The sequence below is a fragment of the Sinohyriopsis cumingii genome, chromosome 3 (assembly GCF_028554795.1).
Source record: "Sinohyriopsis cumingii isolate HCF-2022 chromosome 3, ASM2855479v2, whole genome shotgun sequence".
Taxonomy (NCBI): Eukaryota; Metazoa; Mollusca; class Bivalvia; order Unionida; family Unionidae; genus Sinohyriopsis; species Sinohyriopsis cumingii.
The window spans coordinates 102,323,914-102,396,002 of NC_142963.1; the positions used below are offsets into that span (position 1 = coordinate 102,323,914).

General features: G+C 34.3%; 1 protein-coding gene across 3 annotated transcripts; it reads right to left on the reverse strand.

Moving 5' to 3' along the window:
* Nucleotides 1–1,454: 1,454 nt before the first annotated feature.
* Nucleotides 1,455–52,921, reverse strand: LOC149803416 (uncharacterized). Of its 3 annotated transcripts, none has more exons than XM_089953118.1 (23): nt 52,808–52,921; nt 44,913–45,221; nt 32,445–32,756; nt 30,324–30,842; nt 21,971–22,597; nt 17,292–17,427; nt 15,444–15,565; nt 14,898–15,088; nt 13,701–13,788; nt 11,387–11,460; nt 10,906–10,942; nt 10,500–10,597; nt 9,958–10,080; nt 9,364–9,512; nt 8,440–8,575; nt 7,605–7,754; nt 6,523–6,694; nt 6,213–6,283; nt 5,493–5,630; nt 4,928–5,056; nt 4,457–4,602; nt 3,902–4,037; nt 1,455–3,550 (listed from the first exon to the last, which is right to left on the reverse strand). In XM_089953118.1, the coding sequence occupies exons 1-23, from the start codon at nt 52,881–52,883 to the stop codon at nt 3,470–3,472; spliced, it is 4,020 nt and encodes a 1,339-aa protein (XP_089809244.1). In that variant the 5' UTR covers nt 52,884–52,921; the 3' UTR covers nt 1,455–3,469. The 3 variants fall into 3 exon arrangements, with proteins under 3 accessions (XP_089809244.1, XP_089809243.1, XP_089809245.1); XM_089953117.1 differs by having other exon boundaries at nt 4,457–4,605; XM_089953119.1 differs by lacking the exons at nt 1,455–3,550; nt 3,902–4,037; nt 4,457–4,602; nt 4,928–5,056; nt 6,213–6,283 and having other exon boundaries at nt 5,495–5,630.
* Between the last annotated feature and the right edge of the window lie 19,168 nt (nt 52,922–72,089).

Below are 72,089 nucleotides of genomic sequence, written 5' to 3' on the forward strand. Positions count from 1 at the left end.
AGCCAATGTAGCAAAGACCACTCATAGGATTTCACGAACATGGTTGGCCTGACAAGGGCTGTGGCAAATTTACTTACCGGTACCAAGAAAGATTGAGGAACATCATGCCGATTTGTTGTTTTTGTTCCATATCATGTTGTCTGTGATAAACACTGTCGTTTGCGCATATACAATTCGCTTCACGGTTGTCGATGTTGCCAGCAGATACAAGGAAGCTGAACCGTTGACATCAAAATATTCTGCAAGTGTCGTAGATGCACTCGGATGCATTTACGCACATGTAACGCTCACATGGCTATGCTTGTTAGAAGTAGATCCTCGTAAATAATTTCTAGGATTTGTTGCTGAGCTGTTAACCAGACACCGTGTGCAAGTACCATCGGTCGTGTTATAATGTACATTGTGACCAAGCTATTGTAGAACGATTTAATCTCACTCTTGCAGAACGGTTCTTCGTTCATGAATACGCTCAGAAATTACTCAGGAGACTTTGGATATAGGGAACTAGCCTCAAGTGCCCCGTCTCATATAGCTAACACGTCTTCCATTTGTCATAGCAGTATTAAACAAAGATTTCATAGCCAGCACCATTACAACAAGTCATAGACAAGTTTACTCGCTATCTGTATGCACCTGGAGATTTAGAAGGTGGAGAAAGTCGTGCTACTGACCAGATTCGGTCCGATTGATACTCCAAGAAAACCAACAAATGTCCGTTTTGGACCATCATTGGGTGGGCTAAGTCCACTGAACCGAACATTTGTGCGAGAGGAATTGCAATTTGTTTCAGCGAATACGGAACTGTCAGTTGCAAGTTATTTCAGCGAATACAGAACTGTCACCAGGGTATGCGTTGATGTGCTAGTGCGTTGTACCAACCAGTATCAATCGTAAGTTGGTTCGCAACATCACGATGACCAAACGCGTAGGTGGTGAGTCGATCTGTTGGTATCCGTAGCTTGGTTTCAAGTGGGGACAAACTCACCTTGGTGCATCGGTAAACACGAATGTGATGTTTTTGATATTTTATCGTTTTTGCGTGTACGCAAAATCACGTCGGTCGCGAAGACATTCCACAGTTTGAGTTTTAGATCGTGCTACACAATCTCCTGTGGAATACCTTTGGCGCTTTTAATGTTTTTGCTCGAGCCAACCAACAACCAAGCAAATTTTGGGCCGCAGCGGAGCATACTGTTCGATCAGTTTACTTAAGCATTCGTCTTTGAACTTGTCAACACCCCTTGTGTTAGTGTGTGCTTTCGGATGCTCGCTTCTATCAAATGTTTTGACCAAACTTGGTAGTGTGTTGTTCGCAGATCAGTATAGAATGTTGATTGCAATCAATAGATATCAGCATTACAGTCTGAATAGACAATAACACGTTTATTGAGTTTGCACTCTTGGATTAGAAGAAAGACACGTTGAAACGGAGAGTTTTTGGAAAGGACACGCAGTAAAACTTTCAGTTATTTTATTAAAATACAATTATTTGCAGAAAATGCAGCATATGTTTTTGCATTTGTATATATGTTGTTACCAAAGTACACACATGAATATTATTGTCCTGGTATGTTTGAAATTGCAAGCAATGCATGATATATCTTTAAATTGTCGAGAAAGAAAGGAAATATAATTATTATATGAATGGTTGCTAATAATTTTACTTAAACTTAAAAACCAAGTATTAGCTTATTTTTATTATCTGGCATTAGATCAAATGTAAAAGAAGTATAAAAAACTATTACAAGACAAAACTTGTAGAATATAGCAGATAAATGATAAAATAAAATAACAATATTGAAATATAGTCCTAAACTAATTTTAACAGAATAATACTTACATCTACTGCTCTGAATCTCTTCATTCACTGACTATCATAAAGTATTATGGATAAATGCCTACGTGTAAAATGGGGCTATATTATGTTGTCCAAAACACACCCACACCCTGGTGTTTAAATTATTCATCATGTTTATTAATACTCATGGACCTTTCCAGCAACATATACAAATTGAAATATAAAGTACATGGTTGCAGCTTTTGAGCGAGTTGTTGTATTGTCAGTTTTTGAAGAAAATAAAATTCAACAGAAAATAATTAACCATTGTTCTTTTCTATGATGATTATACATTGCTACTTAAAATATTTGGAACCTACATCATCTTTAAATTCTCAAAAGTCATTGAACAATGTCTTTGTTATTGTTTATATATTTTATGTAATATAATATTTAAAGTTTTCCAAAGAAAGGCGATGGGGACATGAAAAGACCTACATATACTTCGGAAATACATTTCTATGCAAAGGCTAAACAGGAGAACTATTTGGTTACCAAGTCTGCCTTTGTATATAGCACAAAATTACTTTATAACATTCTCTAGAATACAAACGTTTGGGGATTAAATTCACTTGTTTATATATTTGGGATTGCAGAACATATTTGAAAAGACATTGTATAAAATATGTATATCATATAAGCACATATGCTGTTATGATGTTCAAGTATGTTAATATTCAGATATTTTCCAGTTTGAATTAAAAAATGCATTGCTTTCAATCTTTAGCAGCCCTTTCAGCTTTATTAGTGATGTATTCAAACTGTGTGGTCAATCTAATCATTTGATTTCTTTGAGACTTTTGTACATATTTCAGGACGTTAGATGGATTCATTAAAAATGTCACATGAGTTTATTCATTTGTTGTCCATCTTAGTATTTTCTAAACGAATCATTTCCCAAACGTCTTTGAAGACGAGAATGTCCAGCATGTATCATTGATTTAATTTAATGTCACACCACGTCTTATACATACAGTGGCACTTAGATTATGCCGATTTGCACCATGTTAGTTCCAATAAATGTTCTACATATTAAAATTCAACCAAACCCGAATAGCATATGCTGTACAAAACCACTTAGAAAATAGCTAAAACCAGCTCGCTATAGGCTATCATGGAACAATCCAATAAACAAGTATACGATACCATTACAAAAGAGTATCACACACACACACACACACACACACACACACACACACACACACACACACACATATATATATATATATATATATATATATATATATATATATATATATATATATATATATATATATATATATATATATATATATTAATTGATGACCTTTTTTCAGATAAAAAATTATAATATCCACTCGAATCAACATTTTATGATAATGTAAATGATTCGAATTTTGCAATGATCAAAGAATGGAAGTAAAACTAAGACCATTTGCGTTTGTAATGAGTTGATCCATTTTTGAATAATACGTTTATATCATTAGGAGAGGAATGTGGATTCAAATGTATATTCTGTCTATCAATGCAAACCATATGGTCAGTGTAAAAGTTATCATTTTATGGAAGGTAATAATATCAACACAAAATGAGCACTTAAATGGCTCGTATCTTCTTGGTATATTATGATGCCTCTAAGCTTCTCGCCTTCTGTTATATCTCTGAGAAATTTGAATACATTCCAAAGTTGCTGAGATAGTCAAGAACAACGTCATGGCAGTATTTGTATTGCTCCTGAAATAGAAAGTTCACATAAAGTACATTTATAACTTACATATTCATCACTGGTTAGGTGCGTGACTTACTGCCATTTTGTTTTCTGCATTAGCGTGTGTTCTAAATTGGACAGATTAAGATAAAGGTTGTAAATCAACAGCTGTGACAATTGCATAGATCTGCTGTAATACATAGATGTTATTCAAAACCATTTCGATTTGTACTTATGACAAGAAGGTAAGATATCTAGATTTTTTCTCGATGCGATTCGCCCCCAGTAATCCAAAAGGTAATTAAAATTATCTTTTGCAAGGTGAAGGTTATAAGTTGATCATTTTCAAATACATAATTTTAATATACTGCTCTTACAAAGTTTGGAATGATCTGTTGCCTCCTTGTCCTCATTTTCTTCACCGTCTGATAAATAGCCACGTCCCTTTCAACGTTCAGTCTCTCCAGGACAGTGGTCAGCACGCAATACAGGCCGCTCCTCTCTGCTCCATCCCTGATAGAATGTGCGTGAAAAGGGCACTTGTATTTAGTGAGTTGCTCTGTTTAATCATTTTAAATATCTATTCAACCCTATCCTTTTAAAGAATGCATCATATTATATTTAGGAGACGTTTTGGCCTTTGAAGCTTATATTCTATTCATAACGTTACTCATTAACAATCGTTTCATTTAGTTCTCTTTACAGCAGTGGGATTAGAAGTTTGTTACCAATTCTAACTAGTCATTCGGATTTACCAAGAGTTATTCCGTTATCTAAATAATGTACGTGATATTTGATTATAGTTTACTATAAGAATCGTTAGTGCATTAATATCTTTAGAATACAATGATCAACAAGCACCCATTTATTACTTATTCAAAATCTTATTATAGACGACAGCATGTAAAAATAGTCTATCTTGGGATTCTTACATGCAGTGGATGACAACAGTTTTTATATCGGACTGTCTCTGCCACTGTTCCACCCCGTCAATCAATTTCAGCATGGCGTCGGCCTGCAAGGGGACCTTGTCAGATCCGGGCCAGAACTTGCACTGGAACTGTCGCACCTCACGAGGCTGCTGAAAATGAAATTAAGATTGCTCACTTCAATGAGAACAGTTTTCAAGTATGTAAACTTCTGTGAGTTCATTTCTTTCCAATTTACTTTCCTTATGTTTCTGTGCCTTAAGACACAACACAACACAAAATCAAACCAAACATAAACCTGAAGCAAACTGTCTTTAAAACATCTAACAAAAAAGATGAGAAATGAAGTTTGTATGAAACGTCATCAATATGAAATTCTGGCAACTGCTTAGAACGCAAGCTTGGTGCTCTTTGTTAAGTGGCATATGTACAACTCGGTTGGTTCACACAGACATAAATATTTTTCGGAAGTACCTCGCCGTCTTTAGTGAGCCGAATTGTTCTCCATACATAATCTGTATTATCTGTGCTCTCATCGACATTTTCGATCTTGAAAATCATCTCCGTCATGGATTCTCCTTTGGAAGGCCAATATACTCCAATCTATTAAACAAATAAAGTTCAAGTTTAAAATGTTCAACTCGTCTAGAAGCTTAACCCGAATTCATTGTAATATGAATGATTGTTTGAAGGTTAGTTCCAAAGCATTTTGAGAGATTTTGTTTTCATATGAATATGCAAATATATAAAAATGAAAAAAATATGTCAAACTATATCTGAAATAATTGAAGAAAATTTATTGCTGAAGTATTAGTCATTAATCATTTCATTTTACAAACAAGGATGACTGCGTATGTATTATATCATTCTCATTAAGTGGAGAGAAAATATATCAACAGACTATCCAACTAACCATCAACGGATAAATACAATTGGTCAAATCAATTCTCGCGTCATATGATATTATCCGAACGTTTATATACTTCTTCGTTTTGAATATAATGTCAATGCAGTGGCATTTGACACCATGGGTACTCACGCCGTCTTTATTCCTCGGAAGAACATTCAACATTACAATAGTTCTAACTCCGAAGTCGTACACCAGTCTCCAGAAGTCTATCACTGTGTCTTCTGTCGGCATCTGCGTTATGATTAATCCATCTTTCTGTCTATGGCTCTATAAGTAGTAATGATTAGTTTGTATATCTTTGAATATAAATCTAACGTCAAAATTGTAAATGACATCTCCATCAGATTAATGGCCAAACAATCACCAGATCAGAGATCGTAAACATTTGAGCATCAGATTTGCCAAGCTATTGCCGTTGTTTCGTCATTTCAATTGCTTTGGAGACAAAACGTTTACCCAAACCCATACTCTTGTATGTTGCATGACCTCATGGTCAGATATTTCTAATTGTTTGAGTCGGGATCTAAATTTAATAATACGATCAAGAAAAAAAGCCAAATGACACAGGAAATAATGACATCATATTTTGTCCTTCCGTAATATATTTCATGGAGTTGCAAAGTTTGACTTCGTGATATGTAATTTCGACTGCTACAATAAACGTTATATTTAGATGGCACCTTGCTAGAAACTCATGACATTAGTATGGTATATTTCACTAGATTTTAATCAATGGAAGAAAGATACAGTTCACTTTCTTAGCAAGATTTCCTCATGGGAAACTAAGTGAGTTTTTGCATATTGTATCTAATTACAATGGAAAATGGTGTAACTAATATTCACACTTACTGGAATTTTCACGGCATTAATGTAATCAGTTCTTCCTTCTACCAATGACAAGCAAGGCCTGTATTCATCGGCTGAAACGGAAACTGGAAATTATTTGGAGCAATCCACATTTTATCCATTGGGCATCAATTTTCTGAGTGCAAAGCCATGTCATCAGTATGCTTTTTGTACTTCTAAAGGAAGATGATTGCAATTTTGATGAGATGAAAAACGTTTGAAGGTTGTACTGCCATGTACACATTTTACACTATATAGCCAAGTTCGAGAACTTGTTTTAAGTGGAAGGTTTTCAGTAGCATAACGTAATTACCTGGAAGAATGTTGCTGTATCGGTTTTTGTGTTTGTTCATTTCAAGCTTGGAAGTACGCTGAGGATTATTGGTGATGATCTCCTTCTTCGACTCACTCTCTTCCTCTTCGTCATCTGTGTCATAGTCCCCTGGTGGACGATATACAGCTTTGTTGCTCTCGTTTTGAAGTTTCTGCAGAATATTAACAATAATATATAATACTGAAATAAAAACGCATATGAGTAAATAGGTGCATCTAATATTACACTGTTCGATTTATATTTTTCTTTGAATTTCGTTTATACATGTATTTTATTAAACCTTCTTAGATTCAAATCGTACGCTTATTCTTTTTTCCGAGAAAAAAACAACGAATGTCAATGAGAATCCATTTGCACATATGTCTTGAAATATCGGACCTTCATATATTAAAGTTATAGCTCTATGAAGGTAACATAAACATATTTACAGAGCCCAGAAAAAAGCGACTGATAGTCTTCATTTTCCCCCAGAAGAACCACACCGAGCCTCCTATGTCTTAAAATTGATCTATTATTATTTAAATATTTATATGTATATGTTTGAAGCTATATATGTAGGTGTAGGGGATTTTGTTTTGTGGGTGTGTTTGTGGGTAATCGTTTGTATCTCTGTTTCATAGGCAACTTAGTAGATTTCACGCATGAGTGGAGAGACCTCATGTATGCCCAACGAATTCAATTTCCTGGTCCATCATATCATATGAAATGTTGAAACATAGCAATCCTTTCTTCCGACATTACCCACAACGTCTTGTATTTGCACAGTCAAAATATTACCCAACGCTCCGTATAATAATCGTATCAAGTAAGCTTGCCTTCCCTTGAGTACAGCTGATAAGCTATTGTAAATTTTCCAATCCAATTTATTAACGCTAAAGCCCATATCGCACTCAGTAAGGTGTCTTGCGTTGATAATAATTTAATAAAATAAATAATATATCTGTATCTGATCTATTTGAACTTTGGAACAGAATCCTATGTTCGTTACATTGTATTACCCTTAAGTTAGTAATGAAACTGGAACCAACTGTAACATCTCCGAACCCCCACTTCTAATCTACCTCAAATTCAAGAAGTAGTCCAGTTTTTCTTTGTTTCCTGTCGATCTCCAGTAACTCTGTGTACACAGACGGGTATTTTTCGGCTGAGACAGCAGATCCTGATACCATCAGAGCTTCCACAAGGGCTTCGTGCAGGAATCGATACTGATCCTGGAAAATGTATATTAAGAGGCGACTATTATTCGTTTGATTGGTATTAATTGAAAAGGAGAAGCACAGTCCGGATCAGGCACAAACATTATCTATAATGCATTAGATAGATAGATAGATAGATAGATAGATATATAGATAAGTAGATAGATAGATAGATTTATAGATAGAGAGATTGACACATATTCTTTATATTGGAAAATGTATAATTTACTTTGAAAAATGTGTAATATTGAATATACTTCTGTTTGGTTTCGGGCTAGGCGCTGCGCTAAAACCAAATAGATGAAGAAGCGTATAAACACAAACATGTAGGCGTGCTTGTAAATCTATATTAAGTGCAGATGAGAACCCTCATCAATTAAATAGAATTTCTTTCAAATCGCAAGACTGAAAAGAAACGTTGCTCTCTGTAGCTCTTTAATATGGTCCGAAGGTTCGACTTTTTGGTACAATATAAGATATCATCTTGTTTCTTTGTAATTATACCGTGTTCTCAAACGGATCTTTAGATTATGGGTTTTTGATGACTATATTTGAAGGAAAATCTTGATGTGCGACTACAAGATTTGTTTTCTAATAAATATAGGATTGGATTCTTTTTCCATTTATACCTGCTGAGAGAGAGAGAGAGAGAGAGAGAGAGAGAGAGAGAGAGAGAGAGAGAACCTCGTTTTTGTATTACCTCAGTCTGTACCAAGTTGACTCTTTGCCTCCTGAGTTGAGCAACACAAGGAAATATGTGCACGTACTGCTTGTCTATCCCTTGATCGACCAAATAGTCCAAGGCAATGTAGGTGCCGGTCCTGCCTATTCCGGCGCTGTGATAAAATGCGTGTTTAAAAGAATAACTTATTTTTCCTACCACAATGTATTATTATTATTATTATTATTATTATTATTAGTCGTAGTAGTGGTAGTAGTAGTAGTAGCAGTAGTAGTACTAATGGTAGTACTTTTATTATGATAGGGGCACCGTCACTGCATCGATTTATCGCAGAGACAGTGTTACACGGAAGCTACTAAAAGTTAGGGACCACTGTAAGAAATACTAGAATGAGCAACAACAGTCTTTGCGATTTTCCTAAATACAAACTAACGCATCTACTTACTGTTTACAACTACTACTCCAGTCTCAAGTTCGCACACAATTTTGCTACCTCATAAGCATATTTCAATCTTTCAAACACGTTTAAAGTCGTTGTTTCCAGAGATTTGCGTTGAAACAAAAATAAATTAAAAAAAATGCACAACTGCCTACAGGACCGCCAAGTCATTCTTTACGTCCTTTGTTTTTGTTGTTTTTCCTTCGGATTTAGAAAAGCGTCGAGACATTGCATTTTGGAAGTAGGTGAAATAATATACTTTTTAGGACGTCTTCATGCAATAAATCGCAGATATTTATTTCTGCACATCATAATGTGTGAACAAAACACATATAAAAGACGTGGAGTAATTTGGTTAGGAATTTACAGCATATTCAAAATTTATACTTTAATTTCTATGTACTGAAGTTTGATCGACAAAAATGTATGCGTAGGAAATAATGTATACACTCTTAATAATAATAATAATAATAATAATAATAATTATTATTATTATTATTCACCTGCAGTGGACAAGTGTTGGGCTCTGTTTGTGCGGCTGCGCGTTCCTAACCTTGTTCCAGAATTGAACAATGGAAGAGGCGGCTGCCGGTACTCCTTTATCAGGCCACGCAGTGAAATGAAACTGTGTGACTTGTTTAGTTGTATTTTCCTGTTACAGATAACATACATGCTGCTTCAGTTTGTTGCTATCGCATTTTGTTGATATTTGTAATTTTTCAGGTTTTATTTTCTCTATGCTTGATAAACGTTTTAAGGAGAATAATATAATTATAATAAATTTGTTAGACGGTATTGGTAAGTAATGTTGAAAAGCGGTGAACACAATAATTTTCTTAGTAACCTTTGTACGAATTGCATCAAGTACCTTTGGAATCTCACGTTCTCTTTTATCGTTCATTAGCAGAAGATAATAATTTCATGATTAAAACGAACATAATGTATTTTAAGCACCAACGACTGAATACAATATGTATGTAGTTATTTATCAAGAGCCTTCAGATGGATAAAATGTTAATGTATGCATCAGATGTCCATTACGTATAAAATATAATACTTGAACTATAAGCTAGAATATGTCTCGTAATGCGATTTACCACTGTCATGGTCAGGGTCCTTATGTCATATTCAGCAAACGTGTCAACATGCACTAGTGTAACCTTAATTCCGCCATATTGCTGCTGGGATCCTTCGTTGGGCCAGTACTGCAGACATTTCATCTAGACAGAATAATGTACAACAATGGACATTTTGAGAAAAATGTTATTTCGATTCACTCAATCGGACAAAGTAATAGAAAATAAAACAACAAACTCTTTGGTAGCCTTTACATTAACAAAATTGAAAATAAGACAAAGTGAATGGGAGACAAACTTTCATAATGAGGGTCTTTACACTTCACGTTATGTGTAGCAATTACTTGATATCGAATGAGGAAAAACTTATTTTTGTGTGGTGTCTGGTGGCCTATTCAACTTCTGTATGTTTGTTACCTGTCTAAAATACTGATTTAACTTTTATTTCGTGGAATTTGTTTATGTCATCAAAATGCAATGCAAACTAAGTACGAATTTTACAATTATTTTTTTTCTTTCTCTACTTTCTTCTACCATGACATAATATTGATTGGAATGCTTACCGTATCACCTTCAGCAAGACGGGTGAGCATGACTATTTTCTCTACGTCTTGTTGGTATATCATTCTCCAAAAATCATTAATATTGAATTTTGTTGTTCCTGGAAAGAGATGGCAATTCGATGGAATGGAAAGGTTAGAATTAGCTTGTTTTCAAGGCAATATACAAGGCATTGTTACGAATGATACCACTATATGCCATATACCTGAAGCATAACACTTTATATACAGTATCTTAATCAGATTATTGTATATTAAGTATTGAAATAAATATGTCTTTCATTATTCCTTAAATGAAATACGACATTAGAAAGCTGCCAATGTTGATTTTACAATATAAGACTAGATTTATGAATTGTGAAGAAACATTTATAATAAAAATTGTATTAAACATGAAAAACAAAATTACCTTGGGATGCTATATATGCTTTTGGTCTTGAATATCCCTGTAAATACACAAGAGTATCGAAGAAATAAATCAAATCATACCAAAGTGCTTATGATGCTATTTATAGTATCATTCATATAATACGATACGTGGAATATAAATAAAGCAAATGTGTTTATACTTATTCACGAATTTAAATTAAAATTTTGAAGACAACAGGTATATCTGAAACTTGTTATATATACACAGGTTAAAAACATCCATTTGTTTAAAAAACGGCAAATAAGCCATTTCAGTACTTCGTGGTCTCGTTGATATGTGTTAATCTGCTTGTATGACTCACTTACCATATGGAGCTCAGATCCCGAATTAAATACTATACAGCAGAAGTTTTTTTTATACTTTCACTCATTATGAAAATATTAAGTAACACTAATGTTGCAACATATTAATAAATTACAAATCATTTTAAGTAAGCGATTCAAAGAAAAATAATACTTACATCTATAAAAGACGCGTTTATGTAGTCTGATTTGTCTTCTCCAAGAGGCATAAGTTTGACTCTTGTGGAGTCATCTGTAACATAAAAATGAATACTAAATCCTTTCTAAAAACGTGAACAATACATTAAAGGTACACGCACAGGCACACACACAAATGCGTAATGTACGAACACTGGAACTTGATATACGTGATATCTGCACGATACATATTTATTGAATAAACGTATTTTGCACCATTCACGAGATAGAATGTAAGCACAGTTCAACCTTTCTGAATCCGTCTGATGTAAGATGGAATAATGTTTGCAATATATTCTTTGCACAGTATTAGCTCCCCTTCGTGCTCCTCAATACTAAAGAGCAAATGGTCTAAAGCTGCAAATTGGAATCAGATCACAATTTATAATTCCGGTTCAGTACCCACGAATGCAGTCCCACTCTAATTAGGATCATTGTTTCATGTCTAGTTTTGGTGATGATACAAGAGTTAGATTTACGCATTCTTAGTGAAAATGTTATAGTTTATTCTTTAGAAATTGAGCTTATGGCGTGGTTGTCTGTGTATATTTCGGCGATAGTGCACAGTGAGTAATAAGACCTTGGTGATGATCCGGAAGTGATATATGTGTTCCATTTCACACTGCTTTGTTTACAGTCCACCCTCTCAAATAAATGCCGGTGAACGTTTGACAAGAACTTCACCGTGAAGTCATCGTTGAAGGTATTTTAGATTAACATATGATTTGTTTTGATTGGAACACAGTGGAAAGTTCAGTTTTGATAAACAAATGTAGAGACTATCTAGGAGAAATAATTGTGATCTGAATCCATTTGTAGTGCAGGATACTTTACACTATATATGCATTGTCACGTGGTAAATAGCATACCCCACAGTTAAATTTGGATCTTCTGCTTTAGATGCCATGACAACTATGGTCTGATAGATCAGATATAACTATATTTATTTTATTGCAGAAAACATGTGACAGTTTAAATCTACGTAACTTCATCAACTTAAAGGAAAAAATAAAGACATTGATTTAATTTAATCATCGTTGTTGCAGTTTTAAGGAGTAGTTAATCATATCATTAATACGTAATTCATTCTTAGCAGACATCTGAACCATTCTTTGTAGGGACTGCATATTTTCTTTCACTATAGGAGTACCAATATGCTTTTACAAGAGCAACACCCAACTATATACTTTTAACATAATTTTCAGCTAATTTTTTCTCTCTCTGAATTTAGTACCAAGAAAATTAGGTTGTTTAAATATAATATTAAAAGAAGTTTCGTTTCTTTGCTATTCACGTCTTTGTTGTAAATGCATTCTATTCAAATAGCTTTAGAAATGTTAGTTATGTTGAGGCCATTAGAAGCGAGTAAAAGTAATGACGTATTGTTTTATTAATAAACACTCATATTTACTTTATTTGTACTAAAATGCTTTGCCATTCAAGTAACAATATGACTGCAAACCTGAATTATATATCTATTCTGGCCCTTATAATGGCACATGTAACGATGTTATAGAAAGAAGATGACAGTGGTTATTTAACAAGCTGAATTAGCTTAAGGTACTTACGTTCGAGCATAAATACATACATAGTAAACCATCTTTTTAAATTTTTTTCTTGAAACTTAAATCTATGTGGGTTAATTTGACACTTGTCCAATAATCCATACTGTCTTTATTAGTCCTGTTTGGTTTTACAGATGCAATGTAACATCCACATATTTTCATGTAAGAATTGACGCTTATCAAATCATAGCAACCCGAGGCATGAATCCACTGTGACTTACAATTCGACTGTTTAGAAAATTGATAAAATACACAAGTGTTATTAACTCTACCTTTCGGCTGTTACACCCGTACACAGCACAATGATCGTGCCCGCCCATTTTATTCAACATGAATGATATATGTTTTGACTTGACGTGTTTACCGGTGCGTGTATTCAACAATGACAGCGACTCAATTGCCCCTTCAATTGCTTGTCTCGCAAAAGCCGAGGCAATAACATAGGATCTTGAGGCATCAGTGTACGCGCAGAATAATGTGAAAGGGTGAAAGGACTCTACCAAGAGAGAAATCTTCGTAACATAGTTTGACTGAAAACTATATGCAAGTGATACACGTTCACTGAAGAAATTATTCCTGACCAAAATGAAAATTATTTTCAAAATACAAAGATCATAAATGTCTATAATTCAACATAGAATATTTGCATAAACGAAACTTCGTGGATATCAAATAAAGATATTATTCCAACATTCGGTATCGCAGTCAATTAATAATAGAACTGACTTACATGGGTAAAGACCTTTGTATCTGTTCTTCTGACGGTTGCTTGTCTTTGATGCTGCTTTTACTGGAGAAAGTAACCCAGACGGTAGAGCCTAAAATGTACACCTAATTTCATCGTTGATGAAACAAGATTGTCTAATTAAACAATACTTTTGGAAAATAGATATGCAAAATATTCCCACATAATAGTTCACGATACATATCCTTTAAATTCCTTCTATTCTTAGTTTTCGTTTAGAGTTAATTTCTAGTTTTCATTCTTTAAAGGTCAGGATCAAACGGGTAACATTATATTGTTATTAAATGACTATTGCTATCATTTGTTCCTAAACTATGTAACAGAGAAGAAGCGAAACTATCAAGCTTAGTTTACTCAGAACATAGTGAATTATTCATGCATACAAAGTGAACATTGAAAAGACACTGATAGTATTGTGAATTAAATCCCAAATAAACCTATATGTTCATAAGTTTAAAAGTACAGGATGTTCCGAATGAATTCTGATAGTCTTGAGTGTCTTGATCTTTCACAATGATATAATCCAGAATCTCTCTGAATGAATATTTCACCGTAGATAAAATAGAATTTCCGAGGTAACTAACAAGGTCATGAACTCAGATGTAAGTAAAGAACTTGTATACTGCATAGAATTATGACAAAAATCCGATATAAATATGATCCTCACTGTTATTTGAACATAATATCTATCTATCTATCTATCTATCTATCTATCTATCTATCTATCTATCTATATATATATATATATATATATATATATATATATATATATATATATATATATATATATATACATATATATATAACTCTTAATCTAAGTAACCGTAAAAAAGCGAAATCCAACAAATTTTTTTTATAAATTCAGCACGTATTGGCAAATCACAACACATTCACCGCATAAATTAAATAAGATTTTTCTACAATAAATTGCTACATCGTTATATAAGCACTTTAAATTAACGGGTTTTTTGTTGAAACTGTTACAGTGCTGTTGACTTTTTTAGCGCTTTTTCCAAAACATGGTACACTTTCTTCATTTTATTTGTACTATATATTTGCCGCATTTTATCGTCTAAACCCAATTTGTTACTGACTTTTTGTAGAACATGTCTCTAAGAGTAGTTTCAATGATCACAGCTGACATTGCTATTATTATTATTATTATTATTAAACCAAGAAAACCTCAAACTCGTCCGATAGTTTGCTTCCATCAGGTGTTTTCTCCTGGACATAATCCCACAGATTAGATAACATGACTGCACCGCTTGGAATGAGAGCGTTTCCCTCCATATTGTAGTAAGTGTTATCTGTGGAGGCATATTCATCCGATGCTTCAATCTTTGTGTATTGTTCTTTCAAGTCTTCTTCATGTACTACCAAATATATAAACGTTTGGCATATATGAGGCAATGTTTAAATGTATTCTCTGAAAAATGTATAAATGATACTATATATATATATATATATATATATATATATATATATATATATATATATATATATACATATATATATATATATATATATATATATATATATATATATATATATATATATATATATATATATATATATATATATATATATATATATATATATATATATATATATATATATATATATATATATATATATATATATATATATATATATATATATATATGTATGTATGTATGTATGTATGTATGTATCAGAGTGCGTAAAGTGGCATATTTGGAGAGAACTCACCTAGATTTGTGTATATAACTTCTCGTATTTGCTGTTGTATACTGTTCTCTAGCTGTCTATTGTTTGGAGGAGGTAAAATACCATCTTTACGTAACGTTTTGTGGCTACTGTTCTCTTTTAACCTGAAAATGGAGCAGGAAATTTAATTCGTTGGGCATACATGAGGTCTCTCCACTCAATTTCGATGGAACATGACAAATCTATGTTGTACTCCGATTTAGAGTAATATAGGAGTCGGATCAAAATTCTGAATAATTGACAATGTTGTAGTGTTTCGTGTCAAATGCTTGAAAGTTATAGCTGCTTTTGGGTGGCTGAAGAAACGTGAACCTAAATGCAAGACATCCTCGAGATTTGCTACACGAACTGAGTATTACGGCCAATTCGATAAGAACATGTTATGACACATCTTTAAATCTGAATTTGGTGCACGAATTCATTGGCTTTAATTTCCCAGCCCACACTTAGAGGTTGATTAGGACACTATGATAGACTGCACTGATCTGAACACTGGACGAAGGCAAATGAATGAAATATTCATTCTGAAATATTATGTTAAACGGGCTTCTTTACTTTCGAATATTAATACGGTTTAAATATAAAATTGGTGACATACATATGCGATCTCGTTTAGTACATTATACTCTAATAAGTATCACATAAATAATGTGCAAGTAGGTTCCCAGTCTTGTCAACCATTTTAACATTTTCTGGATTTCTTCAACTTGATTTATTTTCTATTATCGAGATGTCTATGTGGACGGTATAATTTTGTACATCAGAGCGATTTAAGCACACAGATTATACTGTGACATCTTCACACAGATTATACTGTGACATCTTCATACTTCTGGAACTATCCAACAAAGGTCTATATTTCCAAGCATATCGTAGATCATTTATATTGTTTCCGGAAACATGTTTTTAGTTTAGCTGAGACAGAAGACGACTCAAGCATATTGCATATTCTGCAATAAACTGCGGGCAGCAGTTTCTATTCGCGCAAATTGAAAATATAATTACATTGTTATGTGGAAGTGATTGGGATTCTCTAACTGCAGAGCTATTCTGGAATGGTCTACACTAGATTAAGATTTCAGATGATTTTGAACTCTGAAAATGCACAAGGAGTATTTGAAAGTTAACGGATAAATAATTAACGAATACAGTTGAAAGACTGTATCGTTATAAGTGATGTATTCTAAGATAATTCAACTACGCTAGTTTCTATGGCAATACAAAATAAGATTGTAAACTAGACTATGAGAAGCATATCAAGGATAGCTGTGAATGTATACAGGACAAAAGTAGCAATGGAAAGGAATGACATTGCAGTTCAAATATTATCTGTTAAAAACAAAATGTGAATAACAAAGCAACTTTTTTTGCGGTATATTTTCCGCATTATTCCCTTTATACAAAACGCCTATCTATGAGGGGATTTTGAATGAAAACAAACAAGAAATATATGTTCAAAAAGCACACAGCAAGTCTCAAAATGCACCATAAGACATGGTTAAAATCCTTGATGTTTTCAGTAATCGAGGAAAAAAATTATTGTAAATTATATGATAAAGCAATTTTCCAAATGCACGGGATTTCCATGAGATAATTTTAGTGAGCAAAGATATTAAAAAAGTAACTAAACACGCGCATTTAAATAATACAACGTAATATACATCGGTTTAATACTGAATTGTGTGTTTTCATGCATGCACTTTCTTCGAGGTGTCGATCCCTGAGAAACAAATCAGTAAATCAAGAAATAACTTAGACTGAATATATATACTTTATGTACAATATTTTTACACTTCTACATTGACGTATACATTTAACTGGACCATGTACCTATGTCGTCTGATTGCGATAAAGATGGCGATAGCCACCACCAACAGCAATGCTATAGCTCCTCCTGCACCCCCTGCAATGCCACCAATGTTTGGATTGTTTTCTTCGGAGTCAGCTCCAGTTCGTGCAGTATGTTCTGAAACAGTGGGAATGATTGTATATGATTCTGCGGCAAAATTCACGTACATACAAAGAGAGAGAGAGAGAGAGAGAGAGAGAGAGAGAGAGAGAGAGTACAATTTATTATATTTAATGAGTGAATTTGTAATATTTTATTAGTGTCAATTTACCTATGAAAATATAAGGAAATATGCCACGAATGAAAATGCATTTTGATAGATCAAAATAATTTGTTAAAATAATATCATTTAGGGCGTGACGTCCGATAATTTATATATAGCGGAGAACAGCAACTATCAAAATGTAGTGGACTTCATGAATGAGAAAATAAGAGAGGACACAGTTTCAACAACCTGGATGCTGCATTAGTACTACATGTATGCTCGCATTGACACATGTACATACCCAGACAATAAGTAAAAACTGAAAAAGCCAAGAGAGTCTAAACTTCTATCAACCTTCTTATGGTCACTTGAAATACATGTCCATCACACTTGTAATTTGTGCCAAACCCAAAATATTCAAAACACAACAGAACACAATGTGTTTTGTTCCTTATTAACATCTTTGCTAAACGCAACGCCTTTTTAGCACAAATATAGAAACAAGTTATAAGTACGATAAATCTATATCTCCTAAGAACAAGTAATAACTAACACATGGAGATAAATACCCTCTGTACAAAATATAATTGTATTATATAAACCCCGACCATACTATATCATGAACACACTGTACAGGTAGCAATTTCAAATCTAATTCTAAATATAATAATTATACCGTGTTGTTTTTTTTAAAACTGGTTTTATATGAAGGTAAAAGAAGATGCGATGTACAGTGTCGTCATATCGAATGGAAGCTAAGATCTGTTCATATTGAATGACCACAGCATATTCATGACATAGTAGTATGCCTGGTTACATGTAATAGCTACAAATAGGATCGAACAATGATTTATGAATAAGAAATTGAGTTACGATCATGAGTAAGTAATGCACAAAATACTGATACTAAAACAATTCGTATTCTTGAGCATGTCAGGTTCTTTTGAATATCACTTAACATTCACGAGAATTATGACAGGATTTGAGCTTTAAAATTAATTTTGCAAAATCGTCATATGTCATTAAGTTTGGTAACCAAAACAACAAACGATACACATTTTGTTTGCATAACGATAAAATTACATCAAAATTAGTTGCACATACGGGAAATTATAAAAATAGATACGAAAATGCCTTTTCTTACGACTGATTATGGGAAAACGACACTTCGAAATAGCATTCATTGCAACAGTGAAGAATCATACGCTCGGTTTTACTAGAATGAGAATCAAGAGTGGTTGATCCTGTCGAAAAGGCGGAGAAAGTAATCCAGAAAAGCTTTATAACTCAGCCATAAAAACAAGTGTAGTGACTTTATAACGTTTACCAGATATAGTTTATTATCAGAGCTTTATTTCATAGAAGTAGCGTGATATTTCTTGGATGAAGAATAAAATTACACACAAAGAAGTCACGTACGTTTTGCTAAGTTTGCATTGATAGCTATTTTATCTGGATTGATTTGAAAAGTACAAATGATAACATATTGCATGGAATTGGTCTTATATTATGCTAGATATTTTTGTACCTCAGAACAACTGAATAAATAAAGTACAATCTCTTAAATAAACGTTTTTCTTTCCAATTCTCAGGAAACATCTAAAACAGTCAAATAAAATCGAATATTTTTAAGCATGTATAAACTTAATTCAAAGAGATTCAAAGCTGGCATAACCATGTTTGTACTAATCTGATAAAGACTGAATAGCATATACCTTTTCACTCAGAATCTCATAATTATCTGTCCAACATTTCTGTACAACAAGAGTTACGTTGGAAAGCGGTCACTGAAGGAAGAAAGAAGATAGCGATAGATCCGGAGACTATGTTAGTCGAGTGGTTAGAATTACTGTTGGATGTCTGTAGAAAAAGTACATTCTGTAACAATAGAACAACACGAATAAACCATTGAATGAAGCTTGTGTGTCCCTTTGACTATATAGTGGTGTAACAAGCAACGTTTTCCATAAGCACGGACCTTACGGAAATGTGTTTACGTTTTCAGCCAAGCAGCACATGGTCGTCATAGACAATCAGTGCTAATTTTTCATTTCATCACGATTGTCTGACCAAAGTAATTGTTTTGCAATTAAACGAGAAATCTTCGCACATTTTGAATTATAGCTTCTTATTAATCACTTATTATCACACGATGAATTATAAATCCTTATTAATCACACGATGTTTCTTCCTCTACAACTGACTTTTGATCTTTATCAGTTTTGACCTTAAACACACGGAACTCTATTTTCGGAACACTGGGTTATTTTTAACAAGTCCAGAAACGTTGTCTTTCATTTGCGGGATTGCACAGTTGCTTTCTTTAGTATCATATAACATGATCGTCTATTTCGTGTCAATGTAAATGTTCTGTCTCGACATTAATGCATGACTGTGTCAATCATAGTATTAATAGTCTCACTGTATAATTTAATGTTTCAACTTGTAGTAAAATTTGTACATTGACCAATCTGGAAACTCTGGCAATGTAAAACCAGACTAAGTTGGTTAAGTTAATTTGATTTCCTCGTTTCTCAAGCATACTAAGACTTAAAGAGCGTGAAGAGTTGTTCTCCTGAGTAATGAGAGATCTTAATGGCAGATGAAATATATTCATCTGCAAACAGTTATTTTGTTTTTCGTTTCCTGAGATCTTACATTTCTTGAACAACTAGTTTGAAGTAGTCTATTTTGAACTCATTGGTTGCTTTTTGCCTCAAATTTGTATCCAGTTAAATACAACTTTTCAAACACGGTTGTTTTGCAACCAAAATAACGCTGTATATATTTTCAGTATTGAACCAAATTGTGTGTATATCTTTGAACATTTTCCTAAGGTGCCTAACAATGTTGGTACCATTGGTTTTGTATTTATCAATTGTCTTATTTTCAATGGAAATTTAACGTTTTCATCTGGAATTCATTACATTGGAGCTTTTGCAAGTAATAGTCACACAAATGTAATGGGATATAAAAATCCGCTTCTAAAACACAAAACTTGTCATAGGCAACATGTCATTTTGAACAGAGCACTTTTAACCATCTGAATAGTTTGTTTACATTTGCCAATTGCCAATGTTATGCTTTTAAGTCATTCATTGGCTCTAGACCCATGAATAGAGGCTGTTAACATTTATCTGAACGTCTGTATAAGGTAGTATTTGCTTTTAAAATCTACCTCCTACTAAGCCCTTGATCGTTAGGAATATATCACAGTGTTCTAATAGTTCTTTTTCTACACCCGATACTTTAAACTCGCACCATAAACCAGCTCATAAAAACTATAATAGCGAAAGAGGCATGGCTTGTAACGTTTTCAAGCATATATTTAAAATCTCATCAGAAATGTAACGTATCATGATTATATCTTCCAGCATTTCATTCATATTTACGGATATAACAAGTTCGTTTGAAATATCTCCCACTGTAGTGCTAGTCTAGTAATTTGGCAATTGATATTGTAATGTTTTCCTTTTGATACATGAAAACATGAAAAGAAATATAAACTACTGATAAATTACCAGCCCATCGACAATTGTAAATATTCCTGTGTATAAACATGAAAACTCGATCTTGAGAAGTGTGGATCAGCAATAGTTTGAAATCGTTGGATAATGATTTAAGATGATACAAGCATCAAGATTTCCTTGAATACTGAAAAAATATGTTACATGTATGGGAATTATCTACCGTTATGTACTCCGTCTTGGTCACTTGCTGTGTACCTTGATACATAAATAATTGTAATTAATAATAATCTTTCAGACCGTAAAATATCTCATATGATGAGTAATTGTGTAACCATCTTCATTGTAGATGGAACTGACGTCTATGAGAATTATGCAAGGGATATAGACGAGGATATTTGGCCCGTCTTTTCAAATGCTGTTCTGAAAATACATTTACTCCGCTTAAGACGACATTAGTTTAGATAATGAATATATGCAATGAAACAAATTAAGGCCTTATATTCATTTCACATTCATATGATGGATTCATTATCATCAAGAACAACATGCTCGTCGTTCTCGAAATTACAGTTGGCATCAACGGCATGACTATTAAAGCCAGTGCAAAGGAAATATTTCGAAAGCCATCACTTTGATCAGCAGTGATATCCTTCTCCAACATATAAGAGAAGCTTAAAGTTCCATTCTAAAAATATATGACTCTGCCTGTTCATGGGAAAACAATCATAAAGGACTGAAAAGACGATTATAAAATGATTACACAATGCATTGGACTTTATAAGATACATTTTTCAATACACATTATCTCGATAGGAAAATGTTTGATGAACTTTATGCAGGTTACGTTAAATTCAACGACCTGAAACTAAAATAAAACGTGCAGAAGAGAAGAAAATGAATTCTTCCGAAATTAATCGGTAAATGGATAATTTCGAAAGAATAAGGCAGAACGTGTGTGCATGATACCCAAGAAACTTATACCTACCTGAAGAGTAACAATCCTGAACTGATTTTCTTCCAATGCCAGTTGTGTTTGTACTATTTGGGCACGTATAGCACGATATTTGGCCAGACATATTTTGATACATGCCTACATCACATTGGGTACACAGATCAGGTCCTGGTTCGCTCTTGTAACTTCCAGGAGGGCATTCCAAGCATAGTGATTGAGAAGTAAAGTTTTGATACATACCAGGAGGACATGCGATACATTTATGTGTCCCTTCTGATGACTGATAGCTCCCTTTGGGACATGGAATACAATTAATTTGACCTGTTTGGTTTTGGAAAGTCCCGACAATACATTTGTTGCACAACTCAGCACCAGGTAAATCCTGGGAAGTTCCAACTGGACAAGTTAAACACTGACTTCTAGATCCATTATCTGGCTGATAAAAGCCAGGACTGCATTTGATACATGACTCAGATCCAGTGGATGACTGGTAACTTCCCGGTAGACATCGCATACAAGAAGTCTGGCCTGTTTGATTTTGATATGTCCCAGCCTCACAAGAAATACATGAAGATTGGCTAGTTAATGGTTGATAACTGCCAAGTGGACAATTCTCACATGCTGAACTTTGGCTTGATCTAAATGATCCCGCAGAGCACTCTGTAATGAGAATATATTGTTAAGATATCTGTCTATTTAGTTACCTACGGATACATCAGACATATAATAATTGATTCTGGTACTGCATCTAAAATGTGCGAGTGCGGATTTCTTTAACACAGCATGTTCAAAATGTTATTTTACGCCTAAAATGCTACGAGTATGCATTTCACTTAGCTTAGAATGTTCAGCACTGTTGTAATGTGTCATTTTTCTATATTTTCTTTTGTAACAAATAAAAGATAATTTAGGAAAAAAATAAGAATTTAGGAAGAAAATAAAAGAACTTTCTTTAAACTGAACTATCCGTTAACAGCAAAATAATGAAGCTGTGAATATGATTTGTCAGTTCGTCAAGTCTGTTAGGGGATTAATGATTGGTTTATATATATATATATATATATATATATATATATATATATATATATATATATATATATATATATATATATATATATATATATATATATATATATATATATATATATATATATAAAATTTGGTATTTATTCGAAAGACGATGAATTCATCTACATACTTGGACAGTGAAATGTTAATAATGTTAATTACATGAGTCAAAATGGTAAGTCTGTTTTTAAAAAGAATGTTTTTGTTTCTTTAGAAGTGCCGATATACTCAATCAGCTGCTTAATCCAGATTAAGTGTCAGTAAATCCTGTAAATTTATTTTGTTATTGATGCTGATTATAAAGCTTTAAAGCTTTCATTTGAACAATAACTCGTACCTGGAAATGTTGACTGGGAGAATATTATGCTACATTATTATAAGTAGGAAAACTAAATGGGTGCCTTCTTACCTATAAGAATAGAAATTGGGGCATGTAAACAGGAAAGAAAATACTTCAGACATCATTTAGGTAGTTTAATTATTGAAGAAGAATTGGACATAATATTGCAATGCTGTGATTGTAATTTATGAGTGTCTCAAATGCAGACATCTTGTTAGCAAGACATTATTTGGTCTGTACAATTTGATCATAGCTATTATAATCATTTACACAGGCAGCAATACGGAGCTTAAATCTCTAAGCTTTACATACTTAGCACTTTCATGACCTGCTTTTGGGATGTGTATTGACTTTTGGTCTGTTTTATTTTCTTCTAATTTTAAGGGTAGGCAATGTTCCTAACTGCTACTGTTTTCCCTTCTCATTAGTTCTTCTACTTGCATCATTTCGTCAATAGAGTTTTATCTTGATGTTTTGTTAGTCACGAATATTGATCATTAAATTTGCCATTCTCATGGAACTTATTTTATTTTCTACAAAGGGGTAGGTACTATATGGGCTCTTTCTTCGCTTAAAATTTCACAAACTTTCCAAAACGTTGTTGATCAGATAATATCATGCCAAGAAATGAATCAACATTTGACAAAATTAAAATTGTAATTGATGTTTAAAACGTATTTGATATGACAATAGAGGCACGTGCACGTAGCGTCAAATTTGGCTGTAATAAGCCATTTTGTGTTAAAATTGGGGCTATGTTTAAAAACCTAAGGTGTCCACATATGGCAACCAAACTCATAATTTTACCGAATATAAAGATAATCCTGAATAACCAATTTGACTCTTGCTTGTGGACCATGTAGAAACGATAAATTTAAGTATGTCAGCGTTCACTAGTAGCTTGCATATCTACACTAATCGAGGATTAGCTACATATAAGCTGGCGTATATGCTACAATGAACACATACAATCATGTTTACATATACCAAAATGATTATATGTCCACTAAAACATGTATTCGTATCGTATGGTGAAAAAAAAAAAAAAAAACAAATTTCGTTCGTATGTGTGTCAAAAACTGCAAATTTCTTTATTTTCTGCATGTTCAAAATATTTTACAAACTACCATCGCGCTTTATTTTTTGACAGAAAACACCCTCTTAACACCATCTAACACGTATGTAAATTTCAAATTTCCGTCTGCGCTCTTCCTCAGGAAAAAATAATTAAGACAAACCGTTTTCTTAGATTACCCTTTATGCCGTCGCCACATGTGGCATAGAAATGAAGTGCAAAATATCACGCAATATCATTGTAAAACACTATTTAAAAAATAATTGACATTCAAATGTCCCATGTGGTTTGTATTTTTTCTTTTCTATGATCGTGTTTTGGGACATTCTGAAAATTGAGCTGAGGGTAAGTTAAACATAGAAGTGGCATAAAAAGTAAATCGATCCACATCAGCAGCCGCAACAAAACCAACAGCAACAAAAAGCAGTTTAGGGTATTATTTTACTAAGGGTATCTAAAAGATAACGGAACGATGATACAAATAATAATAGAGGTTATCTTTCACTTTTGATGAATTACTTAGGTACGGAACTTCACAGTATCTTCTGCTGAAGACCACATACTTCGGTCTCCAGCTGACAATAAAACTGTCACCGCCCGAAAAAAACAACCCCACAAAACAAACAAAACAAAACTGAATGCAGTAGTGATCGAAAAGGTATTCATTGACGAAAGAAATATATTGCGGTGTGTTTAATGTACTCTGTAATACAGAGACGTATATACAATTCTTTTTAATAATGAGGACATACCTGTAGGACAAAATCGATCTTAACCAAAAGAATCCCACAATACAACATTCTTCCTAGATATAATAATTTGCCTATTACAGTTTTGAATTATCCTCGTGGTGCAGATAGAGGCAAAGAGCAAAACACTAAATCGTAAGTCAGGGTTCGAGCCACCATGGAAGTATAATGTGTTTTCTATCTTTTTAGATTTATATTTATAAATAAGTTTGCTTTTTATGTTTTCCGTCGCTGTGTTAAGTTTGATCCATCTTGCTCTATTTCTTTCTTTCAGTCTTATGTTATCTTATCATCTATCCAATGATCTGAGTTTAGCTTTAAAATAACACTGAAAAAACTGCTATTTCAACTGGTTTCTTACCTATGTCATTATCCAGCTTATTATTGTTTATCATTCATGTTTCCTGCTGCTGATAACTTGAGTGTTTTTTTCATGACCATTTTTGTGTGTGTATGTGCGTGCGTGTGAGAGAGAGAGAGAGAGAGAGAGAGAGAGAGAGAGAGAGGGAGAGAGGGAGGCAATATAAATGGTCACATGAAACTAAAAGAGGTGGGATCTCTACCATTGTTTATTTGCTAGATTTTGAATGATGACCCTGGACTGTTTGTGTGTGCGCATATGTGTTTGTGGGTGCGCTTTGCCGGAGAAACGCACGCGTGAATGTATATAAAGTTTTGTTATGCATGAACTCTATATTGATGCACATATAAAACATTTTGTAAATTTTTCACGCCATAAATTGTGCCAATTTCTTTGTTGAATTGTTCATTCTAACATTAATGCAAAAGTAGTATCTCTTTTCAAGGTTACGTTCTGTGTTTGCATGAGTACAGGAAGACATATATTACCATATCACCTTGAAATTCAATGGCAAATGCTCTAAATTATTTGAGGTACAAGCGTTCGTGAATACAACTTCTTAAAGACAAAATGATATGATGGGGATAACTACCCTTAATTTCCAAGTCATTTAATATAAAGTTTAAAATTTCAGAGAGATAAATGCAATAATATGGCATGAGTTTCTACAAAAACGAAATCTTGAGCCATTTTCTGTTTAAATTAACCATTGAATATGCAGGAGCTTAAGGGATGAATACCATGTATTAAAATATGAGATATTTGGGTGTGCCACAACAATGACGTCGGTAATAAGATTATGGGCATGGGGAGCATTGCACACTTGAGCAATTACATTTGTATTAATCTGTCTTACTGTAAGGTTTGTTTTTCATTCCATCTCTTGTGATTTATTTAATGTATAATAATAAACCAGTGCCAGTTCACTCATACTGATATAATCACTCAGCGAAGTAATAAAACCGCGCTATATGTGTGGAAAGAGTGCTTCAAACAAATTATAATTTACAGCTATTGTACTCTGTCTGTCTGTCTCTAATGAAATGAATTGCAATATATAAAACATTAGGATCAATCATCATCATAAGCAATATTTTGTTAGAATTAGTAAGCATATAAACTAAGTTTTTCCCATGAATTATGCAAAATCAAAACAACATTCTTCGCTGACACTTTGAATATTTCTAATTCTGTTTTATATACAAGAATCATCATGCTGCTATTATTAATGTAGAAAGTGTATTCAGTGAAATTCGTGTGCAAAAGTAATCAACAAATATATAAATTGTCTTTTCTGGGGAGATTCTAGCAAGCATTGGACATAAAGACATCGCTAAACATAAACATGCGCGAAGCTTTTTAAGGACTCATGGGACTAATTCAGTTCCCATAGTAAACTTATGCCAACACCATGATATTAAAACTTCAGTAACTTTAAATTTCTAAGTACTCATGATCAAAGCTGTATTTATCAGTATAGATGACACCGGGATGACAGCTTCTGTTTAAAGAAAAGGATGTAAGCCGTCTAATCTTCTGGACCTGCATGTGTTTGAAACATGTGTTTTCAATTCCTCACCAAAGGGTCGGGTGTTAATTGCAGTAATGAGTGTTCCAAACTCAAGACTGTTAAAGGACTGAGATTCAAAAAAAAAAACCCAATGTCTATTTTTTCAGTTTCAACTAGGATAAGCTGTCAACAGATTATTTTTCCTGAATTATAACTTTCATTGTCAACCCATTACTGTTACCTACTCTATATTTGACCCTCATACAGGGTCAAAGTTATTTGAATATTGTAGTATCCAGTAAAGCTTTTCTGTGCGGTAGTAGACCCTTGAAGGAGAGCTATCGTACTGGGACAGGACAGACAAAGTACTGTTTTATTCACATTCATCGACCCTAACCCTCAATCTAACTGTCAGAGACATATGTCATTTGAAAGCAAAAACATATTCGTTTCAGATAAGGGAGTAGGCGAGATATATAATTCCTTGCATTTAGACTTGGTATTCTTGATTTTTCTTATTTGTCATAAAATGTGTTGCTTTAGTTGTTCAGTTACAAAACGATACTACTGTATAAAGTGGTGCTATTGTCGTTCATATACTTTCTTCAGAGGTCAGCAGAGTGTTGATAAATCTGCGGAAGAGAAAGGTCAAGATTTCCAAAAACGGTTCCTTAAATGTTTCTAATTCGGACACCAGTGTCAAATTCGACATTGAATTAAATTTTTTATCTATGTCTTTAAAGTAATTATGAAAAAGTAGATGGTATTGTATGCAAAGCTACAAAAAGAACTAAAGGATGATATTAGCTTATGGATGGGTTTATTGACCAATGGTGTGTCCCATGATTCAGCGTTAATTAGACCTTTAAATAGTTAAAAGTATGAAGTTTTGTGTAAGACGGTGTTTTCTTTGCAGGATGATGTGATCTTGGTAATGAACGCAGTTTCTATATACACGGCATCCAGATTCCAAATATTATTGTTGAATTACACAATTTTATTATCATATATAAGTACTGGCTCAATCAGAAATAATACTTGTCTGCGTTTTCTTGGTGGGTTCGGATAACAAATTTGACAATCTGTGTAGTTCTAATAGATCAGTTTAATGGAGACTAACAAGCAAGTCAGGATTACAGTCTTATGTTAAATGATCAGGTAACCTAATTCGAGAGTTGATTAGAAATAATTCTCTAGTGATCCGAATGTAGGTTCTATTCTGGGTTAGTCTGGGTGTCATTCCATTTAGCCCTATTTTATCATAACACTTTCCAGAGCCTCCCTAAACCTAATTGTCGATGGTGCTGTTGATCACGTCTTCAAGCAGAAATAAACAATAAATTTAGTATGGAAATACCGCTCCGATAACCTTGTAAATCGTCAGGCTCTGTTACCAAAATCCCCGAAGTTAGTAAAAGTTGACTAATTGTGGCGTGTTGGTATTGCTTCTTTCTGTCCATCATACACCTACTTTATATTTGGTAAGGCATGCACTGGTGTAAAGGTCCCCCACATTATTTATTGTAAGGAAATTATGTGTAGTATGATATGTTTGCATTATATATGAACACAATAAGCTAGCGTTCCCCGTGGATAGTTATCTTTAGTCGAGTTTATATCAAAATGCTGAGTTGGGTTTACCTAACCACAACGTGCCTACAATGTAGAATCCAATTACATCGAGTTCTCTGGCTGTGAACGTTCACCACAACCTCACAACCATGGTACTGAGAGAGTATATTTTCTTTGTTTTGTCAGGAAGCTGACTGCTCTACAGGAGCATGCTTCAGCTGCTTTTGTGACTTGGAGTTTTAGAATTCTGATTCGTTTCGTGTAACCCGTATGGTGACGTTGGTTGGGAGGATGGTATTAGTTTACTCGCAGTGAGGAATCAAGACGTTGGTACTAACTAGTCTGCAGAGAATAAGCAGGCTCAGGAAGGATCCTTTGGTAGACCGAGAGGGGCAAGCCATGCATGATGGCTCCCTGACCATACTACGAAAACCGTGGAACCGTAATCGCGTTTATTTGTTGAAGTTTAATATTTTGATTTGTTTCATGGAGGGGCCATATAATTTCCTTATATCAGGTTTTGAACTCAGTGCGGGTTATTCCGTCAAATCCATTGTTTAATATTACGCGCACAAGTATGGCCTCAGATTCAGTCAAAGTTCAATTACGTTAAAAATAAACATCGCATTCATGACATTGCTTTTAGTATCTTCGCGTAATCCAATCCCAACACGTCTGCATCCTGCTACACTCAATGGATTAGTGATTTCTGACAATTAATATTATAGGTACTGCTACACGAGTCAGCATTCCCAACGCTTCCTTGTTTCCTGAAGGCAGGAATAATTCTGTGTCTCTGTATACTCATGTATTAGCATGCTTCTGCATAGTGTCGGTGCGTTAATTCGAGCGTGAAATTGCATGGTCTACTACGATATTTGTTATGAGCAATCATGATTCTGATGTGCGCAGGTTTAGTTTGATTTTCTCGCTAGAAATCCTGATGAATGAAATACGGGTATTTTTGCACTTTCCTAATATTAATGGAATCATGGTCACGTTATATGAATGGCTTGTGTAATGGTTCACTTGTGAAAGTTATATATTTATTCCTTAAAACCTACCGATAATGTCTCTTTTGATATTGGGTTCATTAATCATTATGTTTTGTCAGCTTTTAATCTGGGTATTTATAATGTTGAGTATGATTTTTTTATGTTTGCTAGATGAAAGTACTTCAGCTGCAGTTTAGGTATTTAAGTAATCGTAATATTATTGTTCTAGTCAATATCATACTTTCATTCAAGCTAGTCAGACTTATAAGCCTGTATAAGTTTTTTTTTGTATGTACATGTAACGAGCCGAAGCTTAAAGTCAATCAAGCATTAAGGTATCTGATTGCATAACCATTAAAAGTCTAAAACATAGTTGATTATCGATTTCTTATTTTGTTATGTGAGCTAAGCAGTCTTCGTGGCAATTCCTATTAACATCTTATGCTCATCTATATCATGTTCGTTAGCTTTTTTCTTTCTGACAATACATATTAAAAGTATTGCCAAGCGCATCAGCGTCCTGACTTTTATTTCTTTTCCCCTGTAGATCTGGGAACATAATATCAATCTTTATGTAACATTTTCTTCGACAGTTTAGGTAATCTTGTATAAACGTCGACTAGCAAACATTCGACCTGTCGACATGCTAACAAATTAATTTAAATTGAGAATGATATTCTTTCTCTAAACCATTCGACCCCCTAATAATACCATACCTGTTATGCAATCATTTTGGGAAGTGGATCCTGTTCCAATTGTTGTTTTACCAGTTGCACATGTATAGCACGATAGCTGACCTTGAGAGGGCTGATACTGTCCGATTAGACATGGTGTGCAAGAAGACCGACCCGGAAAGGATTGATAACTTCCAGCTTCACAGGGCATGCACTTTGTTGCTTGTGTTGTGTCACTATAACTTCCAGCCGGACATGTATTGCAATAATTCTGTCCTGTTGCATTTTGAAATGTCCCAGCTGAGCACGGAAAACAGTATGTACTACTCCTTTGATACTGATACGTCCCAGCAGCACAAGCAATACATGATGATGCACCTCTTGAAGCTTGATATGATCCTTCAGGGCATGGGGAACATAAGAATTGGCCACTTTGATTTTGAAATGTACCAGGTTGACAAGACAAACAAGAACTTTGACCTCTGCTTGGTTGGTAGCTTCCTGCTCCACAGTCCTGACAAGCATCACCTTCAGCTGCAAAGAATTTGCCAGGATCACAGTCTGAAATATTGTTAAAATATTGTTGGAAACATATTTGAATAGAAAATCGAATCTTTTAAAACTCATCATTGCGATTATAGGCAATACAAGGAAAGTTAGAATTGTGAGATATGATAATAAATTAGCTAACTAGTAAAGAAGTATATTAAGTTATGAATATGATAAAAAATGTCAAACTTATTATTATAGCTACGTTGTTAGAAAAATCATTAGTAATGAATGAAGATGCTACATTTTGTGTCGTTTTTGCTTTGCAACTTGATTGTTTATAAACTGCTAATCCTGGTGTTACTTGAATACTGGTTAAAACAACAGCTGCATGAACAAACTGGTGTAATATAAAACAATTACTGACTTTTGATTTAGGTTAAGTGAGACATTCATCAATCCCAGAAGAATGATATTCACCTCAGCCTACACCGAAGTGAATTTATCTTTCCTTGCGTTCCGAGATGCTTGTATACACATCAATAGAAAGTAAAAGAATATAATATCAATGATGTGTTATATCCATTAGTTCCTATGTATGAATTTATCGTTCTGTTCGCCTTGCAACCATTCTCAGTCTGTTGATGTAATGGCAGTTTAACCCTAAGAACAACACAGTGAGATAATGCATTCAAAATTTTGTTCTAGACACTTTTGGTACTAAATGAATATTGCTGTCACCCTAGTTGTGCGTTTCACAGTCACAATCATATTTAATCTATTATTGTAATTAACAATCATGATGTGGAAATTAGGGCACAGCTTGAAGAAAGTAATTTGACAGTCATTACCTGACACTTGCAAAGATAAATTGAATGCATACTCGAATAAGTCGAATAATTCTTGGCTTACTGAATGATATAGATCTAAAAGAATACAATTGAGAAACGAAATAGTTTATAGCTATGTTAATATGAAATACATTACCTTCCCTACAATTCCTATTTTCAAACTGGGTCATGACAAACTAACCACGTATGGTACGTATGATAAACCATGTGCATGTTAACCTAAGAAATGTAGTCGCCTATATATGATTTAATTTTAAATTTGGAGTAAATATCCCGATTATCTGGAAAAGTGTTACTGTGATTTAAAGACAGAAAAAGGGATGCGGGTGGTTTTCATTATGATAATTGTAAGGTACTCTTCTAAAAAGTACTTTAGGTTTAGAGTATATGTTCTAAAAAAAATAAGGTATTATTCCTAGTTCTTTCCAGTGGCTCTATAATCAAATGGCAATTGCGGTATGTATCTTATTCAGGTACTGGCTGCTATAAATATCAATACAATTTCTGAGTAAAATATTAATCAAATTGAAGGAAAACTATTTATTATTCCTAGTGTTCCAGAACTAATATTAGCGCAAATCTGGAAAGTTCAACTAAATTGTGATTATACAAGTAATGTCTGAGATAAGACAAATTCATATGTGTACATTGTGCAATAAATCCAGGCCGACTCATTATTGCCTTGAAGAAACAAACGTGATGTTTATTAATCTTTCTGTATAATAACTGACTAAAGTCGATCCGTTTACATATAGTTTTCACCCCATGAAATTGAAGTAGTGAACTAGGACAACTTATCTTGGTAACAATGTTGATCTCTTACCCATAACACATTGGCTGTTTGAGGTGGACCCGACTCTTGCTGTGGTTCTACCATATTCACATGAATAGCAGAACGACTGACCCTCAGAGGGTTGAAATTTTCCAATTTCACATGACGTGCATGAAGTCTGTTTCATATACGGCTGATATGTTCCAGCTTCACATTGTGTACATGATGTTGCTCCTGATGAGGGGCTGTACGTTCCAGGGTAACAGTCAGCACAAGAAGTATGCCCAGCATAAGTCTTGTACGTCCCTGGTTCGCACGGATAACACGAAAGTGGCCACCGAAAGTAACGTCCAGGAGTACAAACTTTTAAAAATAGAAATTAGTATTGATTAACATAAACGTTAACGAAAAACGTTCACATAGTTCATTGAAATGATAACATGAATTAGCTATTTGATTTGTATCTCAAATATTTCGTATTGACGAATTGTTTTCTCAGTGCTATGATTACAAAAATCGATCCACAAAAGCAGCGAGTCCGCACCAACATTTTTCAAATCAGATTGGATAGCCTATTTATTATATACTTTAATACAAATACAAACCTTTAGTAAATCTTAACTAAAACATACTGCAATAACCTAAATGATCATTTTCGTTTATAAACAAATTAATTGTACCGTCAGTATCAGCATTGCATTGTAGAATTGCATAAACACATTATATTGCCTCCCAAAATGTAAATGTTGGAAAAATAAAAGAAATGTATTATGTTACGACTTAGGTTCCTAAACTATGTTACAGAAAGAATGAAACCAAGCAACAAGTTTAGTAAAATCAACAAACACGTTATTTCTCTTAGTTACAAAGTGAAAGTTTAGGAAAAGCAGTATTGCGAATTAAATCCAAAATAATCCTACATATTCTATCACAAGTCCGAAAATATATAATGTCTCAATGAATTCCAATAGTCTTGAATATCCTGATATAAAATAAGTCTTGAATGTCCTGATATACCACAATGGTGAAATCCAGAATTTCTTTTAATGAGTTCATACTAATCCCAAAGTAGTATGTTAGTCCAAATTTAATTAAATAATACCTCTCAAATTATATATGCACACAACAGGAAAAGATTCCACTGACTAAAGCTAATATAGGAATCAATAATGTGTTAATCAAACCACTATTTATAGATAATTCACTTGATATATGACGTAACAGAACAGTCTGGAATTCTAACGGAACGTCGCATAAGCATGGTTTGGTCTGAAATTATAAGCAAACATATTATTTTCTACTTACAGTCTTAGCATAATTGTGGTAGCCAAAATTCCACCCACAACCCTCAATAACAGAGAAAAGTTAACCACACAAAACATATATACATAACAATTGTTTTCATGTTCCGCACAAGCTTCAATTTGGCTTTATTTGCATGAACTTTAATGTATCTATTCAATTGATTTGCAGGAATCGGAATGATGCACATATGCAACAGAAATTTATTTGATGAATTTATTGATTGATACAAGGCTTGTTAATTTACTGTGTCCACACTCAGAGCGGGATAGACTACGTTTATTGTTACAGATTTCTGAAAGGACTGACTATTTATTAACAATAAAAGTTTGCTTGTGGTAATTTGGATTTTGTTAAGAACAATTTTGCAGGAATTGTTTGGGTCTCGTGTTCTTTTCAGCTGATTTGTATTCAACCGTGTCTACATATAGGTAATTCCATTACTACTTGTGACGTCTCACGCATAAATATGAAACTCGTAAAACTGAGTAACATTTATATATCACATTTGTTTGAATATAATAGTAACACTGATAAAAACAATTGTATCTAAATATTTCATAAATAGCTAGGATTACGACTCTATGGTCTCACACGAAGTAACAAAAATACGCAAAACCAAAAACTGTTGTAAAACTTAATAAGCAATTTAATTATCAAAGTTATAAACGAAAATGTGAGAGGACTTTACATTATTAAAAAGTGTATCCAAAATAATCTTGACAAAGTTCTACGAAAGCCCAAATGAATGAAGAGTTCTTTGTAAATTTCAAAACCGGAAACGTTGTCAAGACGTCATTGTCTAGACCTCCTTTGAATAATTCACAACTGTCCTAGGATAATGTTACAGACCAAATAATGAACACTTTCTATTTCCACTGAACAGTCAAAAAAATGCTTTCCCTCTCGAATAATATCTAAGTACAACATAAAGCACGTCTGCAGACCTAAAACACGAACACACGAAACGAAAATCATTGCAAAATAGGAATGAATCTGATCGACCAGTTCTCTCCATATATGAACCTTCTATTACGAGTACATTTCACAACATACCAGCCCATGACAGATCGTACAACTCAATTGGTCTAGAAACCGCCTATTCACGTGACCTAGCCCAACCAATCGGAATTACTAAATTCTGCTAGAACCATCCAAACCCCATCAGCCAAAGAGAAATTGACCTAAATTATTCAAAACTTTTAATATGTATCGCTGAGCCTAATCTCTTTCTCTGATTAAAGTAACTAGGTTATAATCTATTTAGGCTGTAATAACGTTACATATTGCCATGATTTATACAACAACTAATGCGTCATGGTGTCTCGCATTTACCCCCTTGCCTATTTCAAACCATAAATATCTTCTTAAATTGAAGAATTTATTAAAACTATCACCATCTACTCTGTTATATCAGGTAAAGATAATTTTTCATAAGTACCAATCATTTTAAGGAAAACTTTCCTCACATAAGAGCTCATTTTAGGCCGTACTCCTAACACTGGGTTGACTCCTATGTATAAGATAACACTTATGTTAAAACGCTGTAGAATGCCACCTAGAGAAAAACTCATGCTTTGATACTAGCCTCACGGTCAATTTAAACTGAGTTTTCTACCATATCATAGATGTCTTTAGTTAAGACTGGGAAGACGTTGCCAATTAAGTAAGCGGAAAAACTCAGGAAATCTTTTCAGATCGGTTTCGGGGCTGAAATTGTTACAAGGTATGTTACGATGACGTCAAAATGTAGAGCCTCTAAGCCGCCATTCATATTCTGGTTCTTTGATCCTTATGTTTTGATATTGTATTTCAAGCTGCTAAATAAATGTACAGTAGTGTCCGGTCAACGTGGTCGTGTTCTAATGCAGCAAAATGATGTACTATGGTATAGATAGCTAAGGAAATCTAACTTGATATGCAAATAACGTAAACCATGAACCACACGGCCATGCGCTCATCTTCCTTAAAAAGGTATGGAGCAAAACTGATAGTAAGGATTCGAGGTGCACAGGAACTCACTTTCTAAACAAACAGAATATAATCATCAATTCACTGGAACTGTGTTCAGAAATGCAAGGTATATCGAGTACATTATTATAAACTGATTCATATATACCAAACAGAAAAGAAAGCAGCTATCCCTTAATTGTTGTAGTGTCAACGTGGTACTTTTGTCGTTTTGTCCCTTTTATGGCCATTCCACCTGTTCTCGCCTCTATCTCCATGACAATTTAGTCCACAAGCGAACGTTGCATGTTGATTACTTTTAATGTTTGTCTACAAATAGTGCAAGTACACACGTAATTTGAGTGAGTCAGGCATGGGAGGCGGGTGGTACAGTCTCGTCTTGAACGAAGTGCCCCAATTAGTTTCCAAACAGGGCTAGACCCGAACCTTTGACATTACTATGCAATTATGGTAGAAACAAAACGGCGAAGCAAAAACGATAGAGGAAATTTATCAGCGCTCCAGGAAAATTAATCTCATTGAATTTCAGCGCACAAGGTGTGGTCGTATTCGAATTGGGATATTGCTCACTGACGATTACTTTGAGTTCCGCGATGGGTCATTTGAGTTTATTTAGGGCCGATGAGGGATTGTAATTTAACTTATTTGTATTTGCAGAGGCGTTGGATGATGCCAACGATCATAATGAGCTATTTTGTCTGAGAAAGACTCATCAGAAATTTCGAGTTACCATAACGATGCGTAGTTGGACTTGGTAAGGCTTGCTATCCACTTAGCCTTCAAATTTCGGAAACGTAGTGGCGAGTTAGAAAATCGATTGCCAAGTTTCTCATCCACACACACGTCACGTCAAGACGTTCCACAAATATTGACAATTATGATTCCTGGAGTCGTACTAGTGTGACAAAGCTGCGGTTACGCTGAGGTTAAAGCAGACCAGTACCCATTGGGCTCCGGTTGAGCATATACTGAATGTATTTAGGGATAAAACTATTGAGATTGAAGAAAGCGAAGCGTGATGGAGAGCTTTTCTGAGAAGGTGGTGCCCACCAGCGATGAAACCTCAACTTGAATTACCAAGCCAACATACGCATAACAAAGTCATAGGTCGCAAACACCTGTAACACAAGAAGAAGAAGAAGAAGAAGAAGAAGAAGAAGAAGAAGAAGAAGAAGAAGAAGAAGAAGCAGAAGAAGAAGAAGAAGAAGAAGAAGAAGAAGAAGAAGAAGCAGAAGAAGAAGAAGAAGAAGAAGAAGAAGAAGAAGAGAAGAAGAAGAGTAAATGTCAGAAATGTATGAGCTGGTAGTACAACAATTTAAACCCGTATTTAGCTCAAAGGGAGAAGACTGAGAGTGGCATAGACAACAACCTGCTGCATCTGTGCCTCCATCAGCAAAACCCTCAAAAGGGAGACGGTCTGTGACTGCTTGGGAGTCACGCACACTTGAAGTCGCACTTGAATCGCTCCGAGAATATTATAGTAATCTATCCCAACCATTTTTGGTAGTCCGCCCACTAATAATTTATTTGTGTTTTCAGCAGACACTGGTGAGAACTGTCATACTATTGAACTTCCTTTGGTGAGTACGACATATAATCGATCAATGCAGACATTTTTACGTATGGGATATTATATCGCTCCTGAAATTGTCAGAATTACTTCAACGACCCAAGTCAATTTAATTTGTGATGCCATCAGTGGTAACTACGAGAGCAGTTATGAAACAACAGGTGTAGTCATTCAAAGATACATTTTGTATGGATTTCACCAGCCGTAGATTTGATATCAATGACACATGTAGCACCTGTTTATCTAACATGCCATAATAACCGCCTGACACATATTTGTTTCTCCCTGGTAGCTCAAGTCGGGCACGTAAATGATATTCGAGGCGAAATGTTAACGGTACAGCTTTACATTTTGAAAACGACCTGACATTTAATAATAGTAACAATGACAGCCGTGCGTGAACGTGTAAAACCCGTTAAATCAAGAACACCCGTGTACATTACATGACATATGACCGAATTCGCCTCTGCGACGTTTTTGTGGATTAATTTCCGGCGTTCCAAAAACACTCATAGCTTTATCATCACGGGCTGACTTTATCGCTTTATAAGTGCAAGGGAAGTCGTTGATAGTATTCAGTGGATCGATCAAAACAAATGGAATCACAGGTATTTGCATCAATAAGATACACATCAAAGGCGATTAGTAATGAAAAATATTCAAGGGCGGTTCCAATTGCGTAACAACCAACAGAATCAAGGACTCATGCAGCTAGTAAAATTGTTAAGGAGGCCGCTCAACAGCGAATGTCTGATTCAGTAATTGCAAATCTGGCCATGATGAGTGGATTTGCACGGGAAGTGGTATTAATGAAAATAAATAATGTATAGTACCCGTCTAATGGCCCAATTCAAAGATATTTCTGATCCAGTATTTGACAAGGGAGCGTCTGTGTCAGTGGATGGAATCAAGAGAGATTTTTAGTATTACTCATATCCAGCCAAGAATCCCAAATAAGTTAAAAATAAAATTTAAAGCGTAAGTCATATCTAGGTTTTTCCTTCCATGCGAGGCATTCTTGGAAGTTGGAGGAAAACTGGTACGCGAGAAAAATGACATTTACGATGCAAATACCATGGTGAGATTAGTCATAAAAATTATCATGGCGTTGTTTAACATTGCACTATCATTCATCGATGGAAAGAAAATCGAATCTATTCTGGACAATGTTGATGTAGCCACGACGATTCTAGGACTCGTTAGATACAGCGCTGATTATGCTAGAACATATGGTACAAGAATGTTGTCAAGGATGCAACTGATCGTGCTGATCATAGATAGAATATAATTACATTGCGTCAAAATAATGCTGACAACACTGACGCAGATGTAGAAAATCTATAGATTCCTAATCCCAATTTCAATTTTGAATTTGTGCAGATCCATCACAACGCATTGGTGCTTCACTGAGATTTTCGGACAATATTCCCCTCAGTCACAAATTTGGGTTTTGCAGAGATGTTCACATGGTTATATTTGGAGCTAAGCACCACACACTTTGTTTCGTAAAAGCAACTATAACGATGCAATCTGGCGTGATGAAGTGGTACTGCTGCCAAAGTTGTTATAGAAACATTAACATCGTGGATGCCTGTGTTGTTCCCATCACTGAGTACAGAATCACCGTTGTTATCGTTTATGCAGTCTTTGTCGCACATATCACGAACGCACACACGCCAGCTTCTATTTCGTGACAGTTTCCGCTGTAATAAAAGTACTTAGCATGGTATTTCTGCCCCAAAACTTGTGTTTTTAGCATTTCAACTTACTAAGCGAGATAACGACCAGACACATAAAAAAAATTATTTTTGACTTAGGTCTCTTTTTGGTTAAACAGTCGCCAAGAACCTTCTGAAGATATTCTTTCTTGACTATGCAGAAGCCACTCCTCACATTGCACGTGCATATCACAATATGTGGTCATACATGGACCGGCATCAAAATGTTGACACGGGTCTGCAAATTTCCCAACAAGATTTTCGTACGTTGCACCGGATTTATTAATTTTCACTGGAATATTTGGAATGGTTCAAACAGTTTGCCGTTAACATATACTTTCATGCACGAGTAAGTAATACTGGTGGTAGTTTTCAGTGCTATGCTGTGATACTTTCTGACAGGATGCTGTTGTTGGCTGATGCTGGTGGCCGAATGAGGGTGATCGATGCACCTGTGAAAACTTCGTAGAATTCATGATTGAATGTGTTAGGTAGTTTAATAATAATGTCCTACCATGAATTGAAGTTTGGGCTTACTGAAAGTCAGCTTACGAAAATAATAAAACCAAACAAAAATAATTGTGGGGTCACACTGAAACTTTTTCTGGCAAAAGTAATTGGAACTGTCCCCGTGTGGTTCTCCCAAATACAGCTCTCTTAGCTTTATGCAGCCAAATGTAAAAGGACCTCAGTGAGACAAATGCTAAAGACCTGTGGAATATTTTCATACCTTGCAGCAATTCTATCATTATTGGCAGCAGTAACTCCAGAGGTTGCGAAAGATGCAGCTTGTAGGGCTGTTGGACCGGCATCAGGTATGGTTTTGATAAAGTCAGTCGATTGACTCATAGCGCCTCGCAGATGCATAATAAAGGACGAGGCCTTCGATTGTCAGGCAAGAATCGCCGAATACCGTCAGGCAGAGGTCTTAGATGACCCTGTCGCAGAAGATCGCGCCGTTGACCCTTCCGTTGACTAATGTTGATTTACTCGCGATGACTAAATCGATCAAACATTTACTTGATGTTTTTCTGCGAAATGAACTTGCAGCGCTGATGTCACGGACACATGAAACTGGCATCGTCAATCTGGACTCATCAACAGGCATTGATACTTACTGGTCGCATACGTCGTAACGTTTCAACATAGTTTGTATTTTGACTATAAACTTGCACCTCCAGTTGAAGTTGTTAATTAGCAAGGTCTGCCTGTCGTGTAATTTAAATACGCGATTGTATTATTAACAGAAGAACTATGAAGGACCCTCAGTTTTACAGACGTGATACATAATCTAAGAGGAACAGCAACTGCGAAATGAAATTACCAAGAGAACCGTACTGATCGTAACAGACAAACACGCGTGTTTGGTTGTAGATACTATTTGCGGGTTTACTGCAGCAGCAACTGTTGACTTGGTGTAAGTGGAAACAAATAAACCATTGTATATGCACCAATCGATATTCTTGTCGGAGCTATATCGAGAGTAACCGTCATCTCTGGTCGTGCGATCAATTTAATTTCGATGCGACTGCATTCACAAATACGCACCTGTTCTGAATTGCTTGCGGCCACGAAAACAGTTTCAATACGACCAGTAAATTGTAATAATTTACAATCTAACAAAAACATAATCAGTGCGGGTAAGTTTGAGACTATGCTGGCAGTAATGGAAAATTACAGACAGTTATGAGCACACATAATAAACAGCGCGGATCAACAGACAGAAAAGTCAAATAATCTTCATGCAGAATTTTATAAAAGAAATGGCCATATGATTAATCGCAAGATTCGTATTTAAAGTAGGCAGTATAAAAATTCGAAATGTTGACTTAGGAAAGATACACCCATTAGGCAAAACTAGCTGAGCATATATTATTTGTCCAACAAGAGTTCTAGATATACTAAATGGGGATAATGTTAGTGAACTTACATCAATCACATGATTCTATATTTAACGTTGTTCTCAGGTATATCTTAATCGATGAGAACGAGCTCATATACTGGTGTGCCGGAACGGATTAAGAAGAGAAAAAAAAACAACAGATTGCATAAACGTGCTAATGAAGATTGAAGTATTATACGATGGAGTGTATTAGTAGCAGTCAGCGCTAAGGAGAGAAACTACGTCTCACCTATCGAAATAAATGAGGCAAAAACATGTTGTCATGATAATCATATCTAAGTGAGGTGGTCCTGATGGTGCATCAGACGACGACTACAAAAGAAAAAGTTACGATAACCCTGGAATTCAAGATTTGTTCTTATCATGGGCACATATAACACATAGACATTGTAAACATGAATATTGCCATAAAATAATGTTTGGATACTTTTCCATTCACTAGAAGAAGAAAACAATTAACATAAAACAAAAGACTATCTTGCAATGTAAATAGCCCGTGTAACAGTTAATGCAAAAAAAGTGAAACTGATTCACAGCTAAGTAGCTTTAATAGAGCAGTGTCTGGCATTAGTGCCAGATAGAATGTATGCACCTTTGGTTTCATGTCACCTGAACTTGATTCAGAACTCAATACATGATCATGCTGGAGACAACGCGTGCCGGAATTACGTATACTAGATATACAAAATGCCCAAGATGGTAATACCACAAAATTAATTGCATGGATTTGTATGGGATACCAATATGTAAGAGAAAAACCAATAGTTAACAACGATGTTTTCAATATTCTTTGACCCTTTGGGTAAAATTGTCAAACTAAGGCTGAAAAATACAGATCTAAAACATTCAAAGAGAAAGATGAAACACATATAAATTAAGAAAATACATACCACACCTGTAAGATACAAATTATGAATGAGTACATTTAGAACGAACGCATTTTCTTGTTGTTGAGTATACTGCGTTTATAACTAAAACGTCTAACCCACATTCGTTATTATAGCAACCCCTCAACCCAATCATACGCATATATCACACTATGTCGGATTGTCTTCAGACCAATTTATCCCTTCAAAGTATTTCAGCGCTCCAGCTGATAACCAATATTCACCTAGTCTTATTTTTATCGAATGCAAACCTTTTTTTCTCAGATGCGCTTAAAATGTGCGGGCTTGCCTCTCTTCATTCTCTCTCGAATCAATTTGTGCGTCACATTGGAGTGTTGTTGTTATTATATTAGTCACTAACGGAATTGGTCAAATGAATCACATCACTACTTTTGGAGCACTCCCGAAAAAGAACAGAATTACAAACGACTTCATTGACGGAATGAAAGTGGTGGTACCTCTTAATTCTAAATTTAATATTTGAACGTCATTTAAGCATAACATCTTGATTATTGCAGATAACGGGTTATATTAATTAGCTTTAAACGAATCATTTCCTTCCTTCCAAGCTTTAGTTATATTGAAAAAATGGTGAAATTTATTAGACTTTAAAAACACAACGAACTGAATTCGAGAAAAGATCCGAAATGGTTTTATAGTGATATCCAAATGTAGGTACTGTGGTTAGTTGATCCGGGTACCATTGAGAGTAACATTGTTTCCTTTTATTCTTTATTTCGGTTTATATTATCTGTAACATGTGAATCAATATCTATTATACTACCTTTTTGTCTCCTATTGAACTTAGCATGGTCGGTGAATCATTATATTTTTGGACTGAGAGTCTAGCTAAGAGTCATTATGAGCACTGAATATTTCCAGAATTGTGCACAAAATAAGGAAGTATTGGCTGGTGGGTTGAATAATTCTTGATATTATAGACCGTGGTACGTTTCTACATGTGCATAACTAATGAAATTGATGGAACATGAAATAAAATAAAACTTAGAAGAGTAATTGTAAGATTCTTAATGAATGATTACAATTTTCAGTCTTAGTAAGGTGCTACTCGAAAAATAATTGTCTTTGGTAACGTTTGTCAGTTTTTAAAGTAGAAATAAACAATTTATTTATGATATAAATATTGTTCCGATATCCATATAACTCGTCAGACTCTGTTTTGAAATGACCCAAAGTTGTTCACCAGTTGATAAATTTAAATCATTATATCACATATTCTCTTTCGACAACAGTTGATCCGTCGCCTTGCTAAGAAAAATATTCCAATTGCAATCAAGATTCTTACTCTAAATTATTTCAATAATAAGAATGGCATGCATGTTATGCAATCATTTTCGAAAGTGGATCCTACGTTCCAGCTGTGGTCTTACCAGATTCACATGGATAGCACAATAGTTGACAGTCAGAGGGCTGGTATTCTCCAATTGCACATGGTGTGCACGAAGACTGTTTAGATAGGATTACTACGTTGCAGTTTTACAGGGTATGCAGGCTGTTGCTTCAGTTGGTTTGCTACATCAATCCCAGCAACACAAACGATGATGTTGCTCCCGTTGAGGGTTGGTATATTCATTCATGGCACTTTTAACAGAATTAATGGCCAGTTTGATTTTGAAACGCACAAGGTTCACAAAACAATCAATACATCTGACCACTTCTTGATTGGTACAATCCTGTTGGACAATCTGACGACTAAAACTTCCTGCTGAGAAGTATGGGCCAGGCTCACAGTCTGAATGAATCTAAAGTCTACTTTTGTTGTAAATTTGCTATACGATTTTATTTGGTATATACTACTAGCTTGGTTTGTGTTTGAATCCTAGTTAAAAGAACTACAATAAATAAACAGTCATAATAATTATGAACATTTGATTTCTGTCGATCCAATCATTTATCAACTCAGAAGAACGGTCTTCACTTTGGCCTAAATTCTTGCAACAAATTCTAATAAAAGTAAAATTGTTCATAATATCCACTATATTTTGTATTCCTTGTTTACTGTGTATGCATTTCTAGCTCTATTCCCTGTCGAACAATATGTTGGGAGTTTCACATTAGGGTTACACAATGCACTAAGAATTTTTTCACAACAGTTATTTTACTGACCTATTATGTATTACCTTAACCCTCGGTGTGCGATTCACAGTCACGATATTTTGTTTAATCTATTGTAGCATTTAACAATCATGCTGAACAAAATAGGAAACGATGTGATAAAAATAAGTTGACGTTCGGTGCCACAAACATGCAGTTAAACGTTGAATGCATACATGAATTATTTACATGCTACTTGACACACTGAATAAAATATATACTATTTAATTCTAAACAACACAATTAGAAAACAAAACAGCTATATAAGCTGTGTTGAAAGTCTATTTATTACCTTTCCAACTGTGCCCAACTGTGCCCATTTTCAGTCTGGAGTCATGAAAAATTAACCATATAATATATGGCTGGCCTCGGGCAGAAGAACAGTATCAGCTAGGATATGATACGATTTTAAATTTGTAGTTAAAGGGATTAATACCATTTAAAAACAGAAAAAGGCTGGGTATGACTTTCCTCACGATACTAATAAATTAGACTGGTCCGGGATAGTGCTTGACAATAACACTTTCTTTAAACGGTTTCTTTTACAATGTGTTTTGATTTATAATGTCGCCAGCGCAATATGCCAGCAAATAATTTCTGTCTGGAGGCACAAACCTTTCTTGTTCTTAATATCATAAAGTCGTATCCCCACAATGAAACTTAATACCGATGTTTTATGGTATATGTTCAGAAACGGTATGGTATTATCCAGTGGCGGTCATATATACTGAATGGCGGATACAATTTTGTATATTAACCTGGTTCTGGCAGAAAAATATCCTTTAAATGCTTGAGGAAAATGTTACTCAGACTTGAAGCACAAATCTGGAGAGTTAAGCTAATTGATAAACATGCTAGTAAAGTCTGAGATAGAAACATTTCATTGGTGAATATTATCCGATTCATAATCACCTTGAAAATAATAAAATTGGTGGTTATTAACTTTTCCTACAATATAGGACAAGAGTCGACCAGTTTTACTTATTTCGCCTCCTGAAGCATTAGGTCTAACACTAAAAACGAGTTATCTTCATTAGAAACATGACCTCTTACCACATTCATTTTCAGAGGTGGACCCGATGTCAATTGTGGTTTTACCATATTGACATCGATAGCACTCCCATTGACCCTTATTGGGCTGATATTTTCCAATTTCACATGACTGGCACGAAGTCTGACCCATATACAGCTGATATTTTCCAGCCTCACATTTCGTACATGATATTGCTCCTGATGAGGAGCTGTAAGTTCCATAGTTACAGGAAACGCAATTGGTATCCCCGGCATATGTCTTATACATCCCTGGTTCGCACGGCAAACACTGTTGTTGATCCCATTGATAGTAACTTCCAGGAGGACAGACTATAAAAGATAAAAACAATTATTAATATCAAGAACGTTTACGAAAAAGCCCACATAATTCAATGGTAATATGAAAGGGCTATTTGGTTTTTATTTTAAAATGTTCATATGGACGAATTGTCTTCGCAGTGATATATAATTTTGAAACACAGCCGACAAAGAGAATGAATCCACACGAATATTTATCAGATCCAATAGGATAAGCTATTAATTATACACCTTAACAAATTGAAATTGAAGCTAAAACATATTGCTAAAAAGTAAATGCTCTTTTACGCCCTAACAGAAATAATAGTTCCATAATTACTGGCAATGCAGTGAATACTTGTATACGGGCTAGATATTGGCGTCGAAAATGTACATGGTGGTAAAATAAAACGAATTGCAGCTTAATAATATGCTGTGTCCATATGCAAGACTGGATAGAACTTTCCTATTACAAACTTCGGTAAAGACTGCATAAATATTTAGCTTTTTGGATTTTGTTAGAACAGTTTATAGGACTTAGTTTACAGTCATGTTTCGCGTTCTTGAGATATTGTTTTCAGCTTTATCTCGAGATAACAAATATACCTTACTTTCCGTTGAATATCATATCAGCACTGATAAAAAAGTTATCTAATCTTAACAAGGGCGTTCTTACTCATTCCTATGATATCAACATGTATCTGCTAGCCATGTATTTAGGTCATGGAACTCGACAATATTGAGACATTATGATTAATTACCTATTAGAGTTATGCCAACAAAGTTGCTTAATGACCTCTCCTTTATCTTAAATCTCCTGCAACTGAAGTATTCATTTTTACTCCAGCTAATTATTTCAAATGACACACATAATCTAATATCGAATGGTTTTCTTAGGACAATCAACATATTTTCTTTTATGTCAAGTAAAGATTACTTTTACTAAGTATCAGACATTTTAATAACACAGAAACGTGGTCATTTCCTCGTATAACAGCTGAGTTTAAGCAATATTTCTCACATCAAAATAACATCCTTTGATATAATAATAAGATGGTCACAACAATGTAAATTGGTTGTAAACATGCCTCCTACATAAAAACGACGAATGTTTTGATAACTGCATCAAGTTAAGTTTAGGCTGGATTTTTGACCAACTCACCACGCAATGACTTTAGTGAATAATGGAAAATTGTCAAATACTAAGTGGAAATGTCGGGAATTTTTGACAAATGGAGCACAGGCTGAGAATCGTACGAGGTATAAGGCAATTGCGTCACAATGAAGATTATTTGAGTCACCAAAAGCAATATGGTTATTGATCTAAATTAGTTGTACAGTAGTATCCAACCAACGTGCCCTTGTACAAATATGCAGAGATGACTGATAGAGCATGATTTGTGAGTAATATGAGAATAGGCTTCATGCACATCATATATATATATATATATATATATATATATATATATATATATATATATATATATATATATATATATATATATATATATATATATATATATATATATATATATATGCAGTATATCCATCCGACAAAACGAGTTTATATTTTCCCATGCAAATGCAGTAACCTTTTTTATTATATGCTCATTTTGTTTTTCTAAGGCTTAATTTTATTTTTAAAAGTAACTACAAGAAACAATGCAACTGAATTTATGCTGTATTCCAAACTAAATACACAAGCTCAGAGTCATCAGTACACAACAACAATATTAATGCAAACATAACTCCGCATAGCAAAATTTTAACCTTGTCGCGTGCACGACATCACTTTCGAAAGAAAAGAAATTGTCGTTTTGGTATGCTTAAAACTGAAAATTAGAATCACACTGTGAGTGAATGAGCATTGAAAAAAATTCCATTTGGTGTGGAATGAAATGATTATGGTATTTTGTTATCGATTCTACTAAATTTCGAGATTTATCTGTGTCAATTTTACATGAAGTAACATCTGATTTGTGCAGCGAAGGAGCAGCGTCTTGACTAATTTGCAATCGTGTTTCTGTTCTGTCGTCGAATGTTTGGAATCGTAATGTGGGAAAAATAAGAACTCTTTCAACTGCAATTATCAGAAAGACACTATGGAATATAATGTTCATTTCATTTTGAGTGCAATAACGAGGATGTTATTGTAGCCGGAATGTAGTCGAAATTAAAGTACAAATTCTAAATGTGGAATCAAGCTTCATAACCCATGGCATGCTCGTGCAATTCGGATTTGCAGAACTAAGAAAGTACATTTTGAGGAAATTCAGGATGTAAAACTGTAAGTATATTTCTTGTAATTCTTATTACCAGCTAAAGAAGACACTTTTGTGCCTTGTCCCTTGCAAGCTATTGGTAAGAGACCCAACATTTTCATGACATGTCTATCCTTAGCCTAAATCCGAAACGTTGTATGAAAAAAAATTAGCGCGGAATATTGCAAAGCAGCTGGTAAGTGACAATCTATGAAACAGCTGCTTTAGTTCATTCATTCAGAAGAAAAAAAATTATCACCCAAAACGTAAGATGCCTACTACATGAGTGTACATGATTTGTTTACAAAGTAGTTCCTAATACATTATACTACTATTTGGTACACGTGTCGTACACGTGCGTGTAATATTAAATGTGTTTAATATCGTAAAATATTGCACGATTCTGACAACGTAAAATTAACGGAGACGAAAATGAACACATAGTAATTGTATTTACATAAAATCAAAATAGCAAAATTTATAAGATGTTTCTGCACAAAGGAAAATCAAGTTAGACTATGCATATTACAGTATGGTTAATCCTAAGGCAGTTAGTATCATTAGGAGCAAATGTTTTGGAAGTAACAGTTAAGAATTAAATGCATTTTGAACCACACTTAAAGATCATCAGCAAAGACATTGGAAATTATGTCTCGGCCATCCTCTGTACAGTTGTTAGAGGGAGCTGAGGATATATATTTTTGGTCCAACAAGACTCTTCTTGTTAAAACTTGTACTAGTCATGCTTTATCAGGCATATCTACTGATTGGTACTTCAAAATACGCTGAAAAGGGTTGTAATGGATAATGTTATTAAACTTGTTATCAATATTTTCATGCTAGGTTTGGACAGAAAATTAGCAAGAACAAACTGGACGTTTCATAGAATTGAACATTTAATATTGTACATATGTATATATCAATCGCTCGAAAAGGTCTCATAAATACTTTTGCCTGAATGAATTGAGTAGCAAACTGACTGCATAAATGTGTGAAATAAAGAGGTAGGTGTTTTTATGCGAATGAGAGTATCAAATACAACAAGTGACCATTTAGATGGATTATCTTCAAATTTCCATATATATATATATATATATATATATATATATATATATATATATATATATATATATATATATATATATATATATATATATATATATATATATATATATATATATACAATTATCTTTTTATTCCCGAATAACCACTATATAGCGTAAGTTGTACATAAAACTTGGACAGATAAAGATGATGTACTAGAAAAGTTCTCATACTGAGTCACAATCACATTTAATGCAAATATAGTTTTTCTACAATAATTCTCTCAACAGATCATCATAATGTGAGGCTCGTTTATTTATTTTTACCAGTATCTGAAACATCTTTGATATTAGATTATTACTTACATAAACACCAAAAAAGAAGATGAATATCCATTCTGCGCAAGTTAATAGTTCTTGATGCGAAAGTGAGTACATTCTTGACCACTAATATGCAATCTTTTATTACTGTATGTGCTCCTTAAATAAAGTCAGATACAATGATTAAAAGTGTACAAATTACTCATCCGTACGCTACTACTTTCTGTAAATGAGTTTTTTTCGTGAAATATATATTCAGGGACATCTGTGAATGGTTGTATCAGTTGAAAATAGTGGAAGTTAAATCTTTTTGACAGACCTTCTGAAGTCACAACTCTGTTATCGTTATATTGATGAGCTGTAAAACCAATTTCAGTTATCTACAGTAATAAACATCTTTGTTGCAAATGGAAGAATTAAAAGCTAGATTTATGTTTGAAAAATAAATCTTTAAAAAAATTCAAATGAGAACGGTTACTGATATATGACACGTGGCTGTCGTGCTCATAATGATTGCAATTAAAAGACAAATACCCAAAATACATTCTACTATTCATCCCTAACTTGACAGGTCATGACAGGCATCTATTCATCAAGGAAATAATTAAATGATCCAGATGAAAAGGTCAATATTCTGAGCAAAGACAGAAATAATCTTTGATTTGGCAAGGAGTTCACAGAGATAGGTTCATAAGAGAAGGAGGGGAAATAACAATGAAAACGACATTTTTTAGAATAGGTTGTGGAGGATATGGATGGTATAGATGATGTAATGGATAAATTGTTTATGGGGTGTTGGGTGGTAGATAAGATCTCTCGAGTATGTTTTGTTTGCTTTCAGATCCTTCTATTACACGCTAAGTTAACGAAGGACGTTTTATGGTATGGTGTGTGGAGGTGATAGATGGTATAGATGATGTAATGGATGGTGTTTGTATGGGGTGTTGGATGGTAATTAAGATTTTTGAGAGTATGCTTTTGTTTTCTTTTCAGATCCTCTCTTACGTTATAAACGAACACAGGACTTGTTTTGGATAGTGTGTGGATGTGATGGATGGTATAGATTATGTAACGGAATGTATTTCGATAGGGTGTTGGCTGGTATGTACGATGTGTATGAGTATGTTTTGTTTGCTTTCAGCCCCTTCTCTTACACTCTAAGCGAACACAAGACGTTTATTGAGAGTGTGTGGGATAATGGATGATATTGATGGTGCAATGGATATTATTTCTTATGCGGTGTTGGATGGTATATAAGGTTTGTCAGAGTATGTTTTGTTTGTTTTCAGCTCTTTCTATTACACTCTCAGCTAAAACATGACCTTTTTGGGATAGTGTGTGGGCTGATGGATGGTGTAAATGTTTTAATGGATTGTATTTTGTTGGGTTTTGGATGGTATTGTGATGTTGGCTGGTAGTAGTGTAATATATATTGCTCATCTGTGGTTTAAGGGATAGTCTTTTTTTGTGAAATTTCATCTTCATATATTTATGAGTAGATCTAAATGAGGTTATCAATAAAAGGTATAATATAATGAACTAATTATGCCACAAAATACTGTATTCAAATAATATAGTAATAATAACATTTCTTCATCTTGAAAGTCTTGATTATATGTGTCTTCAAGCTGAAACTATATATTCTTGCAAACAAAGTTACACAAATATTCAGATCGGGTCTTTGGAGTGAGTGTCAATCAAACACATTTCAACAACGTTAACTGAGTAACATTTAGTATAAAATATAGACCTACAATCTAGCAACCACAATACAGTATACTATTAATCCCAAATTTAAAGACTAGCTAGTATCCACTGGGAACTACAGATAAGGGCTTTATAACGGAAATGTAGGCATGTTGTATAAAATCAATTAAAGTTGACGCAAGTGAAATTTCCACGAACTGATAACAGACTTATAACGGGTAAAATAAATGCCTGCAGCCAAGCAGGAGAGTCAGAGATATCCAGAGATTGGGGCTGTTCTATGAATATACAGCTCTACATCATATGTATAAAAGCAATTCAATTTAACGCGAGTTAAATTCCTATGTGCTGATAACCGAATGGTGATAGGTAACAGATACGCCGCAGGCCAAGCAGCAGACTCGAAGATACTCAGAGATGGGGCCTGTTCTAGGAATATACAGCTCTACATCATATGTGCTTAGTGAAATATAAGTTTAAAAAATTTCGCCAGGATCAAAGTAGATTTTTCTCTGATACTCCACTTGATCATCATTTCTTTCATGTTAATGTTACAGTCTGCATATTTTCCTAATTTAAGGATCATATATTTGTTACATTACATGTTCTTATATGTTCTTGCATATTGTTTTACTTTTTTACGCATTCTCCCCATATTTGGAAAAGCTACTTTGGAAGATAACAAGAACAATCTAGAAATTGATATCCGTTGCTTTTCGGAGGCAACCAGGACACTTAGGACTTAATGTATCAAAGTGTTAGTTTTAATTGATAATGTAGTTTTACAACTAAATTGTTTAAAATCTATTCTGTTTAAGAATTAAAATAGAAACTGATAATTTTGCACCAAAACTGTGCATTTTAAGTTGTTTTCCCATCTATTTAGCGTAGTTATACCAAAACTAAAAATTATAAAATAAATCGATTTTAGTACAATGAAGCAAAATATTATACAGAATAATAACAATAAAACTCCAAATCCCATGATTATATTCGTATATCCATGTTTGGTCTTATTGGATATCGCATCAATAGAAAGTTACTCATAAACTTTGGTTGAAATCTAATATGAACTAATTATACTCATATTACAGACCAAACGAAACTTAATACATCAAAACATTTATGCAATTTTGTCAGATGATTGCGTAAAACTTCAGTATAAACTTCAGTATAAATGAAAAGTCCCGTTCACAGTTTTCTCGTAATTGTATCACAGCTCAGTGGATGAGACGTATTGATGACTGAGCAATATAAATATGCATGCTTAAGGTAATCGCAATTCAATAATAATACAATTAATTTGATGAAATGAGAAATAATTAGTCATACAATTAGAAGATGCAAAATTAAACTTGAGCTAGACCTCATGAATATTGTGCAGCATGAAGTTTAATTTAAAGCAATAATACATATATTTATTATGCGACAGTACCAAAAGTGATTCTGAGAATCAGGGGCCGTAACTCTGACGATATAGAACGCAGAAACACAAACTACTACGAAATATCTTTAGTATAGATTTCATTAACATAAAGAGGCAAGTTAAATTTGGCTGAAATCATATACTATTTACGATATTTGAGGAGAACCGAATAAGAGCAAATATACAGAGAGGGAAATTAGAGAGAGAGAGAGAGAGAGAGAGAGGGAACAGATCAAACTAAGGACTCAACGACGGGACTACGAAAGGGCAGACAAAGCAAATTCTCGATTAAATATTCGCGTTATTATAGCTATATTTATTTTATAGATGTTGATCAGATATCTCTCTCATCTTTCAAGTACTTTTCAATTCAGCTCCATTATCATCATAACCGATATGTTTAGAAAGCAATAAGCACAATTATTAATTTCTGATTAAACTTAGATTCAAAATGGAGTGTGTTTTTGAATGGCGTTTAAACTGGAACACCCTCTGGAATGCCTTTACTTGTAGAATGAAAGGAAACCTGTTCACCTCTTTTATTTGAAGCATCCCATACAGGACACTAAGGCATTTTTTCAAAACCCACGGGTTCCGTCATGATTACATGTAAGCCGATATTAAATTGCACATAATTCTTGCACGACGTAATAGTTTCAAGAGGTTAGCGCGATTTTGCTATATCATACAAATGTCAAACAAATTTGTGCATTGCATATACAGTGTCTTTATTGTGAGAGCTGACTCACGTAATCAGACACGGAATGAATAAAAATAGCACGGAATATTACACTGAGTGTTTAGAAATAGAATAACAATTTATAGAAATGAAAAGGATTTGATGTTAAAAAATTTTTTTACCTGATGATGCGGTGTCAATAACCATTGCAGAATATACCATTATAAGGTAAATCAACAACATCGTTGAACTGTCCATTTGATACCTTAATATAGCACAAATGTAGGCCTTCAACACGGAAGTTTTATTTCTCTTTGCTAAGTGTATAGTGCATTTATTAAGGAAGGTATTCAATTTTGTCTCGTATGTTTTATATCCTTCCAAACTATTAAAGCCTAGTTATATTAAATCATGAATTTACATACAAAATCCTAGGCAACACATTGATCCGATAACACCACTGACTAGTAACAAATAAATAAATAAATAAATACATAAGTAAATAATATGCTTAAATTATGACCAGATAAGATGATCAATGATAACTAACAGGATCAGATCCAGAAACTTATTTTGGTTTTATTTGCCATCTTTATCATTGGTCAGTAGGAGCGATGTATGGAAATTGTTTTTACTTCCGTTGAAATGTTTCTCTCCCCAGCCCTCCTCAAGAAAATAAATTGGTGCATGGGCTGTGATACTGATTGTTACAGCATGCCCATCTTTACGACTATGACTTTCTGCTGACTCAACAACTGCATAAATGCATTACTATCGATATGCAAGTTTCCCAAATCCTAGATATCACCAATAAATGCAAGAGATCGAATATAGCTTCCGATATTATTTTATGTGATTAATTGAATGGTTTCATAATATTGTCTCAGAAACCGAAGCTAAAGTCTATAGCGATATTGGAAACGCAAAGAAATGTGTTTCTGTTTGCTTTGAACAGTATGTTTATGTTACCGATGTGATAGATTTGGTTTGTGGTCCATTTTAAGGATGCACTCACTGAACGAGCGTCTACTTAAAGCACAAATAACCGAATTAGCACACACATATGAACGTCATGCATACAAACGTAATCGAATTGAAAGACAGGATGACCGAAGGGCAAAGAAACCGAAGGTAGCAATACAACATGCCCGGGCGAAAAGTGGGAGAAAAGAAAGACATATTCATTGCGCTATATTTAATCCTAGAAGTGTAAATTTTATGCCCTTAACACGTCGTTTGCTTTGCTACTAGTTTTCATTCAGATGAACCTTCATCAAAGCTCCGTTGTACGTCATTTATGTCCAACCTTATTAATTTTTGATGCCTCAGATAACAAATGATATGTGTCTTGAAAGGAGTTGAAATTGGACTTCTCATGATAAATGCCGTTCCTTCTAGAATAAAAATGAATAATTTTCTCCATTCCAACCGGGACAATGAAGCATGAATAGAAACCAGACAGCTTCTGTTAAGATCGTATGTAGTTTTTGTTTTGATGGAACGGTATTTTATTGCACATTAATGGCTATCTGATGTCGAGAAAATGGGTGCTAAGTGTCTTTCCCCAGGGTAAATCGAGGCAACGCACCCGGACTGGTTTAGGCGAGTATCGTACATTCATCTCTACCAACTGAGCTACTGTGGCTCCCTAAGCAGATATTCAGTTGCACTGGATTCTTACACATGTGGGAGCGTTTACTGATTGTCTCAAAAAGAAATTTTCAGCATAAGAAATGTAGCTTCTGATATTACCAATTATAACATTAATGATTTTAATGTCTTTCTTTCATGTCATTTGTTATTTAATAATAGCTCCAGTGTGTAATCTAGTCTGTTTATTAATTACAATACACCGGTACTGTTGTGAAGGGGTGACAAGACAACCCTGAATGTATTTTACTCATGGTACGTGAACCATAGTGAAGAAATAACATAAACCAGATGTTAACGTATATCAGTTCGAATCCAGTGTGAAATGTCTGTTTAATGTTACTGCCAAGAACAGTTCAGTAATATTTAAAGCTAATTAGATAAAAGTAAACACTATAATGACGATTTAATTTCAGGCACAATAGGCAGGATAAACAATACACCATAAGAATTACAGTGTCGTTATGATGGGTTGTATATTGTCATTTCAGGCCCTGAGTTAATATGAAGACAGAGTTCTCCTATATGGCGTACGTTAATGTCATAAGTGCAGCTGTTCACCACTTGCTTTATGAACATATTATCACGCAGGCCTTTCCTAAAGTTTATCTTTCGCGAATGAAAGTTCCTTGTTCGTTATACTGATCCCCCCGTACATTGTATGTTTCTTTCTTTTATGTCTTATGTTAGTCTGACTATACGTTATATTAACTTAAGATACTAGATCGTCAGAAACTAGGAAAAGTTCTACTGCTAGGCAATTTTCTTTCCATGTCTCTCATTTTTGTGGATGGGTATATTAATTTTTATTCTGCTCACTAAATGCAAATCTTTTAAAAATTGTAATACCTTTGAGGGATATGCAAGTAAAATACATGTGCTGTTTTTCATTAACAATAAACAAAGGAACATTTATCTTATAAACCAAGGATGAAAAGATAAGCTGAAAGGTAATATGATTGAAATCAAGACATATTCATAAGAAGTGTGCCTTAGTGACACCATTACAAATCACGTTTTGCTGATACGTATATTTATCAATTTACATTTCCAAATTGCAGAACATCAATCCAAAGAAACTGGGTTTACCAACGAAACTCTCCCCAAGCGGAATCTGACGTTTCGCTCATTGACTGCTAACACACGAGGACGGGAAATCGAACAAGGTCATCAGATCAGAAATTCCTATCGGTTGCTGTTGGATTTCAGTTTTGTTTCAGATCTTGTTCTTTAATCTGATTGATCTGAAAGGGAACGTGATGATTGTTGCTGATTCAAGTATAAAATTATATTAAGATAATGAGAAGCGGAAACTAGGAAAGCCAAAGAAAACTCAACTCTTATCCTGCTGCTCTGCAAAATAATAAAAACAAACAGTTAACATGAGCTCATTTCCAGATGAACTTCATACAACCTCTAGCACACGTATATTGAATTCGATGAAAAATGAAAATGATTTTATATTATATTCCTAGATCTTGAGTATGAAATGTTCGCTCCTGTAAAAAGGGCATGAAAGACATGAAAGAATAATACATATTTCTATGATATCAGAATAGATGAAACACCAATTAATACTTCATGGACTATTAATTTTGTCCACCCATAGAAGCCAGATTTTACTGGGTGCAAATCTCATATGAGTACCATTGGAGTGATACTCAATATGACCGCTGTTAGAAGCATAGTTCATAGATCAAAAATTATCGTAATTAACCATTACAGCTCAGGCTTCACATCAAATGTACACTGTCCACTCCTTTAATTCCTATGCTCACGCACATGTACAGTACAATCTTAATTTGCTGAGGGTAACATGTCATACTACATAACATAATTATATGTATATGGACAGGGTTACCACTGAAAAAAAATATTGTTTCTTGCTTCCAACTGCACCGGTCAGAACAGAAAATGTCTTATGTGCAGATTTTGTTTGGAATATTGTTATGTATATCAATATTATGTGTGTTAAGTTTTGTGATGATAGATTGTAAGAGTAATATTTAAACACATTACATAGCTTGAAGATAGTACTGATGGATTTGAGTTCGGGTCATGGATTTCTCCTTAGGAAAACTAGGTAACATAATGACCAATTACTTAGCTGCCAAAGGACCTGACCTTGTTCACAAGTTAAGTTGATCAGGGAATGAGTAATCGACTCTCAGTATGGTTCTGAAGTTGCATCTCAGTTTTTTATGCAAGAGATTTTAGTCATTCATATCTTCAACATCAGTGTTATTAGAATCAGCATTGGTTGTGTTCAGCTGAGTGGATGTCATTTATTTCAATTATTCATTGGAAGTACACGGTGCTTATAAAAGTTACGACAAGTAGCTATGAATACATTTAAAGACATCTGGGATTATATCATTGCGACACATCTATACTGGTATCATATCAAACTATTCCAGATTACTGGCACATCAGCAAAATAGATCGCACTTCACTCGGAACACCATTGGAATAAATTTGGAATATTCGATCCATTTTGACTTGTGATAGAACTTTTGGAACTGCTTAGATATTCGTTTACTGATCTGTAAGTTTACTTTTAATGTTTCAATTTGTGTTCTAGGGGACTGGATTACTTGTTGACTTAACAAAATTTGTTGTTTTTCACTCTTTTCTGTTACATAGTTTAAGAACATAGATTAAGACCATATATTCCTGGATAGTCATTTGATACGAATTTCCTTAAAATATTTCAGAGTAGTTATAATTTTACTTTGGCTTGGAACTGTTAGTCCTTGATATTTTAATTTCATTACTTGAGAAAAAGGTAAGTGGTCACGATTTAAACGCAAAAATATTGCATAAGTCGGCGAAATTTGGTATATTCGTAATAACAATCTTGTTTTGTTGTTAAGGTGTTGAACTAATGGAGATTCGGTTTAATGATTCTTACATTAACATGACTAAAGAAATAAACTGGTATCACAAACTTTGAGTAAGTTAATGAGTCACAATGACCTACATTGTTTTAAAGAGGTAGTACTCATCAAGATGCAGCCCAGCCTCCTTAAAGCTTTATGATTCCAGTACACAGGCTGTAATAATCCTTATCTAAGCTTTCACACCTAACTAAGAATGTGCAAGTAACGTACATGTATTGCAAAGTTAGCCCCTTTGAAAAGGCAGTTGCTACGAAACCCACTCCAAACTATAGCCGATAGACTAGGAAGTAATAATGTTTGAGAGGCAGTGAAGTTGTTCACATGTATCCACTTTAATATATTCTGACACCGATACCAATGGTATTGCAATATCTACCCTACACTTTGTAGAGGCGCTAAAAGAAGTAGTAGTCAATGCTGAAGACAGGTTGTCCGATTTAATGCTCAGAGCTATACCGACTTAAGATACATGCCTTGTGAAAAGATAGCTTTTTCTATTATGTGTGTGTTTTCATTCGTACAAGGAAAGATCCCAAGTTTGGAGTAAAGTATGTGCAATAGACAGCGGTACAGTTTAACACTCAAGTTAATCATTTATCTATTTCGGTATAGGGATTATGGAAGGGAAATTCCATCTCAGTAAAAAATAATTGCTTTGATTGCGCATAGAAAGTTATCAAATTCGTGTAGCCAGTGCAGATATGCACCGTTCATTAGTTATGTTGTAACTGTAATCTGCATTGAAATAAAATCGTTTAATGAAGCCACAACTATATGTAGGTTAGTGTCGAATGATCAATGGATTAACCAATTGTAAGAGAGAGAGAGAGAGAGAGAGAGAGAGAGAGAAACAAAGAGATTTCAATATTTCTACCCACAGTTGATATTACCCGTTCTCCAACTGAAAAGACCTACACTTAGCATTCACGTAAATACGAACATAAAATAGCAAATAGGTCAGATTAGAAAGCCTCGTATTTGTTGTAGCTGTTTCGATTTCAAATCAAATTGGTTGCTCTCCATGTCCGCAAGAATTTATTTATGTATAAATGAATATTGCCAATTGTATAGTATTAAACAAAACGTTTGCGATTTATACATGTGAGCAAACGTGAAATTACTAGAACAATATCTCGATGTGGTATCTCTTTCGTATATCTTGATAAAACACCACACACACACACACACACACACACACACACACACACACACACACACATATATATATATATATATATATATATATATATATATATATATATATATATATATATATATATATATATATATATATATATATATATATATATATATATATATATATATATATATATATATAGCTTCATTTTAGTCCCATCACAGGACGGCCACTTAATCTGACGTATATAGTATGTTTGAATATTATGTTTCAAGAATAGAAATGACACCAGTAATTGCTAACATGATCGAAATCAAGTAATCCATTAATTAGATTATTAGATCACAAGATGGGTTTCATTTACAAAAGTAATTTATATGGGCAAACTACGGCAATAATGTTTAATTTACTGTGAAGTCAACAAGGAAGTTCAAGTATTCTATTAGATTACAAGCTACTGTATTAAGTACGACCATCGAACATTGTATTTAAATAGTTGCCCATGTGGTCGGTATTCTTTTCTGCATATCAAGACATAATGTTCAGAGATTTTGTTTCATACATCTACAGCAAAAACAGTTTCTCAGGCACCCATTTATCAACTGTCACTTGTCACCTTTCACGTAAACCGCACAAGAGACGTATGAAGAGACCTAGCAAAAATCATTACATATACAGAACTACATTCCTATTTCGGTTGATTCATGCATGCAGAGAGGACTTTTCTAGGCGGTTAGATAAATTATTGAGTAGGTGTGTAGATGTGATTGTAGCAGTGATGTAGGTAAATATTTGTGTAAATGTACACCAAATATAAGTATCCTTCCTCTGTCAGTGTAAATGTAGTTCAGGTTGGAATGACGCATGGTTACTCATAAAGACGGATATACTATCACAATATGTTCGAAAAATGTGGATATAACCAAATGTACTGCCAATAAAATGGTTTACCTGAAACGAAAGTTTTATTGTCGTATAATCGAGTTATACTCTGAGCTGTAAAATCCTGAAGATATAAAATCGTATAGTTTTTATTATCGACAATATATGTATTATTCGGAAGATAAGAAAACAATGATGTAAATTTGTATCGACATAAAATATATCAACACTAAATTAAGTTGACGCTATTCGTGAAGCCTGTCAAGGAAGAAAATTACTAAATTTATCACCATATACAATAACTATAGCAGCAGGGAGGGTCAACATACCAGAATTTCAGACCGAAATAAAGCTTCCTACGAAGGGTGAAAAAATACAAGTGTCACCGAGATCTCAAACCGGGGCCATTTTGTGTGTGTGTCAAATATATTTTCCTTGGGAGTCGCCGTCTCTTCTGCCATGTGTGTAAAAAACGCGGTCAAATCTCTCAACCAAAACCTTTATTGATACCTGTTCGATATCGCGACCGATGATCATATACATTTTTTAGTGATAAATCTACGCGGAATCGCTAGCGCGTGCAAGCAGAACTTTTTTACTTTAGTCATATTCATGTCACCTGAACACCAAGTTTGATGCAATTTCGTAGCGTGTGTGTATCAACACCATTAAAAACAACCAGAAGTTTGCGGTTATCTCTGATCACTTTAAGTATTTGCACATATCGCTGAGTAGCATATATAATATCGGTGTTTTTGTATCTGCCTCGGGAAAATATCAGAGCCGGATTTAACTGCTTATTCAGCATCAAATCATTGTATACTACGATATTGTTAATACTACCATCAAGATCATCCACGGATGGCACAACGTGAGTTCCTTTTGTAATGATGTACTTGTAAGTGTCTTATTTTTCCGTATGTCTGCATGTATACCACATTTTCATGTTCCCAGCAAATAAAATCAGCTTTCAATTGTGCTTTTCATTCATTTGACCGAATAAAGACTTTGTTTGTATACCTGTACTGGCGTGGGGTTTTCAAACTCTTTGGTTGACATAATTATCAGCGGATATATCTGTACAGGGATATAGTAACTGGGGCCTACCCCCCACACAGATAAAATACCGCTGCAATGATTCAGTGGACGAGTTCAACTTAATATGGCGGTTGTATTATATCTGCGACAAGGAAAGGGATTTCCCGCTGAGGTTTCCCATTATGTTTAATTTTATATATGAATTCTGATCTTGTATAGGAAAACATGCATCATAGTTCGATCGGTGACTAGATAAATTAACATAAGTTCGAATCTCACAGACGAGAAAAGAATTTGTTTTCATATTAGTAGGGAGACAGCAGGGACCAGCTGAGATAGTGTGAATATAAATGAAATCAAACGTCGTGAATGTGATTGATCTTTGCTAATTGCCTGACTAGTCATCTTTATTCCTGGCAGGACAGGTCGCTCGTTTCGCACTCTAGACCTACTAGAATGTCGTTTGGCAATCTAGGATTTCACTGGGGATTGTGTATGCGCTTAAATTAACACTGATCAATACAGATGAATGTTGGAATTAAACTAATGTATGAGCACTATCAGCGTACGGTAGCAGATGTCTGTATAGAAATGAAGTATATACTCCCAGGGAATATTACCAGTGAGCATCATCCGGGTCGAGATATCTCCTTTTGCTGACCATTTGACAAAATTAAAGAATGCAATTTTTCATATTTTAAACAGATATGTATTATATGATGAAGTTCGAAAATATTAATGATATTGTTTATGCGAATGAAAAATTACATGACCCTACTGGCGAAGACACGATTATACAAATTGTTGATCAACTCGATCCTGAAAAAATCACACATGATTTTGAGATATTACAATAAAAATCTACGAAGGTAGATACACACTAGCAGCCGAAAACAGGTTTATGAAATTGCTCCAACAGGCAATGATACAATCCCTACCTTGCGTAGATGAGACACAAGTTGTATAATTCGTTTCGCTTGCACACGCGATTGAGAAATTATATCAGAATTGTCTCGCGAATATGAAACAAAAAATACTGTGAATGCGCGTGTAAGACAGATTAAAAAGATTATGTGTGAAAGTGAAAGTGATTCTTTGCACAGTGATAACGTCACTGGTAACGGATTGTGAAAGTGAAAGTTTCGACAAGTTCAGGTATTAGGAATTCCTCCGAGAAATCTATTTTAATTTTTTATTGTTCATAATGAAAATATTCTTGTTCAGTTTTAATATTGTAACAATCTTATATTTTACTGACTGACTTTGTTACGTGGTTAGTTTTCCAAAGACTTTAATAGAAGGGGGTAAAAAAAACTAAACTTTTCAGACTTATCTAAATAAAGTGTATTAACAGAGAAATTTTTATTCTGATTGTAATAATTTTATTGTTTTTCAGGTCATATTTTTATTTTTGTCGAGTTACAACACAGGTAACTTGGACGGTTTAAGGCAAGAATATGCATAATTCAGAATTTGATCTCTATCACATACAACTTTAATAATATGTTCTCGTTGCAGTTCATTTAACTGTGACTGCGTTAACAAAACATTTTCATCGCCGTATTCATCAATAATTTTTTATGTGTTGGGAAGTATCAAGATTGTTCTGCCGGCACTTTCGTGTAGCTCTTTGTTGTATACAAAAATTATCGCTTGTTGGTACATTTTATAATACCATATAAATAATTGTTTGACCAAACTCAGAAACAGATTGTTTATTATAAGATTTATATTTTATTTTTCAAAATCCTCCCAATTTCACTGATTTTGGTCAATTTTTGCAAAATCATGATTTTGAAGATCGACGATGACGCTGTTGGAGTTTTACAAAAGCAAAGTTCGATGACACCTCACGAGAGTAAATACCAACTAATTGCCAAATATTCTCCTCGTAAACCAAGAAGGTATTCGAGTTGGCCAGTAACTTTAAAATGCATCCGTGACAATAGCGGATTATGACATCGCAGATAAACAGGATTAACATGTTCTAACACAAAAAAAAAAATCCAGGTGGAGATTGAGGGGTGGATGTGTATAAAATGTATCACTGCTGTTCCTGACAAGATTTTTAAAGATCTACTTGATAGATGCCATGGATTGCATCACATACAAGACTGACTACGATCGTAGTTGTGATATTGACAACACCTGGTGATATATGACAACCTCTCCACCGTATGGATAATTGTTGTACTTGAGGATGTATGCCAGTGGGGATAATTTTTTCGATGCGGCAACGATTTGTGGAAAATATTCAGAGATAATATCGCTGATTTTGAAAAGATTTCCGTAAAATTTAAATTTTGGTAAATCAGTCTCAGTTACTGTCATTACCTTTACAAATTCTTGTTTGATTTAGTATTTGATAACACGATTGGTGTATTATCAGTTGAATCGATAACAGACTGTACATGTTTACGGTTGGATGATTTAAGATCATCCTCGATTTTATTTGTGTGTTTTATTTGTGAAATAATTTCCTCACGAAGGTTATCATTGGGATATTCTGAGCGTACCTGGCGAATTTCTCGCGTAGCTCGTCTATACTAGGATCATAATGGACAATAACATAATTGAATAAACTTTAATGTCACTGAAACGATAACTATTTTTAGGACTAGAAGATAATTTAAACTCGCAGTATATATCTATGGTCCCATCACGATAAAATTCAACAGACGGTTAAGGCGACAAACTCTCGCTTACATACAACCACATGTAAGTAGGGTCGGCATAATCTATATGGGATACTACACAAAATTCTTTTTGTCTGAGGTGTAATCACCAAGTTGAGTTTCTGGTGGTCACTGATGAACAAGTGCTATCTCTGGCCAACATAGCACAGTTCTGATCGACGAATGATATATATTGACACGTATTCTAGCGAATATACTTCGATGGCCGCTGATAACGTTGGTTCGTGAACAGTGATTGCGATCTTGGATTCTTTTGTGAAAGATTTATTTCTGCGCTGGAATTCGTCATTAATCTGTTCTATTTGACAATTACCCTTGGGTATACACATAACTTGACAGTCTGGTGTTCCATCGGATTTATTTTGTACGTAAATACCAATGAATTATTTACTTGAAACCCACCAAATGATTTGATCTAATATTTGGCCAGCTGTGATACACTCGCTATTGTGCTAGTGCCATTTCCTTCGCTTGAATCGCAGTTGGAATGCTAACGTCAAACTCAGGTTTGGTTGAGCTCGCTGATTTCATCGTGATTGTTGGTGGTGTTGTGTTAGCGACAATCTGTTGTAGTAATTATTGCGACATTACTATTTAAATCTCGATTTTTTAAATCGGACATCTGATAGGCGATGACGTAGATTCTATCGTGTCTCTCGATACAGTCAGGGCCTCATGGTAAACCTTAATAATTTCTGTGAATTCCTGATCTAATAGTACTCCATCATTGAGACCTGATGATATCAAGGAAGATACGTTGGCATGTGGGTGTGTGTCGCCGCAGACAACTTCGTTGTGTACAAGTGTAATATATTAACGCGCATGTATATATATTTGTGCGATGATATTAAGAACACCGGCAATTCCGGTTGCAACTGAAACACCAAGTCCTATCACTGTTGCTATCACGTACGTGGCTGATAATGTGATGATGACCGTTACTGTTCCAGCGGTGACCGCGGATGAAGAATTTACAATTATATTAGTAACAACGACACGTCTGTGGTATTTATTTTTGTTTTACGGTACACTCGTTGATGAATTTTTTTAGTTGGTTGTGCCACTAACATACTTGTTCGTATCTAAAACGGTGAACGTCAGTCGATTGGTTCATTATTCTATATAATAGGAACACTTCAAGTAGGTTGTATAGTGGCGACGTATTCACGAAGACACCAATAATACAACACCGGGGTGCTGTTTTCTTTGGATTCCCCCACAAATAGTTCCTTGTCGTTTTGCTAAAATATTGCTAACATAGATCCAGACGATCCAGGTAGTGAATAACGCAGATATCCGCGAGCAGTTAAGAGAAATAACTATGCAGATATTGTAAATGTTGAAATGCCGAGTATTGAGAACCTATATATACCGGTAAACGCGATGTTTGATTTTTGAGTGGTGTCTATAATGCTGTTCCATATGCTACTGTGTATATTACACCATCGGTAATATTTTTAATGTCAGAGAGCTTAATGCCGATGACTAATGGATTTCCCCACAAATTCATGAATGGTTTTATTTGTGTTTCTACTAAAATTCTACATGATTAGAATATTCAGATCTAAACGTGGTCAATCCATCATTGATTGTCATTAATGAGGTCATCATTGGAATGTTGCTATTGTCAACATATTTCTTTGTTGTAGCGTCATCGTTTGATTCTGGTTCTCTCAAATGAGCAATGCTATTTCCGCCCATATTAAGATCGCCAGTCATTATATAATACTGATAATCACGCACCGATTCATCCTTACGGACTGGTGCTTCCATGTAAAATGCTGAATCAGATACACGCTGAAACTTTTTATTATATTTACTATTATCTAACCCGAAGACCACTTCCTGCTATTAAACTTGCAGTTATATTTTTTTTTCTTTTTCTGACAGAGTTATAGAAGCCAGGTCTGCTAGTTTTTGATTTGCAGCTTGATTTATTATTTTACTGATATTTGCAGGCATAACTTCTGTACTGGGCAATTTTACTGGATGCCGTTTTACAGGTGACGGTCTGCGTATTAATCGTTCGAGTCTATCCTTGATTGCTGAAAATGCTTTACTAGCAACATCACCAACAGCACCAATACATTTATCACAAACAACGTCAAAAGCCTTCATTCCCAGTTGCTTTGCAACGGTATTGCTTTTCGGGCTATCCTTCTAAATCGACCCTGAACAACATCACCGAGTGCATCTCCGTAGATCACTTTATATGTTTGTAATCGCGAATTTATCACCATGACCATGATGGGTCCACGTTGAGCATTATGTATGATCATCCTATTTTCTTGTCACTGATCGAATTACATACCCTCAATCACTGCGGTTATCATCAACGATTTCATGAATAACGGACCACTAAACATTATTGTCCATGATACCGTCTGTAAATAATCTCTGACAAATAGCAGCTGCATCAAAAATAATTTCTCGGAAATTATTGCATCCAAATAGTTTTAAATCTAAGTTGTTTTTCCCATCGATTTAACGCAGTGGTAACACTTGTACCAAAACTAAAAATTATAAAATAAATAGACCATTTTATTGCAATGAAGCAGAATATTATACAGAATAATAAAACTCCACATCACATCACTATTCTCGTATATTCATATTTGGTCTTTTAGGATATCACATCAATAGAAATTTACTCCTAAACTTTGGTTGAATTCTAATATGCATTAATATGACATATTTAACAGACCAAATGAAACTAAATGCATCAAGCAATTAGGCAATTTTGACTGACGATGGCGTAAATTTTCAGTATAAATGAAAAGTCTCGTTCAAAGTTTTCTCGTAATTGCATCACAGTTCAGTGGATGAGACGTATTGATGACTGAGCAATATAAATATGCGTGTCTAAGGTAATCGCAATTCAATAATAATACAATTAATTTGATGAAATGAGAAAGAATTAGTCATACAATTAGAAGGTGTAAAATTAAACTTAAGCGAGACTTCATGAATATTGTGCAGCATGAAACTTACTTTAAAGCAGTAATACATATATTATTATGCGACAGTACCAAAAGTGATTCTGAGAACCAGGGGCCATAACTCTGACCCTATAGAACGCAGAAACTCAAACTCCCACGACATATCTGTAATATAGATTTCATTAACATAAAGAGGCAAGTAAGATTTGGTTGAAATCATATACTATTTAAAATATTTGAGATAACCGAATTAGAGCAAATGTACACAGAGAGAGAGAGAGAGAGAGAGAGAGAGAGAATGAAGAACTCAACGACGGGGCGACGAGCGGGCAGACAAAGCAAAGTCTCGATTGAATATTCGCGTTATTATAGCTATATATTTTGTATCTATGTTAATCAGATATTATACTGTGATAAAGTTGTAGTACTCGTCAATATGCAGCCCAGCCTCAACTAAGTTTCATTATTGCAGCACACAGGCTGGAAAACTCTGAGCTAACCTCCAACATTTAACGATGAATGCACATGTAATGTTTACATGAATTACGAAACTAGCCCTTTTCGAAAGGTTGTTGCTACCCACCCCAAATAATAGCCGATATACTAGGAAGTAAGAATGTTTGAGATGCAATGAAGTCGCACATATGTATACACAATTTATATGCTGACAATGATACCAGATGTATTGCAATATCTACTCTATACTTTGTAGAGGCGCTAAAAGGCGCAGTAGTCAATGCTGAAGACAGGTTGTCTGATTTAATGCGCAAGCTATAGCGACTGAAAATAGTGTACATACCTTGTGAAAAGAAAACTGCTCGATGTATTATATGTTTGCATTCATTCGTACAAAGAAGCTTACTGTCGTGTTTGCTATTAATTCCTTTATTTGTATTCTGAGGAGCATTCAGTGTTTTATAGAAGCAGCAAAGCTACAGGTTTTAACGAGAATATTTTAGTATGAGTAATACTGTACAACTTTCTCTAAAATACCTTAAGCATTATATACATTAATTTGGGTACGCAGAACATTCTGCAGTAAAACAGTATGCATTCTTAGAATTTTATATGCTCTTTTAAATTGTCTCAGCACAACCGAAAGATAACCCAGTTTTGCATTCAAGTATGCACAATAGAAAGCGGAACAGCTTAACAAACATGTTATGTCAGTTATCTCTTTCAGCGCTATATGGATTATCGAAGAGAAATCCAACCTCTTTGTAAATAATTGCTTTGACTGTATATACAAATTAATCAACTGCCTGTAGTTAGTGCGGATATAATGACACAAGTATAGATAAATGTGCACCGTTCATTTGTTATGTTGCGCATTTGATAAAAGAACGTGTAATGAAGACACGATATTTACTGGTTACTTTATATGCAGGTGTTTGTCGATAGATTGATGGATTGATCGATATAATGGGAGAGAGAGATTTCACTATTTCCACCCACGGTTGATATTACCCCTTCTGAAAAGAAAGGTGAGTGTCGTTTTCTGCATATCGACACATATTTTTCAGAAGAGGTCAGAGTTTTTGAATCACATGTTAAAAGTAAAAACAGTTCCTCAGGCACCCATTTATCAACAGTCGCCAATTAGCTCGCAAGAGAGACGTATGGAGACACCTAGCAAAGATCACTATAATTACATGTAAAGAATACTGTCATATTTCGGTTGCTTCATGCACGCAGGGGGAACATTTCTATGTGGTTAGATTTGTTGGGCAGATGTGATTGTAGCTGCGACGACGTGGGTAGATAATTTTATAAATAAGGAAGAGGTATTTGACGTACACATATCTAATCATATAAATCAATCAAAATTAACTGACAGACAGAAAAAGATACCCCACTCCCATATATATATATATATATATATATATATATATATATATATATATATATATATATATATATATATATATATATATATATATATATATTGTACAAACGGGCAAAGAGAAAGAATATTAAGATAGTTTTGAAACTTACTGAGGGACAGAGAAGCAACTTTGTGAAACAGAAGAGAGAGAGAGAGAGAGAGAGAGAGAGAGAGAGAGAGATGGTGAAAAATATAAGTGTTGATATCTTATACCTTTTCCTTCTATGGCTTATGCTTGTGTTCCGGTAGCCAAGTGGTTATAGCGTCTGCCTCGGATGCGGGAGATTGCTGGTCCGAACCCCGGCCAAGGTATTCCAAAGACTTATAAAAATGGTACTAGCGGGTACTTCGCTTGGCGCCCAGCATGAAGAGGTTAGTGTTGAGACTGGTTGTTCTGGTGTCAGGATAATGTAACAGGGTTGAACATTATGTTACATGTCTGCGGTATGATGCCCCAGTGCTAGACATCGCTATGAACTGCCACACTTCAGACATCGTGGCGATATTACTGATTTTTAAACAACGGTGGAAACAGAGAATACATTTATCTTGCACATGGATATCCAGTCAGCTAGATAATTACAATGTTATCTGAACTATCACAAGCGGTTTAAGAGGAGATATGATAATGGTCAGACGTGTCACCATATTTCCAGCTATAGCTTGAAGATAATAAAAAACAGAGAAGGGTGGTCTAATAGAAAAATAACAACATTAACAGCAGAGAGAGAGAGAGAGAGAGAGAGAAGTGTCACTTCATATAAGACAATTTCCTGGAATATCACTTTGATGTTCAATTCTTTAGTAAACTTTTCGGTCACTTTTTGGAACATAAGGCAAATAGCCTTTAGAAAAGAATCTGCTGGTAATTTTATTTATAATTCTGTAATTAATTATATATACCTTGATTTCTTTCATAGAAATCCGGAATTAATTAGTAGGTCGTCATGCGGGGGTGTCTGCTACGCACGAGAGCATATAACACCGATTGAGTAACATCATATTTTGGTGATGTGTGCTTAGTCGAGAGGGGATATGAGCTCGTGTGTGCAGTCAAGGCTATGGGAGCCGTTTATCTGCGGACCTGGGTTCGAGTTTCCGTAGAGTACGACTTAAAAATTCTCTAACCTGTATGTTAGTATTATTTGTATTAAAATATTTGAAATCACAAATATAAACAAAGATAATAACTGTTTTGCAAATATGCGAATTTCGCCATATCTTTGAACAACGATTCAATAAAGAACCAAACTGCTTAATTTATAAGAGATAAAGTAATTAACCGGATGAAAACTGTCAGTCATGCAAATCAAACTATTGAAATGTTGTGGTCTAAGGTGTTTCAGATTATTAAAATTCTGTTAATGTTATAAATCATTTTCCTGTTGGACCTCAATATATCTTGAAGTCTGTCGTCGAAATCAGGAGTGATAGTGTTAATAGATGACGTGGTCGATATTCAGGTGTGTCTGCTGCACATCAAAGTCTATACTAGCGACTTTGTAGGACTATATTTTGGAGGATGTGTGCATGGTCAAGATGGTAATGGGGTTGACGCGTGCAGGCAAGGCGATGGGTGTATATATACATTTTATATTTTACATCCATACATTTCCTTCTCAACCACATTCCTTAGCATCTTAAACAATTTCCAATTTCTGCGATTTAAAAAACATTATATGAAATCTAGAACCTAGCTTTAGATAATTAATAAATCAGTTTTCAACGTTATCTTCTTTTGATGCTGCATTAGACGTTTACGGCCTATCGAAACTGCCTTTATTGATTAAATTACACTAGTATAATTGGAAAGGCCGACTTGCTTTGATATGTTACGTTTAATTAATAAAACTTCAAAACTTAACAAAACGTATTGGGAACATTTCTAATATGAAATTAGTTATATTAGAAATATATCTTTTTTTGAAGTTTAACAGTCCTGAATATAAATTGAAATAACGAAGTTTATCTTCGATATTCAAACAGAATAACATGAAATGCAAGTTGAAATAAGAACACATCCGGAGCAAATAATTCGAGGTGCTGCCCTTATGGCAGAACAATGGAAACCACGAGGATAATGACGGCAAAATGTGCAATAATCTGAAAGAGCGAAACCACTACCGGATATGTAGGTAAAGCCATTATGAACATTGTTGCACCCATTTTATTATACTCATATTACGTGTATTGATATATATAAATGTATTTCTCTTTAACACTTCTTTTTGAAATATACCACATGCGTTCGTATACACTATCGATCACAGTGAGGAACTAACCTTATTTACTGAAACTGACACTGCTTTTGCGTGTACGTGTATTTGTTTTAGGTTTTTACCATAATGCGTAATGACGTAATATGAGCTTCAGCTATACCACTTATGCCAATGTTTATGCATTGAACACATATTCATATTAGGTTATAGGTATTCCATGTCGTATTTATAATCAAATCCTGGTACTGGTCTAGTTGCCCCCACGGTATCTGGTTCCGCCATGTCCTTTTTGTCCCTATAAGTCATATCGATTCGGTGCCAAACATTTCGATTGTGGTTGTCACTGATGGTATGATTACCAAAAACGAAATATATCTCAGTTTTGCGTTCTCACTGCATCGACCTTTGCCCAGTATACTTGAGTATTTTGTTTTCAGCCTACCTGGCCTTAAGCCAAGTGAACTTATGGTGTGTCACTGAGTAATTCATGCGTCGCCCTTCCATCAAAGAATTGCTTTTTACCACTTGGAATATCAAACTGTTCATTAAGATTTCAGAGACAAATTTGCAAATGAGCAAAATCCCTGAATATTAATGATGTGATATTGCATGTGATTGACTGAGCTAGTTACCACGTAGATGGCTGAGCTAGTTACCACTTTGGAGACTGAGCTAGTTACCTAGTTGAAGACTGAGCTAGTTACCACGTTGGAGGCCATGATTCTGATTCATTTTTGATCAGACTTAGTAAAAATGTTTATATCATCAATATTTTGGAAATTTTCAATAATGAGCGAGATTCAGAAATCTTTTAGATAATCATTCATCTGTAGATCATATTTATGGTCCAATTATGATCAAACTTGATATATAATCCTATATTCTCCTGGTATCAGAAGAGTTAAATAATGAGCTAGATTCCTTCATATTAATGAGGTGATCTAGCATTTGATTGGCCGAACATTTTACCACTCTGGATGCATGATACTGAATCTCTTTTGATCAAACCTAAACTGTAGGCTTATATCATCAATATAGAGAGACTCCTACTTAACGAGCGAGATTCACTCTTTATTGATGTGATTATGATTATTCATGAAATTGTTATCTTCGCATAGTACGCATGTGAGAAAGGGTGAATAAATAATCACATAATGTTATTATTTCCATGCGTAATATAACATTTTTAAAACCTCACAAGCATCATTGTACTATATTGTTACCATCATCCACGCCCACCTATGAGAGAAAGTGAATACTTTACGATGTAATTGCTTGTTGTATAATAGATAAATGCAAAATAATTACGTTATGCTGCAAATAGCAGTAGTTTCTTGTGCACTAGCAACAATAACTATAAACAAAGAAATGTCTAGGATTCATTCTAACTTAATACTTGCATGACCATGATGACTGATGGCATGACTATACTGTTTTCAGTGAATGAAGATTTGTAATCTTTAAGCTTTATTACTTTTTCTTTTCTTCAGTCTATGCTTAGGATTACAAGTGATTACACGGAGCAAGTTTGAAAGCACCCCGGATTCTTGATTGTTACAATGCAACATATCGCGAATTAAAGTCTCTCTCTGTCTCTGTCTGTCTGACTCTTTCTCTCTGTGTGTCTGTCTGTCTGTCTGTCTCTTTCTCGTGAATCAGTATGAGTTAATAAGTCTCGATGACCAACTATATTAATTAAACTTAAACCGATGATAAAAAAATGTTCACATACACGATAAATCAGCCACCCTATCTCTCAATCGACGATTTTTAAAGTTTATTCTTTGCTTTTATTTCCTAAGCTCCGTATGTATTTTCTTGTACATGGACTGACCCAATATGAGGCTAAGACAATTCATTACGATACTTTCTAATTTAGGCCTTAGGGATTTGGGGTCAAAATCACACTTTTTACATCAATACCTTGATCGTGGGCTTGAAATGTCGACTCTGGCTATTTTTGTTTTCCTTTTAGAGATGTCAAAGAATAACAACTTTAAGTTTAGACACCACTTGCGTAAACTTGAAAAACGTAGCTAACGCCTGTATAAATAATTGTTTTGCATATCAAACATCTTTGCAGAATAAAGAAGACAATGGACAGTATTACAAGTAGT

Excerpts from the sequence above, each read along its gene's own strand:
- LOC149803416 (XM_089953117.1), bottom strand. The coding sequence starts at position 52,883 with ATGGACAGTTCAACGATGTTGTTGATTTACCTTATAATGGTATATTCT. Across the intron at positions 17,428-21,970 it reads TCAGGATTGTTACTCTTCAG|AACATACTGCACGAACTGGA; the intron begins GTAGGTATAAGT and ends CCACTGTTTCAG. Across the intron at positions 11,461-13,700 it reads ATACAAAGGTCTTTACCCAT|ATGACTCCACAAGAGTCAAA; the intron begins GTAAGTCAGTTC and ends TTTATGTTACAG.